Source organism: Bacillus rossius, chromosome 8, assembly GCF_032445375.1.
Source record: "Bacillus rossius redtenbacheri isolate Brsri chromosome 8, Brsri_v3, whole genome shotgun sequence".
NCBI lineage: Eukaryota > Metazoa > Arthropoda > Insecta > Phasmatodea > Bacillidae > Bacillus > Bacillus rossius.
The window spans coordinates 28,023,641-28,093,678 of record NC_086336.1 but is presented as its reverse complement, the minus strand read 5'-3'; the positions used below and the strand labels follow the sequence as shown (position 1 = coordinate 28,093,678).

Genomic DNA, 70,038 nt, shown 5'->3' with positions numbered 1-70,038 from the left:
GACTTTTAACAAAATCATTCTTCTCATGATGCCTAGCATTCTATCTTAAGTTAAACTGCTTGTGCAGTAAATAAATCTGTATACTTTTGATACTCCTGCAAGCATCGATCCAGAATCCGTATTAGCTTCGATGACTTTGGCAGGATGTGTAGTGAAATTTTGTAATAAAATCAAGTATTTAAGTAGGAATTTAAATAATCCATGAGTGCGAGCTAACTTTTTTATTTTCCATATTCATGATCAAGTAGTTCTGCTTATCACCAACATATATCATTTCAAGTAATGACTCATAGAGTTTTATGCCTAAAAACCAATATTTGAATCCACCAAGCACGTGTTTCCCTTTATAATAAAACATGTATCGGACATATGTAATTCGTTGAGTTGTAAAATCAGTTGCTGTTTTTATGGGATGCAGGATGTTTTTTTATGACAGCAAGTGAATGAGGCTTTGCTAGACCTCAGTGATAGGGGAATTTACTTGCATGATAGTGTTTCTCAGCTGTTACTTACCATAATATCGACTGAGTAATGTGTTAATTTGTGTGAGTTCAACCTGGTTAAAATATTAAAATTTCTGATTTCTCAGTTTATATCAGGTCCTATACCAAAATATCCATAGAGTTACTGATGATGATTTAAGAATAACTAAAAGCACATTGATAAATACCACAGAAGTCTTGCAAACTTTTACTATATAAATATACATTTTGAAAATTACATAAACTAAACTATATAAAAATTATAATTCATTTAAACCGATTTTAAATAGATCTTCAGAACTTGGAAAAATTATTAACACTTAGAAAGAATGCTTAAAGATAATGAAGAAGCTCTGACTTCAAAGATAACAAAATCTTACAAATATCTAGATGAATATGAGAATAGGTTTTTCGTCTATGATGTAACTATGGCGTTGCCTTTTAATGCCACAATCAAGTGCTTTGTATACATGCTCTGAGTCTGTTAGCCAGCGTGACACATCTAATTTTTTTTTTTTTTTGCCATCTGGAGGCAGCGCTTGCCAGTGGCAGGCAGACCTGTAGTGCTCGCATGCACCACGTGATTGTGCCAGTAGGTCGTGGGTGTGATTGGGAATTTTCGTTTTCGTGTCTGTTTTAATTGGTGTGCTTTTTGTGACGAGAAGTTGACTACATGTTTTGTCTTTAAAAAATTTAAACAAGTGAGAAGCGTCAGTGCCGATGGCAAATTTTTGTCTTCATTTTTATTTAGAAATAATAAGTTGAGTCGCTCATTTGTGTTGAGGAATGGGCTTTCTACTGGAGTTGGTGTCGTAGAAGAGTTATGAAACACAGCGACTTTATGAATGTCCTTAGCTTTCTAACGAGTGTCTACAATGAAGATTTACAATCAGACTTAATATTTGGGTGCTATCTGTGTGCTATGGGAAATCTGCTGTTCTTGTGATGTGACGAAGTTTTTTTAGCGGCAATTAAATTTGCTGTGGGAGTATTGTGGATATGGATTCAGTGTCATGATTGTCACTTCTAACTACGAGGCTTTGACAAAATTGCAATTAATTCTGCAGGCTTTTGCTGCATTACTAATCGACTGAAGGCAGTCGATGGCACAAACCTGTATCAACCACATCTGCAGCATTTATGTTTCTTGTTCTCTCTGTTCTTGATTAAATAAAATGTGTTGTTATTGCACCAAAGATTTTGTGTATTTCTTTCAATTGTGAAATAATTAACAGGTGCATTGTTGAGGACTTTTGACTAATATTCTGAAAGCTAAATTATTTACCGAGTCTTTCTTCTTTCACTTATTTCTATTGTCTCATTGCATTGGGCTGAAAGTTTTATAAGGAGATGGGTACAGTCTGTGCCATTTGCTGGCTAGGATGAGTGGTTGGTTAAGTTTCAATGATTTTTTTTGTTAGAGTGCTGTTGTCCATCAAGCTGATCATCATGCCTTCCGGTTGTAATTAGAAATTGTCTAAGCTGAGCTTAAATTTAACTTAATGGCTGCAGGTTTACCAGTAGAATAAACTGAGGACACATATGCTGAGGATCGTTTTGTTGCCTTTGTAAAAGGGAGTAAGCTGGGGAGGCTGATCAAAGAGAAACTGGGAATCGGAGTGTGGGTGGTGCTGACTTAAAGCTGCTGCTAGTCTTGTTAATGATGCATAAAATTCCTAGGCTAATATCTATGACCCCTTGTCTTCTGAAATTTAACATCTCAGTTTACAGTATTAAAAGGAGTCTACTGTTAACCTCTGATGTGGATTTAATTCAGGGTCTGTTATCTAGATGTTCTGGAGTAGCACAGGAGGTGTTTCTGGAGGGGCTAGGCTATAGTGAAAGCTGGGAAGCTATTAAGCAGCGATTATGTGTGGTGTTGTGTCCACTACAAGAGGAATATTTGCAAGCTAGGCATGTAAACCATTTCCATGGAGCTAGAGAATAGATGGTGCAATTCATTCAAGATATTGGGGAAGCAGTTTGTGCTCTGGAGGTAGGACTTTTGGATCAGCAGTTTGTCTCATTTATAATGTAGAATATGTCCCCCCCCCCCCAATATAAGACAACAATGTGCCTTTCTGGAAATACCTTAAAGCAGGGATTAATAAAGTGCCTGTTCCATTCAGGTAGATAACCTTTTTTACACATGTGAACAATATGCCAATCAATTGTTTGTGGAATTGTCTAGTAATGTTGTCGGGTTAAGTGAGAAAATTACTGAGGTAGCTAAACTTAAGTATGTTAAGAAATGAAATATAACCTGAAGCAAGTGTGGAATGGCTGGGCATCTTGTGCCTAAATGCAAGAGTCGAGTGGTAGACAACTGTAAATACTTTTACTGTGGGAAAATGGGACATTTAGCCAGAACTAGCAAATCATCAGTTAGAGTGGAGAAAGACCCTGTTGTCAGTAATGTGCAATGCAGTGGAGAGCCAATAACATTCATAAAGTATATGTGTAGGGGTAGGAAATCCTGGGTAGAAGTTGAGGTTGGAGAGTAAACAACCCAAGCCATGGTTGGTACTGGCACAAGTAACTGTTTTGTGAGACAGTTATTTGTAAGAAATTTAGTGAATTGGAGACCTGAGTTGAAGAAAAAACTTTAAGTTCAGGAGCGATTTCAGGTGCAAGGGGCTAATGGTAACAGCAGCGAGTTCGAAGTGTGTTCGTTAATGCATTTTAAGATAAAAAAAAATTTTTGGACTAAGAAATTTTGGTGTTATCTGAGCTGCTTTGCAACATGGATTTATGACTGAATTTCTTGAGGAAATGAGAGCACTTCTTGATTGTGCTAAGTAGTGATTGATATTTCAGTTCAACGAGAAGGTTGCCATTAATATTGTTAGATACAATTACAAAGATGCCAGGTTGTATTCCGAGATTTAAGCACATAGGAAATACCTTACTAAAGCATTGGGAAAAGTTATTGCAGAGTTTGGGGACATTATTACCAAATTGCTGGGTGGTATTATCTGCTCCCTTATAATATTTAAGTCTTATAAGTTCCTTATAAAATTCCCCTTCAAAATTACAAGCTTTAAGACAAATTAACAGGGATTTAGAGAAATAAGGCACTATAAAACATACTTTGTAACCAAATGCTTTCCCAGTTTTCCCGGTGGAAAAGATGGAGCCAGTCCAATTCAGGTTGGTCCTGGACTACCATTTAACGAACCAGAAGGTTAAAGTCGATCTCTTACCATACCAGACATTGATATCCTCTTCAAATATCTTAGCCAAGCCAAGTTCTTCATTGTGCTTGACCTCAACTCCCACCTTTCATCAATGTACTCTGGAAGAAAGTGTCAAAAGGGAAGCAGGTTTTGTTACACCATGGGGGCACTACCATTGGGAAAGGGTGCCGTTTTGTATAAATTTTTGTATTTAGTGCCTTTCCTGTATTCTGAACTCTTTTTGGAGAAACTCTAGTTTGAATTCGAGGTGTCCTTCGTGGACAATATCTTGAGTTTCTCAAATTCTTTCGAGAAACATCTGCAGCACATATGACAGGTCCTGGAGAAGTTCAGTGGGGCTGGACTCACAGTCAAACCAAAAATGCTTGTTTAGGCTCGTAATCAGATTAATTCCTTGGGATTCATATTGAGGAAGGGGAAGTTATTTATGTATCCTGATAAAATAACCCCAATTGTAAACTTCCTTAGCACAAAAACTTGAAGGGGCTAATGTGATTAAGGGCATGCCTGGTTACTTCTCTCAGTGCATCTCAAATAATGCAGAAAGTTATGCTCTGCTAAATCAACTGGAGAAAAATTGTTGTGTCTTTGTCTGGGGTGACGAACAACGTGAGGCTTTCCTAGACCTTATGCATGGGATTTACCATCCATCTGTGCTGATGCTTCCAAATTTTGAGGAGAGGTTCATCGTGCAGGATGACACAAGCAGTTTGGCAGTATGAACAGTGCTACTGCAAGGTAAATGAGCATTAGCAAGCATACAGGGCCTATGAATAGGAGGCTCTTGCATTCGTCTATGGTGTGGAGAGATTCGAAAGAAACTATGCAGCAATTTTGCTGCTTTGTGATGGGAATTTTCCTTCCGTTCTCCACATGGGCTTGAAGGTGTCAAGCTGAACAATTCTGGACCTTTTCCTGTTCGGCTGGAGGCAATCGAGACAGCTGATGGGCTAATTAGGCCTGGCATGAGAGGCCCATTTTCCTGCAAAGGTGACTCGTGTTCCTGTAAATTTTGAACTTGTATCATATACGTGCATGGCCTGTCGGGCATCGCTTTTCCCCCGAATTGGGACATCGACCATTTTAAGGCAATGTCCTCAAATAAATTGCGATTTATTTTAGAATGTGACGTTTTCCATTTTTGATCTCTGAATTTTTTGGTAGACTAGGTGTGGCTAATATCAGCGAGATGCAGCACAGTTACGACTGTCTTATGAGAAATAGCAACAATTATCTATGCTGATATTTTATATTCATAGTTATATTTCTGGTAATCAATTAAGGGAAAAAATATGTAACTGCCCTAAAATCTAGTTATAAGTTGTAATTGTCTGTTTGGCTATTCCTTCAAAATGAATTTAAGAAATGGTATGATATTATGATGGATGTTATAGTTAAATATTTATGATGTTTTATAGTGAGTCATTAATTTCTCAAACATTTAAATAAGAAAAATTTGACATACAATCACTAGGGCCATTAATAAAAATGTATATTACAGTTATTTAATAAATTTTTATTTTGTCTTATATTGTAGTGCATGTGGGCATTTGGGCGTGATTGGGCATAGTAGTTTTCTAACAAAGAGCAGTATCAAGACTTTAGGGATATAATTAATTAAATATGCTGTGTCATCAGCACAGCCCTCAGTTTAGTTTTATAATTGTTGCATGGCATTGTGAGAAGTATTAATGATAATTATTGTTGACCACTTTTACTGGCTCGTGCCTTGTTAATGCCGTGGCTCTTTGCAAATTTAAAGGCAGTATAGCTACCAACTCGTTAGTTTATAATTTGTGGACAGATTTAAAATGACAACAGTTGAGACATTTCGGGAACTGACATCTATTTCTGTCATCCGGCACAAACCGACTGCACAAACAGACAGTTTGTGCCTGATGACGAGAACAGATGTCAGTTCCCGAACAGTAGCAACTGTGGTCATTGGAAACCTGTGTTCGTGAGTGCTATCGTCGTTGTTTGTTCATCGTTGTGTTGATATGTTTGCTTGGTTGTCCTGGTTTGTAGTCTGCCTGCATTTAATCTGTCTCGTTGTTGTTAGCCCACTATGTTTGTCTGTAATTTTTTTTCATATTTAAGTTCCTCCAACGGAATTCTTGTGATGACTGATATTTAGAGGTTAAACCTTTTTTCGTCCATGCTGTGGTCTTTGTTTTGCCTATAATACTTATTTAGTTTCATCGTTGGTTCCGTTTGTCTGACATCAGCTGATTCAGTCTTGTTTTCTGTGTTATTTTTCTTAGTATTTTTTTTCCTTACCTCTTTAATGATAAACAGTGGAAAATTGCAATGTCATATATACAAAAAAATTTCATTTAATCAAAATTTCCGATTGCATGAATTATTTAAAGAACGAAAAATGTTTGCTGTTATTACTGAGGTAGGAATAAGGCACACAAACATCATCTCATGAGTGACTGGCATTTTGTGAGTGCATTCTCATTTCTCCTCGGTCTAGCTGTTTCATGGAAACTTATTTTTTTTGTACCTGGAATCTTTAATGTTTTATAATGAGTCTATTTAATTATCTCGGCAATAAATGCTTTCTGAAAATGTACGGGAATAGAAGAAGCCAATCAGTATATATTAGAATAAATTTTTAAATGAGATTTTGGAATTTTTTACGAAATTTTATGAGAATTGCGCATTTACTTTATGGCGGAAGCTTTGATAGTTTACTGTCTGGATATATATATAAGTGCACTATAGTTTCTAAAAAATAAACCATTATGACAGTATCACACTCAAGATGGCTGCCATGTTATAGTATGAAAACATTTGTTTTGTGTAAAGTGGTGCGGCTCAGTATTCTGCCTGTCTCCTTTGAGGAATCTTTATAAGAAAAAATATGTTACGGTTTTTAGTACGATCGATACTAGTTCTACAAAGTACATAATCTTAAATACATTATTTTAAAACAAATTTAAATTTATTTTTTTTATTATTTTTTTTGCCACATAGTAATATAATCTATATCTCTAATCAAACGTGGTAATTTAAGATGGCAGCTGTAATGTCATAATCTTAAATGGCAGTCGGTCTTTATGACCATACTGATTATTGTCACCGGTTTCCATCATATATACTTACTACTAGCTGCAGTACCCGGCTTTGCCCAGGCTGAACACCGGGTGATATATTGGCCGTGAGTTACAGCAAAATGGATAGCGATATGTCCAGTGTGGTGGACATTAAGAAATGACACCCAATTACTGTTTGTGTATCTGTGACCTTTGATATTATGTTTACCCATGGCGATCGGTTGAAAGGTTTAGAAGTTGATGCGCTGCAGCGCCATCTAGCGGCGAGTTACAAAAAAATGGATAGCATAAAAACCTTCTCCATGATATAATCACTTTGATGTGCCAACTTTCATGGCTATCGGTCAAACGGTGTTAGAGTTTATCGACGTCATACATACCAACATCCAATTAAATATGTTCTTATATTTCTAAATTGTATGGCATTCACTTTTGAGGAAGGGGGGGGGGGGGGGAGATTCAGGACCTCGAATGTTTCGGAACACTCCATCTCGAAATAAATGATATTTGTAATTCCTGAAATTTTTGAAATTTTGGGGGTTGTCCCCAGAGGGGGAGGGGTGATTTCGAGGACCCTGAATGGCTGGAAACAATTGAAAGAAAAAAAAAATTTGAAATTTTCTAACTTTTTGGGGCTTTGACCCTTATGGCGGGGGAGGGGTGATGTCGAGGACCCCGAATGGCTCGAAAACACTCCAAATCGAAAGAGAATTGATGTTCGAAATTTTGGGAAATATTTGAATTATTGGGTCTTTGACCCCTTGTGGGAGGAGGGTAGTTTGAGGACGCCGAATGGATCGGAAACATTCCAAATAGTAAAAAAGTATACTTAAATTTATATGAAATTTTTCGAAATTTTGGGGTTTTGCATTTCCCCCTTCCCCCCTCCCAAACATTTGATGGGGAAGTCTACTTTGGCTAAAAGTTCCACCATGCCCCGGACACTTTAGTTCGTAATGAATTAATTTTAATACAATTTACTCCAATTTTTCGAAATTTTGGGGCTTTCACTTTTGTTGAAGGGGGGGGGGGGGGGTGGAGTTTCAGGACCTCGAATGTTTCGGAACACTCCATCTCGAAAGAAATGATATTTTAAATTCCTGAAATTTTCGAAATTTTGGGGCTTTGACCCATGAGGCCGGGGGGGGGGGGGGGGGATTTGTTGAGGACCCCGAATGGCTCGAAAACACTGCAAATCGAAAGTGAATAGATTTTCAAAATTTTGGGAAATTTTTGAATTTTTGGGTCTTTGACCCCTTGTAGGGGGAGGGTAGTTTGAGGACCCCGAATGGATCGGAAACATTCCAAATAGTAAAAAAAGTATACTTAAATTTATATGTTTTTCGAAATTTTTGGGTTTTGCATTTCCCCCCCCCCCCCCCTCCCCTCTTCCACAAATTTGATGGGGAAGTCTACTTTGGGTGAAAGTTCCACCATGCCCCGGACACTTTAGTTCGTAATGACCTAATTTTAATACAATTTACTCCAATTTTTCGAAATTTTGGGGATTTCACTTTTATTGTAAGGGGGGGGGGGGGGGGGGAGGAATTTCAGAACTACGAATGTTTCGGAACACTCCATCACGAAATAAATTATTTATGAAATCCCTGAAATTTTCGAAATTTTGGGGCTCGAAAAGACTTAAAATCGAAAGAGATAGATTTGTAAAATATTTTAAACTTTCGATATTTTGGGGCTTTAAGTTCTGAGGGGTGGCGGGTGATGTTGAGGACCCCGAATGGCTCGGAAACACTCCAAATCGAAAGAGATTTAAAGGAATATAAGAATGTAGGCATTTATTGTACTATCTACCTTAATAACAATATTGACAAATAGAAAAACTTATTACCTACCTATGAATAATTTATTAAATAAAATAATAATAAAATCTATATTTAAGAATTTACATACATGCATAATATTAAACTTCAAACTATACACACACACAAAAAAGGATGTTTGTGAATTTATTTTTTATTTAAGTCATAATGATTAAATAATTTGTAGGATTTGCCCTAGGTAGGGAGAAATTAAAAAAAAAAAACATAAATAAACTTACCTTTCGATCAACCAAACAAAATGTAGCAATAGAAAAATACGTATTTTTAGAGGTATTTACAAAATTCCACTGGAGCCTATGTCACTCTCCAGCCCATAAATTATCTCTATGCAAAATTTAATGGCGTAGCATACAAACACTCGCTTTTATAATATTAGTTAGGATGTGCAAACTATAAAACAAACAGTGACATCTACTGGTGTATAGAGGTACTACGATGCAGAGCTATAATTTTTCTTACTATACTCAATTCCTTACAATAGCAAAACGTAACGTAATGGCTTGAAAGCTATTGCTCGGCAGACATAGAGGAATGACACAAAAAGTTTGTATATCTATGGCATACATTACATAAAATTAAGATAATTTTTTTTAACCCGTTAAAAGATTATTTTTTTAGACAAAAGATAGCGTATGTCCATCCCCAGGATATAATCTATTTCCTGGCCAAATTGCATTACGATCCGTTCAGCCGTTCAGCCGGGAAAAGGTAACAAACAAACAGACATACAGACAGACAGAGTTACTTTTGCATTTATAATATTAGTATTGACTTCGGTTATCATTTCAAAGCTCTCGTAAAAACTGAGGATAAAATTGGCACTTCCAACCAAATTACATGTGTACTTACAGTAAGCGCGAAGGATGATAAACAGAGCTCCAAGGGCGTCGTCAGCCGATGGCCAGCCGATGGCTTAGGGGGGGGGGGGGGGGCAATTGTGGGAAAAGTATGTATTTTTTTTTGCTTTTGGCTACATTTTTTTTAATCTCTTGGGCTCTAGGGGGGGGGGCGAACTGCCCCCCCCCCCCCCTCACTACCCTCCCTGGTGACACCCTTGCAGAGCTCCATATAAATGAAAATGTATAATTTATTCCTCGACGTAAGCAAAGATTCTCATATATCCTTAAAAAAAAATTCCTTTTCAAAGGAAAAAAAATGAAATTATTATTGCGACAATAATTTTATCTTATCAGCAAAAAATTATCAAGTTGTAACCAAAGGTGTAAATTTGAATTTTTGGATGCATAAAATTTCCCCTTTAATATATATATATATATATATATATATATATATATATATATTGGCTTTTTGTTTTTAAACATGGTATTGTTTTGGCTATTGCCTTACCAAGTTATCAAGTGCAAAATCACTTAAAATATCTTACATGTAATCTTGATTTTTTCCCCAAAGTTTAACTTTGTAGTTCATATTATATTTCCACGTTTAAAAGTGCTCCTAATATCAATAGAGATTTCATGGATTTTAGACAAGCAGGAAACATGTTGATTCCACATAGAATTTAATTTAACTGATTTTTCAAAATATGTTTGTCAAATATTATCAGTTGTTGGCATACAATATTTGTTTTCTTATTTTTTAAATAAGTAACTTGCAGTTTTAAATAAAAAAGCTAATATACTGTAAGGTGGTTTACCTAGAAATAGGAGTGCATACATTACTTTATTTCTCTTAGATACTACTTATATCACTTATCACAACTACAAATACTTAGTAATTCCAAAGTTCAAATATTTTTTTTTCCATTAATGAAGTATATATTATTGTTAAATCAGTAGTAAACCAATTAGAATCTTTACAAATGCAAGTAAGAAATTCATAAAATTCATAAAACCTACATATTAAATTTGTAACTTTTTAAAAATAATTTTAAATTTTGGTATTGTTTTAATGAATTCAGTTCATAAATGATAAAAATGTGTGTCTGGACGTTCTTTGAATAAAGGCTTTTACTACCCAAACGACTGTTCTGTTTATTTGACAAGCATTTGCGCTTGAAAAAAAATTGTACGATGTCTAGCAGAAATTAGCACGCAGACGTATAGAGTAGGTTACGAGAAGTACGTGTTAGTGAAAACCTGCCTCTTTCTAATGCGTGATTTTTTTTATTTTCCTTCTTCAAACAAAACTCAATGGAAGCAGGAAGACACGCTGCTTGGGCCCGCCTAAGAGAACTTTCATTTGTTCTGCTCGAGAGACAATGGAAGAAATTTCTCGCAGAGCCTGTTTTCTCTCTTTCCCAGTGTAAGTTCATCGTTTCCTCCTAATATACTGAAACCAATTTTCCAAACTAAATTTTCAAATTATTTACTTCTCAATAAAAGCTAGGTATACATTTTTGGAAAGTTAGCGTATTATTTTTAGATAAAAAAATTATTTCAACTTAATTATGTTTCCAATTCAATTTTTTTAATAGAGCCATGTTTAAACAGAACCTTGAACTACTTCATTTGAATATGTTTAACTGAGAACTCTGGGAACATATTGCATTCTGAATATGTTTCAATGGGTTTATTTCTCATTTAAACTAAACCAGTTTGGCAAATAAATTACAATTGCACATCTTAAATTTTTACTTTTGATTAACATTTTTAAAAGTAAAAAAAAAAGTGATTTAAAGATGGCTGAAATCAAGTTGTGCAGTTGCAGAAAAATATGATTGGTAAATCAATTATGTAAATTACTTTTTTTTAACATGAATGACAATACAGTATATTTGTGTAGTATGTAATTTTTAACCAATCAAATTAATACCTCACTTATAACAACTGTGATATAACAACATATTTATCGATTCAAGTTGTAAACAAGGCCTTCTCAATCTAGTAAACGTTTTCAAGTAGGCTACCTAAAGTTATTCACTTAAACTCGTACAGCTGTGCAATGTAACCATACAATATTGTGTAAGCGATTCGGAACAGATAAATGTTAAAGGAGCAGAACATTATTGTAGAAAAATAGTTTATTTTAGATACAAAAAGCTGTACAAAGTATGACAAACACTAGTCTACTTAGTGGAAAAATTGAATGAAATATGAATGGAATGAATGACCGTAGAACAAATCAAAATAAAAAGGAAAAATTACATACAAAGTGATACAATTATAAATGATAAAGGATGACATGGTGAGAGAAGTTAAATAGAACTATCAGCAACATCCCTTGGAGGAACCACGAGTTTACCAGTCGCGAAAACTCCCGCCTCTTGGAACTATCCGTTCCTGACGAGAGCAGGAAATCTAGGCCCATATTATTCCCTGGGCCTTGGAAACTTTCCGGCGGGCTATTCGCTTCGAGCTGGTTTCGTCGTCCCCTCGGACGGTGATGCCGCACCCAGGAACGCGCGCTTCTTGCTACCTCCCTTGTTCCCTCCGGAGGAGAAGGCGATCGAGATGACGTTGAGAAGTGGAGTAGTTGAGCAAAATTCCGTCGGTGCTGGGCGAGTTGTAGGATCTAGTGGTGGCCGCCGAAGCTCAGAGAGCTGAAGCTGCCGCCCCCGTGGCCCAAGCCGCCGCCGAAGCTGCTCCCGTGGCCGAGACCGCCGTCGTAGCCGCCTCCCAGGCCGTAGCCGCCTCCAAGGCCGTAGCCGCCGCCCAGGCCGCCGCCCAGGCCGCCGCCTAGACCGTATCCGCCGCCGAAGCCTTCATGACCCTTCACGATGACGGGCACGCTCTTCTCCACCACGTAGGGCTGCGGCACGGGCACTGCGACCGGCTTGGCCACGGGCACGGCGTAGGGCTTGGGGATGTGCACGGGGTACGGCTGCGGCACGTGGACCTTGACGGGCACCTTGACGGGATAGGGCACGGGCTTCTCCACCGGGTAGGGGACTGGCTTCTCCACCGGCACGGGGTATGGCTTGGGCACGTGGACGGGGTAGGGCCTGTCTACAGGCACGTGCACGGGCACCTTGACGGGGTACGGCACGGGCTTCTCGACGGGGTAGGGCACCGGATGGGGCACTCCGACTGGCACCTCCTTGTGGATCGTCACGGACTTGACGTGGCCCGGCCCCAGCGCGTAGCCGCCTCCGTAGCCGCCTCCGTAGCCGCCGCTTAGGCCGTAGCCGCCGCCGTAGCCGCCGCCCAGGCCGTAGCCGCCGCCCAGGCCGCCGCCCAGGCCGCTGCCCAAGGAAAGGCCATGGCCGCCGCCGAGGAGCTCCAGGCCGCCGCCGTGGCCGCCCAAGCCGCCGCCGTAGCCACCTCCAAAGCCGCCGCCGTAGCCGCCTCCAAGACCGCCGCCGTAGCCCAGGCCGAACAGGCCCCTCTTCTCCGTCTTCTTGTCGTCTTTCTTCGTCGTCTTCTCCGCCCAGGCGGCGGACAGCGCCACAAGGAGTACGAGGGCCTGGACAAAACACCCAACCTCATTCTTACTCCCCATACAACTTATTGTTATGTTGATTTCTGTATCATTTAACTTTGGTCTCAAAAATGAACAGTTCTCAAAATTATAGTACAAGGTGTACCCGGTTTCTAGATGCCACTAAAAAAGCATCGCATGATGTTTGTTTGCTAACACTGACAACTAGAAGAGGTTGTTCACGAACACCCCTGACAGAAACACACTGGCAGAACGATACTACTGTTGATAACTGCTATAGTCTAGTCAAGTTACATTCAACAAACATCAATCAGCCTAAACGTTTTTGGGTAGATTTTAAGCTATCCCCGTGGATGGATGACTTACAGGTGACTGTTGAAGATCGTACAGAATTGTATTCTGAAGGCTGTTTCTGCACATGTAACTTTCGATCACTTTTTTTTAGATTATCTGATTAATTACACATCCCAGAATTTGTTTTTACATTATGCTTAATAATATCTATTATTAATTCAGGCTCTACTTCTGATGGGTTCAGGAAGGAATACCCTATTATTATCTTCCGAATAAAACACTTTATTTTGATAAGGAAATTACAAATGAAATAAAATTAATAAAGGTGCCTTGTTATTCACGTAACATGTGCATTTCTGTCAATACTGCTAAATTTATATTGCTGACGTATCTCCTGTGAACCGTACTAGTATCAGCTAAGAATGGATTTGAGAATATGAAACACAACTCATCAAACAAATATAAGTTTGAAAAAAATTAATATATTAATTTATTTTTATGATATTTTGAATTTGCAAGGATATTTAAATTTAATGTATTTTATTTCAAAGTGTTTTACTAGTTTTCCGTCTGTTACGCGTAAAAAGGTTTTGAAACGATTTTAATACTCACAAACTATGTATTCTTTTGTTATGATTATCATTTTCACAAGATTCATTTTACCAGGACTAAATTCAATTTGGTGTTTAAAAATAAACATTTTTTTTTACCTAGGCATACAATGTGATTGCTTAAAGCTAATATAAATATAACTCTTAATGAAATATATAAGAAAATTAAACTCCGAGCTTACAAACGATTAAAATATTTTTTATATAATAAAAAACGTATTAATTAATTGCATCCAACCAAAATAATTTAACAACTAAGGGTAAGAGTACGTACCGTTTATAATTATCGGTGCTGAAATCCGACTCTCATTTGCCGGTTGATTTTAATTTTATTTTTTTGTTACCAAACATTTTAAACATATATACAACGTCAAAAGTTTTGAAAAAAAATAAAAAAATAAAAAATTTTCATGAACACCGATTCAAAATAAGGATTTTAAAAAATATTCTAAAAAATTAAAGCAACTTTAGATAAAATTATTGGGATAAAGTTTAATAAAAAAATTTTATTAATTTTTGAAATTCTCATAATATTTATGCGTTTTATATTTCTCATGTTTTTTTTATTTATATAATATAAAGAACTGAAGGTAGTGTGTGTGTGTGTGTGTGTACTCACGGCGAACTTCATGCTGCTTGTTCTTGGCACGCCTTTTGGGTGCACCGGACCGAACCTGGGTGACGAACAAGACGGGACGCTCTCCTTATATACGCCTAACTAGCAACCACACGAGGGCACTTTCGCCCTCCCTCCACGGGCGCCGGCGGCCACCTCCCCTCCCCGCTTCCCCCACACAAGAGGGTTCCCACTCGGCCGGAGCCTCGGGGCAGCCACACGGCGGCTTCCTTCCTGGCCCGCACGCACACACGCGCGCCACACTCCCACAGTTGCCCAACTCCGCCGGCGCGCGGGAGTGCCGGCGTCGCACGTGAGCATTTCGGCCCGCGCCGGCGCCTCAGATATACCGTTTTGGTGTGTTGAATGTGCTACACATGTACCCTAACCGTGTTCCTAGTGAATTATAGGACAAGGCTAGACCCTTAGTTTTTGGGGGAACGGATTTTGGTGTCCTATCCGTTGCCGATCTGTTGCCCAAATTCCGCGCACGCGCAGAGCCTACTCTTTCATTGATTTTTCGTCCAGATGGCTGACCCGCGTCCGGCGCCATTAACTCGCTTGTAATCATTTCTGTGATCATCGAGAACTACCAAGCGTTATTGTGTGCCAAGTGAAACTTCATGATAGCGGAGCGATCCTGAAATACATATATTTTGTGCACTTTAGTGGTAATAACAATAAATAATGGCAACTTTAAAACTATTCGAGAATATTAGAAAGGCAGTTCTATTTTGTGTGAGATCGTGCTGCTGTTTTAAGTGCTTTTTCCGTAAAAAATTTATCGATGATTGCCAAACGTCCGCTAGAATGCGTTGAAACCAGTTTCTAGTCACGCCCATGGCATCTTTTGTTAAAACGGTTTCCGATTAGTTTCCTTACTGGGATTCGGTTTGGACACGTTCTGGAATACGAATCGCGAGATGCATTACGGTTGTATCCGCACGTTCACTACCTTACCCGAACGTCTTGGAACACCGCCCTAAGGGATACATTTGTGTTAGTAAGGCGAGATAAGTGCTACACACGCTGGTATCTCCTCTCAACTGGCGCTAAGTCTTACCGTCGTGTTTAAGATAACTATGAGAGGTAACCATAACATGATATGCCGGAGACATGAAGATAAAGGTGTTATGCAAAACCCTTGGGTGGTTTGAAAAAATAATTCTGAAATACGCGTTTTGGCCGTTTTCATTTTTATAAAAATACAGTTGAAAATCGAAATGAGGAAACAGAGCTACTCATTGGTGATGGGCAAAACGATTGAATTGACCGGATCGATTCATTAATATCAGTTACATGTTATGATTCGTTTAAAAGATTCGTTCATTTCGTTCTGATCACCGGCAACAGGATCCGGCACATATCTATAACTCGTTAACTCGTTCGAGTATCCGTTAAGTCTAGGTGGCCGGCGTTGTCGCCTGGCTGGTTATCGTAATCTGTCGGCACGGATAGCTGAAATTACAGACGCCTAGCTGTAAACTTACTGATACAAAACATGGGTGTGAACACATTTTAAAGCCCTCGCCGATAAATTTAGTAAACAAAACCTAAACGATGCTCGAATAATAATCGCAACGTGATACTTATTGAGTCGCTAACCCCCACTCGAACACTTTTTGTCGCCTTTTTTTCTTCATTAGTTATTGTTTGCTCTTGTGCACACGCGCACGATGTGATTAATGTGTGCTATTAGTCCTGACGCCATGAGTCATTTTATGAATTAATCAGACTGCCAGTTCAGATTCCTCGTTCTATCTGCGTATTATATTCTCCATATCGTGTTCATCTTTAGAGTTATCGACTCTTAAATAACAGATTATTTACGTACCGTACGAATCATATGTCTTTGATTTGTTCGATCAAAAGTTTCGTACATTTTAAACGAATCGTTCACGAATCACACATTACCACTACTCTTACGCTCTCAGTGTATTCTTAAATTCTTTTGGTAAACATACCCCGCTCTAATATCTTGAGCAGTTTTGAAATCGTATGTTTATTTTTTTCCGAAGCTCTGCACACCGTATGTGTGCCCAAATATAACGGGCCTTAATATGCATTCCATGGTTCGGCACATTTTGTAATTCGCCACAGATCGAGCCTCTTGCGTTCAGATTATTTTTCGGGTGTATTCCGTCTGTTGACTTGGCCGCCAGTCCGCATTACTGCGCTACCTGGGTTTTTAGTTCGCTCATAGTGTATCGTTACTATCGGATTTCTTTTCAGTACAGTCATTCCTGTTTCCTAGCGGGTTAAATTTAGCATTTGAACATGTTCGTGCCTAACGACGGGTGCAGACACCAGTTCCCGAAACGTTGCAACTAATTTGCCATGGACACCCTACTGTTTTCGTCCGTGCTGTTCATATTATGTATGTATCTCTTTAGTTCATTTCTCTTTTTTTCTTTAGTTATATTTTTCTTCTTCTGTATTTAACTGTTCTGCTTGCAAGAGTCTCGCACCGTTCGTATGTAGCTTTCGTCTTTAAATACTATCAAACACCATTTTCCCAAAATCATGAATAACTTTGGTTTCTATGGTTTTGAGATAACTTAATCGGTATATATAAATTTAATGAATAATATGATTAAAATAATGATTATTAATCCAAGTTAATCCGTAAATGTATAACACTAGATGATAAATTAGATCCGACATAAAAATCAGCACTTAATTATAAAAAAATCCAATTATTAGGAAACGCATTAAAAAAAATTAATGAGGTTATATTATGAACTCATTTACAATCTTGTGAGAGAAAAAAAACTAAATATTATGAGCTGAAACACTCGACGCCCTACAATCACGCTGGTTCGTGGATAGACGGTGAAAGTGCGCGCGCGGTCTCCGAGAACTGGTCAGTTCGTTACGACGGAGCGGCGGACATGACGGCTTCCGGACGCAAATCGACTCCCGCGGTAGCAATATACTTCCTTTCTTTTCCCTGAGGTGCGGCGCAGACCTGAACAGACATCGCCGCGGTGGCAGGCGACTTCCTTCCCTGTCCCCGCGCGCGGCGCAGACCTGAATAGACATACCCCTGTGCTCCGCGCGCGAGCTCGACGGTCAGGATTCACTGTTATAGTTACAGTAGATTTACGGACTTTGCAACGAAGAATTAACCTCAAATAAACGAATACTTCTTCGTAATTATAAAGAACTGAATCTTCTTAGAAACTACGCCATATTTTGATTTCTGATTTATCTTGTTCGTTCCAACCAATGATAACCTAGCACGTGGACAAAAAATAGTGTCCACAACAGGTTCTTAAAAGGTTTGTTAATTTAAAAAGAATTTTTTTTTTTTAGATTCATATTCAAAGAAAGTGATCTCCATATCCGTAAATATAGGAAGATAACCGTAAATTTTTGAGTATTTCTGGATAATTTGTAAACAGCGTTCTTCGTAAATTGAAGCTCAAAATTTTCAACAGCGTACTGTGGGAGGGGCTTCTTTACATACGGGCTGCCCCATAACTCAACGTTCAGTCCAGAACAGTTGGCAGGCCAGTACATTACGGTTCCGAATAAAAATAACCGAAATTCATAAAATGCAGTTTTATAGTTCTAGGTTTTTTACAATAGCTTTTTTAATTTCCTACCCTGCACCAAATTATTAGAAACTTAATCTAATAATTTGCCATACCGTAACATAATTTGTACGTAACAAAGCTGAAACATGTGGCTTACACAAAGCTTAAAATATTTTTTACTTACATCACTACATACTGGATGTCTCATATCTCAAAGCCAAGCCGAGAAAAGCTATCACGATAATTAATCCCTGTTATGATTAAAAAAATATATCTTTACAGTCTAAAAATTGTCGTAGTTTTCGCGTTTATACACTTTTTTTTAAGTTGTTAATCTCAACCCTGCATTACATTATTTGATAGTGTGACTGAAACTTTTTCCCACTCAATCATAAATAACCCTAATTTTGATAACAATTCAAAATAAAATCAAATATCCTATATTTTAGGGGGGAAATTATTTGGAAGAATTATGTCACAAAAGTTTTAATCTGATAAAATTGACAAGTCATAGATATTCTGAAAAAATACTTTGCGACTTTAGAAAGTAATTTTAAAAGAGGCCTATAAATGAAAAAATGTGTTTAGTTAGGAAAGTTTTTTCAGCATGTGATTTGAAAAGACAGCTATTTAAAGCAAAACACTTGTTTAGTTAAAAATAATAATTTTCAGTGTAGATAGCCAGTTACCCTATTAAAAATATTGCTACATTTGTCGTTCAAATTTTTTTTCCCTTAAAAGTATAGCAATTTTTATTTTATTTTGAATTGTTATCATGAGGAGGGTATTTATGATTGAGTAGCAAAAATTTTTTGCCCCACTCTCTAATAATTAGATGCAGGGTTGGGATTAAAAATCCTTTGAAAAAAGTCTTAAAACTATGACACTTTTTGAACTTTTATAAATTTCGAACCTGTATTAATTAGCCTTTTAGCTGTTCTCGGTTTGGCTTTGAGCTTTAGAACATCCAGTGTGTAGAAGTGTACGGAAAAAAGTGATGCTTTGAGAAAACCTTATATTTCAGCTTTGCCATGTCTTAATTAATCTACGGTACCTATGGCAAACTCAAATTTTAATAATTCTCAACCTCTACGTTCCGGAACACATAAAATATTTTCAGCATTTCGTGACTTATAGTGTTAGTTCAGTATCCGTAAACTAACTGGCTGCCGCCCTGTAGAATTTCCGTTGGTAAGGGAAGATATATAGGAAGTGAAAGACGGCATTTTGGTTTAAACATGATTTTATGCCACAGCAATGTTTCAAAGTTCAATGTTGAAAATTTTCCATCGTTAAGGAAGAAAGATTACACATTATGAATTTTTCAAAGATCATTACATAGTTATTACTGATAGTCATTATCCAGTCATAGACATTCTGAAATATTAATTCAATATCTAAAGTCAATCATTAGCTATATGTATCAGCCAGCCACTAATATGTTCAGTGATTCCACAAAGTTGTTTACTATGTTTGAACGGAGCCAAGTTATGATAATTGTTACTGTCTAAAATCTATTGAACGACTTTTATTTAATTATTTTTTGTTCCAAAGCGTTGTGTAAGCAATGAAAAGCATTATCAAACTGGAATTTGATTTCAAAACTCTTCCTTAATCTGTGGTAGTGACCATATGTGCATAAAACTTCATTATCAGAGAAAGATTGCAAAAGTTAAAAGGCGAGAGCGAAAAGTCTGCGCTCGTCAGGAAACAAATTCAGGCATGCACCTTGTGAAGACGTGAAGGTTGACCTTATAGCTATCCTTGCAGATACACGACTAAGATTGAATACAGTAAATCCTTAATAACACGTCTGCTTCCCAAATTTCTACTTAAAGTAATCTATTTTTCAAACAAACTCTATTAGCTTAAAAATTATAGACTTGTGTATGTTCAATTTACAGGGTAAATGAATCGAAAATAAATATAACGTGATAATGTTTGAACTGCGGGAGCACATGTTTTAATTTAATTCTTTGTCTAATGGTATTCACAGTGGCTTGAGGTTATTGTATTTTGAGTGGCTCGCGTGAATTTTCATGTTAATTCCTCGCGTCACTTACAGACTGCCTATTGGTAATCACGTTTTTGCAAAAAGTTACAGAAAGCGTGGGAAATATTATTAATATATTGACATTCCAAAATTTGGGTTACAAAGTTCAGAATTAGAATTAAAGCAAAAAGATAGAATAATACAAGATGGCGGTGCCTCATCCCCACTAATATCTATCTTTGTCATTGAATTAGCTATGAAGAAACACGCCAAATAGCGATTCTAAATAGTTGACCAATTTATTGTGTTTATGAAAATATTTTATGTATATAACCAGCATATAACATAGAATGAAATGCAGTATAGCTACAGCAAAGCGATGCTCAGTTGCTCTTCAAGGCTACAAGGGTCTAGAGAGCACCATCCAGGAGCTAATAAAGTGGCTTCTTGTAAAGCTGAGAGTCTAATTAGAGGCGGGCACGTGTTTGGAAACACTGGTGGGTTGATAAATTCGCGCTGTTAGTATGGCACGAGCACCACACACAACTACGTACTAGTGTTTTATTTCGCTTCAGATTATTACTATCCCTGTAGAGTATTGGATAGTTGCTGTGAAATAATTTTTCGAATATTTGCTTGGTTTTTTTGAATGAAAGTACTAATTAGAATAATTTTCCGTGAGTAAATTTGTTTGTATTAGAAGATAGAAACAAATATTTATTTGAAACTATTTCCAGTACATAAGTACTTCAGCTACAGGGTAATTTATGTTTCTAATATTACCAAATAAACTTATTATAAATAATCATTTTTATTAGTGTTTTGGAACTGAACAATAATAGTTAAAATTATTTTTGATCTTGGTCTGCAATTAATAAAACAGGTTTTTGCTGTTGATCAAACAATGAGGTATTTATCCTTACGATAGTGACACTATTGCGCATCGAGTTGATTTTTAATTTTTTGAGAGACATTAAAACTAGGCATCTGCAATTTTTTTGGTAGATTTCGAAGAGAGACTGACTACCTATTGTAGCGAAATATTTATATGGTTTTTCGTTTCATAGACCCCAAAACCAACCTCAACTCATAAGTGTGTATATATATATATATATATATATATATATATATATATATATATATATATATATATAACTTATTATGAACACGATAACTGCCGTAATTTTGCAAAAATCTCTTCAAATTTAGACATAAAATCTAGAAAAGTAAAATATCGATCGAGTACGTTAATGGTCAAAATCCGACCAAAGAGGTAAAAAGGGGAAGGTTTTTTGGAAAACAGAAAAATCGCTATAACTCCTATGATATATAGAATATCACATCTGTTAGAACGTATTATAACTTGTGGGAGTAATACACAAAAAATTAGTCTAAATATATTTTTTATTTGATAAACCATAAATGGAAAGGGTGGAAAATAAGGGTTGAAAAAAACAAAAAAAAAATATAACTTCCTTAGTGGGCAAAAAAAAAAGTTTATTCAAACTGCTTGTAAATCCTATAATTTTTATCTACAATTTTTGTCTGAAACATTTTTTAATAAGACGAACCATTGTTGCTAGGGTTTAAATAAACAGGAGCAGAATTTAAAAATTATATTCGTACTATGTACACTATTAAGTTCGTTCTTATTTATTATTAAACATAAAATCATTATTTACAAATTCGTCTGAAAAAAAATTGTACGACCAACCATTACTGCAGGGGAGTAGAAAAAAGAAGGTCCGAATGACAAAAAAATTCATAACTCCCTGACTAGGTACACTATTAAACCCATTCAAAAAAATTTTAAATGTTTTAAATAATATCGAAAACTTAAGTCTGAATAATTTTTTGATATATCCAACCATTCCAGTAAAGGGTGGAATAAACAGGGGTTAAAGGACAAAATATTCATAGCTCCCTGAGTGTACATTCAATGAAATCAGTTCTAATGAATTGTAAATAGTATAATTTTTATCTAAAACTTTTGCCTGAAACATTTTTGATAAGACAAATCATTCGCGCAAGGGGTTGAAAAATAAATGGATATAAATATAAATTTTTTAAATTCATTATTTCTGTGCTATGTGAAATTATTAAATCCGGTCTGGTTTATTAAGAATCATTAATATATTATCTCATCTACAAAGTTTCGTCATAAATAATTTTCCATGCTACCAAACAATACTGTAAGGGGTGGAAAATACCAGGGACTGATGGATGAAAAAATCAATAACTCCCTTGGTAAGTAGGCCTACACTATCAAATACTCTCAAATTGTTTGTAAACCATAAATATTATCTAGAACATTTAGCACGAACAATTTTGATTGGACCAACTATTACTGCTAACGGTGAATTATACAGAGGTTAAAATTTTAAAAGAATATACTACTTCCAAGTTAGATAAAATATGAAATATATATGAATAACTTGTAAATCTTCTAAAAATTATCTAAAACTTTGGTCTGAAACAATTTTGATAAGACAACCCATTATTGCAAGGGGTTGAATGAACCAGAGGTTGGAATAAGAAGAATAAATATATATATTTTCCGTTACATGTATAGGAAGACCAAATAATCATAACTTTTTTGTAGTTATAATATCAAATCAGTTATAATTTTTGCAAAAATTCTTGACATTAGTAAACCCTTTGGCCTAAACAGTTTATAATGGTTTAAACTATGACTGTAAAATCAGGTGTTAAAATAAAAAATAATCATAACTTATTTACTATCAAATTCTTTACATTGCTTTCAAACCATCTTAATAGTATCTCTACCCTTAGTCTAATGCAAATTTTTATACAACCATGTATTAGTGCAACGGATAAAATATAGCGCTTGAAGATCAAAAAATACATAACTTATTTAGTAGGAATGATATGAAAGTCGTTTTAAGCTATTCAATGCAGCATGCATTGAGTTACTAACATTCGAAACATTTTCGACAAATGGAATATGAGAAAATGTTTTTTAAATAATTATGCATATATGGCACCTTAATTTAGAGTGTAAAATGCAAGAAAAACTGCCAATGCATTTTCTTAAACAGAGAAAATTTTAAATCGTTTAAAAATATTTGGCGATGAACTTATTATAAACATGAAAATAGTGTGTTTTAATTATTTTAATAATATTAACTCATTATTTGTAACATATGTATAATTTTGCAGAAAACCAATTCAATTATCTCAGTAAATTTCCTTAACTTAAGATGTTACAGTTTTCATTTAAATTCATTGTGAATTGTATATTGATGACCAGATCATATGGAATATTTTTCAAATAAAATTTTGAGCATATAAAGGAGAAATAATCTCAAGTAAAGAAATATTGATTTGACATAAAAACTAACTTAACTACTTTATCAACTACCAACCAAATTGTGTATATACGTACTAGCTCTCGGTATATCAATCAGTGTACATATATATTTGTTTATACCTAACCATTTACTTTTCTTCTAAGACCTATCAAAATCGTTTACGGTGAAGTAGGTTCTCTCTTAGGATGATTGCAAGGAAAATCTCCGTTGACATTTCACCTCTTCAATATCTGCTAGCGTATTGTTAGGCTGATATGTCAATTAAAAAGTAAGATGTCAGCTTTTGGACATTTGTAGGCATAAATATTTTTACAGGAAAATGTGCAGTCATTCCTTTTGTAGCCACCATAGTCAAGTACACCGAAGTCGACATATTAATATAATTTTTTTTTTGAGTCAACCTTTCCAATGTGGTCTAGCTATCGGCAGGAAATGTCCACTTACTCATTACATTCTAAGGCTCTGAACACCGTTCAACCGGTATTTCAAGTCAGAAGGCAGTAGTGAAAGGCCTTTGCGCTAAATACAGGGTTTCTAACATTCTACTTGGTTCACTCCCAGAGATGGCAGTCTTAGAAGTATCAGCACGTCTTGGAAGATTTGCTTGCGGATCAAGAGACATGCGAATTATTTTCAACTTCCCCAATCAATAATATTCCTCCGGAGCTTGATAATTACTTAAAATTGTTTCATGTAAGCTTTCAACTATTGTGAACCCAATGGAACTAAAATGTGTAAATAGTTTTAAGAATATCTATAAATAATTGCAAGCATTATAGCTCTACGTCACCCCGATCGCAAACAATTTTTTTGCATTGGTACGTGGGCTAAGTTAAAGTATAATTAATACTTTATATCACCAATCTATTTCTTGATATATCTTCAAGTAGGTAACTCGGGACAAAAAAATTAAAGTTAATATTTGCAACAATTTGTCGTTATTTCTCTTATTACAGTTACACTGAAGATAAAAGTTCACTTACAGCACATGATAAAACTATTCATCTGTTACTTGTCTGTTACTGGTTTCAGGGCATGTTAGGGTCTATTTAATTTTAAAAGCGTTGCCTGAGTGTCAGGATTATTTAATTGGTTCTGGACCATAAGAGTATTAAAGCACTGTTATTCAAAGACAGGTCCTACTTGGGAAGGACTTTATGGCGCGTTGTTCAAAGATACGTATAAAATAAACCAAACTGTTTCAGTAAACCTTGTAGCATGTTCTCATCCTCTAATTCTCCGCCTCCTCGTCTTCGTGCTATTCTCGTCTCGACTATGACGCGGCCGCCTCATCAGAGACTCTTGTCGGCACGGCGGAGTTCAGAGATCGAGCTCTTGAGTAAATGACTCATTATGATAGCTTACGAGATCTCGCGAGCTTCGTCCTGCTGACGCGAAACGGAAGGACCGAAAACGAAAGACTTATAAGTCAATAAACTTTTCTAAATGATATCCGCATAATAAAATGTTTGTTATGTTCACTCGAGATACCAAAAGAGTTGAATTTTCACTACGAATACGATAAACCAAACGAAAACTTTACTTGACTTGCAATCTCTTCTTTCTCAAAAAAAAAAATTAAAGAAAATCTCATGCATAGTTACATTGGGTCCTTGTTTAGTGACTCTAACTGCAAAATAATTTTTTTTCGTTATAAATAGACTTTCAAATTATGTATAGAAAATGAATTAGTTTTCTTATATTTATGGTTTATTTTATGAATTTTTATCAAACGTTAATAATATAAATACAATAATACTTTCAAACAGGAAAAAAGTATAAACCTGCAAAGCTCGGAAGTATTTGCTTTAACAACATAACAGCATTTCGATTTTTAATAATTACGACTACCTACCGAACTTAAAACTATAATAGCTATAATTAATTGTAAGAATTACGATACAAAGTGATTACGTTTGTTGTTATTCATAACTCACTGAAAAATGCCAATGAAATTTAAATCGAAACAACTGAAGTTTGAAAAATTATTTCCATTTAAATAAAGAAAAAATAAGAAAATTGTTACTAGGAACGTGGCAACTATCAATTTGTCAAGCTTTTTTATGCTCGTAGTGTTGTTAGTGATGCGATTTAACTAAAACTTTTAAGTGTTTCTCAGATTAAAAACTTGTTTAATAGAACTACCTTAAATACTTTGTTATAATTAGAGCACGGACCAAGATGACTCCTAACCTAAGTGACCAAATGTTATTCTGTTTAATAGGTAGCTGTAAGATTTTACTCTCTGTATTTTAAATATTTATATAAATATAGCTTTTGTAGTAATTGTATTTAGTTTTAAAAGTAAGGCCACTAATTTACAACTTAAATAATATACCATACACACGTACTCCATACGTACAACTGTCATTCATAATAATATGGTCCCATTGGTTATAAAGGATGACTGTAATTATAACATCCTTAATAAATTAAAAAAAATAATTAAAACCAACTCTTATATATACAACACTTGTTTGTCTCTTAGTAACACCTAAACATTGTAGAAGCTATATCTGAGTGAAAAAAATAATAAAGCTTTTAAAGAGGAGAAATAAAGATTTTTTATAATATAATTCGATTTTTAAAATAAAATAGATTATATTGAAGACGATATATTTAAGATTTACTTATATTTGCTTAATGCATAACTTTACTAAAACATTATTTAGACTTCTTGATTTTTTTCATGTTTACTTTGAACTGGTTTCTAATATTTATTTTCATGGGTACTCAATGTCGTAAAGTATATAAATAGAGTCTGGTAAAATAATATTACTAACTTTTTAATCAAAAACAGATGTAAAACTGCGCACCATAGTCTGAAATTTTAAGTCATTACTTGAATAATGCTTGACTTATTTTCACATATTAAGTGATTCGATTATTACTGCGGAAGGAATCTTGATATGTTTATGACAATGTAAAGCAATAATCTTTTGTGCGTTGTTTTATTGGACTGAAATCGTGTTGAAGTATAATTATAATTTAAATTTTTTTAAAACTAAAAGTGGATTAAAACGATTTACCTTGTTACTTACTAAAATATCTGATAGCATTGGATTGAGACACTTATAATCTCATATATATATATTTATATATATAAGATAATGACGAAAATATAACTAGAACGTTTATAATAACGCTTATAGATGAATTCGCATGAAAAATACAAGTGCCATAAAATGCCACACAGTTCTTGCTCATATTCATAAGTTTTATTAGATCTTGACATTCCGTTGGGTTTGAAGACCCAGTATTGTCAAAAAAACACATAATAAATATGCATGCAAAAGGCACCATAAAAAGAAACAATCTCTGCCACTTTCCTTTTATACGCTTTGTATGAATGACAATACGTGACGATGAGGGATTAAGTGATGAGAATGGAGAGTTGGGTGAGGGAAACTGTAGCTCCCGGAGAAAATACTTTAGCTCACGGTAACGTCCACCACGTTTTCCATTTACGAAAATTTCGGGTTAGATGCTACCATTAATCGTAACTAGATGGCCTTTTTGGAGGTGAGTTATCTGATTACTGAACCATTGTTGTGCCAATTGCATGTTGTGTATGGTATAACAAACACAAGTAGCTAATAATAAGTATTGTTGAATTTGTACTCAAAATCAAGTAAGCTGTATAATAGTCACTATTTGTCAACGCCAAAAAATCTTGAATGCTGGATCGTTAAGAATAATTTTATGAAGTTGTAGCCGTTATCATTTGTAATAATGTTGAACATGGATACACTCTTAATAGCGTTCATCACACATTGTTCAACTTTGTGATGCAGTCATACAGGACTCGAAAAATCACGTTTACGCATTTGGACTTTCATTGAGTACTTCTGATTAAGCATGGAAGGAGTCAAATAGTTACTGAAGTTTTTAACAGAAATTTAAAAAAAAAATTTTTTTATTTTTTTTCACTGTGCTTTGCTGATGATTTCTGTACCCAAGCCTTCAGTATTTTTTAATAGAAGAATATTGTAGTTATTTGGCTACAAGAAACACTCCAGCCTTGTCCCCTAATGCAAAAAATGTTGACCTATCTTCCGATTGCTAATGGTGTTACTCTTAGTTAATGAATTAATGATAGAAAATTAGTAAGCTTGCTTATCGGCCATCTAGAAATAATTAGCTTTTTCCTCACGCGGACCAGATCCCCCAGAATGGGTGAGTTAGATCAAAGCACGCAGAGGGGTAATTGTTATTGTATAATCAGTGAATGCAAGTGTGCGGTTCCCAATTGTTTTTTTCGGCCAGGGAACCCTAAAATCGACTTATCATTCGGCGGAACCCCAACTCCATCAAAGGAAGATATTTGACAATAATTGTGCCTGCTTTATATAACACTAGCCACCCTTATATCGCTTTAAATTCTGAATGTTCAGTTATCTAAAAAAAATAGATAAAATTAAATTTTGTATTAATTTGTGTTTAAAATATGACACAAAATTGCACAAAATATCTGTTAATCCGATCGCTACCAAACCTAACAGGATCGCCCACTGGACTTATATGAAGAGCAAATTTCAACAAAATCTGTCCAGCTGTTTTGGATTCCATAGTTAACATGCATACACACATCGATTTATAGATGTATTTATATATATATATATTCGTCCTGACTCACGGAACCCCTGTGACTCTGCCACGGAACCCCAGGGTTCTACGGAACACCTTTTGAGAACCACTGCGTTAGGATATACAAAAAATAATAGAACTAAAAATTTTTTAATCTTTTGCTTAGAAAAATGCATAAAACTTTGTAATAATTACTATCTCATATTTAATAAGAACATAATCTAACATTCAATCAAATATAAGTTTATAACCAAAAAATTTCAGCAATACTTTTAGTACTCACCAGAGATTTGTAAAATCTAACCTCGGTTACGAGCAAAAACGTGTTATCATGTTGCAAATACTACTAATGTTATAAATGTGAAAACGCAAAAACGGCTGAACGTATTTGAATGAAATTCGGCATATAGAAAGTTTATAAACTGGATTAACACATAGGCCAACTATTAATATGAAATTCTATCCATAATTAAGTAAAAATTTATATATAAATTTTTATAACAGAAAAATAATATGTCATAGACATACAAATAGTGAATGTGTGTCATTTCTCTATGTCTGTCACACGATCATATAGTAAGGTCTGCCAACTTCATATTCTTCTCCTCGGTGCGAACTGGTCCACTTAAGTGGAGCTCACGGCGGCTAGCATAATAAAGGCACTTATAACAATTCCCATAAACTGGAGCTACAGGTAGACTTCCCAGCTCTGTTGATGCGCAATATTGATGCACCGATACTGTGCAATGGCACCTGGCTACGTGTCACAGAGCTGGAAAGGAATATCATAAAGGCCACTATTCTTACCGGAGCAGCTAAAGGAGAGAGCGTGTCGATACCCCGAATCCCTACTATCCCAAGTAATTTTAGGCTACAATTTCCCCTAAAGACGAAATTTACAATGACCATTAATAAGCCCCAGTGCCAAACGCCGAAAGTGGCAGGAATTCATTTGGGCAACCCTTGCTTCTCACATGGTCAGCTTTATGTGCCCAAAACTTACACGTACTGGTAGAAAAATTATAAATCATGATGTCTTCTACAAAAGTATATTAACTTAAAATGTGTTCGTCAAATTAAAAGCAATATAACAACGATATGTTTTATACAGTTATATTATTATTCTCATATTTTTAACTTTTCTCTGGATCCAATTCTGAAGTCAACGTAGACGAAGTCACGGGCAGATGCTAGTACATTTCTAATACGAAACTCGGACCTGAAATTGATAGTTAATTTTTTTTTAAATATTACAGCGCATGATAAATATATACGCAAATTGTATTTTCAGCTACATTTATGGACGCGAATCACACGCATGTTACGAACCCGCCACTAGAATTCATTGCCGGAGCAGCTACATTGAATATTTAATAATTTAATAAGCAGAGTGAATTTTTAAACTGTATAATGAAACGGCTCCCATAAAAACGTAAAAGACTGGAAAAAAAAACTCCGGCTTTGTACCTGATTTTCGACAAGTAATTGTATTAAAATATTACACATCTTGTTAAAAATTATTAAAAAGTTAATTCTATAAAGTTTAATTTGGCTTTGTAAACTTTGGTTCACACCATCATTTACAGATGGCAGCAACCATAGTTACACATTTCCTTTCCGTGCAACTTCCGTTCCATTCACGAAATAACTCTTACCAAATTCTACTGAGAGTTGAGATGTTGCACATTAATAACAATTTAAATGTTAACGATCTGGATAGTACCAGTTTGACAAAAGTGGGTGCCATCTTACTGCAGTTTAAAGCTGGGTGCATAATTGCAAAAAATAACAGTAACAGTAGATCGTGTGCACAAGATTTCACCTCCATGTTTTCAAACCTACTGATTTGCCTAGGAAGGAAATTAATATATATATTTACTTTATGGACCCATTGCGCAACAGCCCATGAGAGTAGAGCAGTATGCAATTTTGGCGGGACTAAGAGAAATCTATAGCTATCAAAAACACTGTGGTATGAATTTGTCCAGATAAAACAATGATCAGATAAATGTTATTCCGGCTTTAAAAATTAATATTTGCTATTACTTACATAAAGTAACTATTAATTAATGTAAGTAATTTACAACATTGTTTCGCGGGTATAATGGTAAACTAAAAAAACTAAATAACCCAAATAAATTTATGACTTGAACAACTGTGTTCACAGACTTCTGGTCATATGTCGTGGGATAATCATCTGTTAGTTAGTATAGTTATTTACTGACACAACCAACAGAAATTTCATTGGCTGAAATTAAAATAAAGATTTAAATTGTGAGATTTCGCATAGGTCTATGCTTCTGTTTTTTTTTTAACTGTGAACCCAGCTTAAGCGCGAGACAGACTACGGAAACGTAGTTACTTGCGGGGCCGCGCGGCTGTGGCGGTGGACAGCGCCCGCCGACTCGCTACAGATCGCCACTCGTTACGCAACACGCACAGCGACTCTCCGCAGGTGAAAGGCGCGTCGGAACAAAGAACCTCCTCTATGTATCTCCTCGCTAACTTTCGGCGAGGCCGGGCCAGTCCAGGCCCATGCAGGCCAGTGGGACAGTCGAATACAAGACGAACCTGTAACCTTCTTGCCGAAGATGTGTTACGCCTTTGAGACAAAGACGCATAAAAAAATTGTTTTTTTTTTTAAGTCGGTTTACGGACGATAGTTTAACGTGACAACGTCATAACAAAACATTGATGAAATGATTGCATACTTTTATGAATAAAATTGAATAATTTTTATTGAATTATCACTATTTTGTATGTATACAAAGAAGGACTGAAATGAAATCTACAATTTAATTGATAAATTTACTTGTATTTGCACTCATTAATTCAAATATGTTTATTACTTTAACGAAGAGATTATTTTAACTATAACTTTTATACATGTTTGCTATTTAACTTCTTCCAATCTGTGTTTTTCTGTTAAGGATAGGACGATGATAAGAAAAGTAGGAAACGAATGGGAGTGTTTCAAGTTTAATGTGCCTCGAGAAAGTCAAATCGAGTGGAAGAGAGATAGATGCGGCGCAAGCGTACAATGAGCGTAACGGGACAAAGCGTAACGGGACAACGTGCATAACGGGACAATGAGTCCTCCTTTTTCGTGCGTGCAGCCGGCGTTCATCGATTTATTAGACGTTGTCACGTCAAAAGCATCGTCTCTTACCTTGCGTCAAGCAATCGACTCGTACTTTTATTTTTATGTGTAACGACTTAGTTATAGGTATACGGCTCTAGGTGGAAGTAATTTCGTGAATGCAACGGAATTCAAGGAACGGAAAAGTGTAACCACCACAGTGCTGCCATCTGTACCGGATATCGAACACTAAAGTTCGCAAAGACAAAGAGAGACTTTATAGTTTTGAGTTATAGTATTCAGTTAATTTTAGCAACATGGTTAGAATTTAAAAAAAAAAATGCTTGTCGAAAATCAGGTCCAAAGCCGGAGTTTAGAATTTTTTCAAGACTTTTTACTGTAGCCGTTTCATTACATAGTTTAAAATTCCGCATTATATAGTTTAAAATCGACATACATATTTGCTTCCGCAAAGATTTCTAGCGGCGGGTGCGGAAATAACTGTGATTCGCGTCCAGAAAGGTGGTTGAAAATACAATTTACGTTTATATTTATCACGCTCACCATTATTTCAATGAATTCTACCTTAATTTTCGTGTCCGAGTTTCGTATTATAAGTGTATTTGCATCACGAGCCACGTGAATTTGTTCGTTACCGAGGTTATATATTACTTGTTACTCTCTCTCGTGTATTTTTTTAGTATAACTATTTTTTTAATTTTCTCAATACCATAAAAATCTATAATATGAAAATAGCGTTATAGTTTGTTTTTTTTTACTCTCTGAAAGAAAGAATAAAATAACTTGTAACAGCCAACATCAGCGGTTACTACGGACTAGTTTATGGTAATGTGCAGTGCAAAGAATTTAGAAACTTGCTTTGAGCTTCTGTGAAACTTGAGTGAAAATTTACGATCCCGGCACCTTAGAAAACAAGAAGTGACTCTGGTAGCAACAGGAGGCTAAGAACGTGACCCGTTTTAAGACGCGGAAAGCAATCGTTACTGGCCAAATTAGAGGTTAGCTCTGCGTGTTTGCTGAGAAAACCAGACTGTAAAATATATAAAAAAACCGTGTTAACTATATTTTTAATTCGTAACTTGGAAGTTCACAATTATAAAATATTTAGATAAACCCTTACACTGAAAACTATAATTAATGAACCGTTCTAATTTATTGTTTACGTTATGTTGCTTTATAATAATCAGGAATTGTATTCTTGTATTTTATTTTTGGTCCATCTAAAAAAATAATTGACTATAGTTGTCAACATACGATATATGTTTATTCGTACGGTAATAATTCATGTAATATTATTTTTCTAAATTGTAAACCATGAAAATTATTCAATAAAAATCATATTTGCCATTGTAAAATAACAGAAACTTTTCAAACAAATGTAGTCACAATAAAAAAAATCGCTTATGTTAATGCTCTAAACATTTAAAGAAAAATTTAAATATATCAAGGCAAACTATAGCAAGAAAAATTTCCAACTACTTTCAACTATTGTCATCAAAATAAAATCGCTCTGTCCAGTAAATTTGCAAATGTCTTTAATTTTATACAATATCGTTTTACAAATTCTCTACTAACTGGCACTCCAAAACAAAATAAATTAAAAAATTATATTTCTTTAATATCATTTAATTCTTTACGTTAAAAAGTGCGCTAACAATTTATATCCATAACTCAAAAAAAATTATTTATTCAACGAAGTATAATTCCTTTGCTCTCAGAGAAATTCTAACCAGCAAGCCTAAACGAATAAGGTTCGCTGGCTTTCGCGATCACTGATCAAATTTGCGAGGGTTGTGCAATGTCGACAAGAAACATGATTGGTCTTCTGGTTGGGTACATAGCAAATGCTACCGCTGAACACCCACCTATTGATATATACTGAAAACTGGCCAATTATATATATAAACTAGCTGTGGTACTCGTCGTTGACGGGTTAGAATAACCGTTTCTTTGCATAGCGTTCTGGTGCACTGAGCTCTGTATATGCAAACCTTTGTAAAATTTAATTATATTTGCAAGCCAAAGTACGAAGTTTGGAAAGTTTTTTGAGTTATATCAATTAGTATTATTAAGTAATGCGTTATAGTAATGTGTAAGTATATAGGTGAAGCTACATATATAAATACATTTATTATTTATTAATAATTACCTACTTAAAACTTCCTTGTAAACAACGTTCTTTGTTTTCATTTCTGGCTGAAGAATAACCATGTTGTCCGGTGAACAGACTCTTGAGCATGCCACGTAAAACTGACCATGAGAATAACAACCCTTTCTCAGATCCACACCAGCCATTCTGAAACTTTGCCCCTGTGCTTTATTAATAGTCTTGGCATAGCAAACTGTAACAGGATGATGAAAACATTTGAATTAAAAATGATAATCTGATATCATCAGAGGAATTCTTGGGATGGTTACGACTTCTTCTTCGTATTTTCCCGTTGAAATTAAAGATTCGATAAAATTTTTATATATACTTTTAACTTAAAGTCTGTAAACGCACAATTTTGAAATATTTAAATTTCGCAATAACAATATTGGTGCCCCAATTGTAAGGTTAAGAATATGAGGTGGTATTCCGGGAGTATGCAAAAATTCTATTGAATAATGTACAACATCGTCTACTTCTATTACTGTATCAACGGATTCATACTTCACATTGCTAGTTGGCAGTTTGTTTAAAATATTTTTTTATTAATTTTGGCTGATTATTTTTTTAGAATGAGAATATCTCTTTCCATCAACCACGAAGCGCTATCTACTCCATTCTGATAGGTATCTGGATATATATTTTATCAGTCAAGGTTATCAAATCTTCAACAATATCACCAAGGATATTCAGAATATTTGTTCCTCCTTCTTCTTCCAAAATTTTGTCGTCACCTATATCAATGAGCAGTTTTGAAAATATCTTCTGCTCTCAAGTCATGTTTCAGATGAACGTGCGTATTAATGCTCAAATATAGCATTTTGGAATGAGGCCATAAAATTTATGATTTATACAGGCTTTTAGTTCACCGGCACTTGTTCCTCGTGGTACAACAGACAAAGTCTTTCTAAATTTACTGGACAAAGAACGGTTTATCCACCCATAATTCGGTTGCAACTTCTCCTATCCTTAATAATTCTGTTGAGATCCTCTATACCATCCTTATGAGCAATTGTATATTCATCCCATACGACCAGTTTAGTTTCTCATGAGCCACATAACTCAGTTTAGTGATGTTACAAAGAGTATTATCAGAATGATTCATGTTTAGAGGTAATTTAAAAGCAGAGTGAGCCATTTTGCCTCTGTCAACTAATATAGATGCAATTCCGCAGTAAGGAGTGTGCAGGATCACACTGTTGTTGTCCCTTGCAGGTAGTCCTTGCTGCAAACAGCCCGCAGTAAGGACTGTGTAGGCCCTACACTATTGTTGTCCCTGGCAAGTAGTGCTTGCTGCCCGCCTGCCAACAGCAACAGGAATAGCGATATATTTTCCGCTGCTAATTTTCGAAAGCAATATATTTATTAAGAATGATTTTGCTGTCCCACCAGAAACATCAAGAAAGAACGATTGGCCACAGTCAGACGCGGCACTATTCAATATTTCTTTATAGGCTTCTTTCTGTTCTTGATTTAATTTTTAAATATTTTCTGCTACTTCTTCGGCAAACCAATTCACTTAGATACTGACGATTAATAATAATAGTCCCTTGTTCTCGTGAAGGTGAAATGAGTCCAATATGCCAGTGTTGTACCTGATGTAGAAATGACCATACTTCAAGAAGAATTAGGCATTTGTTATAAACAATGTCAAGATATATTTAAGTATTTTCCTTGTTCTTTGTCAATTTGTCTTCTAATGTCTTCCGCATAAATTGTCTTGGTATTTCTCCCACAATTTCATAGAGCTCGAACTTGCCAGAGAACCAACATTATACTAAACAATTCACGAATTTTATTAGGAGAATCAGAAATTGAGGCTACTTCTAAAGTTCGATCCCAGTGAACATCATGTTCCAGCAATCCAGTTTCTCTGCAGGCCTCTTGAAACGTTGAATGGACCACATCTTTTACGGTTTTTAGAGCCGTAAATGACTTTGGACCACGGATCTCATGCAAGAGAAGACGTAGGGAATAACACTCAGTATTGCAGGGATAAACAGTATGCAATCGACCTAAAACTTTTTTATATCCCTAGAAAACCTTACATGTAATGGGCAGAGTTCAAGAAAGCCATGTGCTGTTTTCCAAATGTTATTGATCGTATTAATGATATTGTCCTTAGTAAAATAAATTCTTTAGCCATTTTATATATTCACAGCAAAATGCATAACAGGAAGAAACCTCTCGTAAATAGGAAAACAAAGAATGCGCCAAACTGTTTCAGTAGTGCTAATATATGGTCTTGCGTCGTATTTAGTCAATTCGTAAATATCTTCAACAGGAAACACTGCTTGATTAGATCCCGTATTAACATACTGACAAATATATTTTATTGATTTTACTGAATTACAAAATTCAACATTTATATAGGCTTTGAAAGTACGTGACACAATGACATTTTATGACACCATCCACCCATTGTTGACAACAACTCCATTTGTATTTGCTGTTACCCCACCATATTCGGAAGATCTTCCACGAAACTTAGGGTAACTATCTGTTCCTGATTGAGTTTCCTTCAAAAATGCCTTGGAAATGTTTTCGTGCAGGCACCATCCAGCGTTCAGGAAGAACAATTATTTAGAGATCTACATGGTCCATGTATTATAATTGTTTTTATAATTTCAGAAAGGGCAGGATCAAGATCAGGGTTGGGTAATTCAGCGAAAAAAAAAACCTTTTCAATATAATATGTTTTTATCTTCTCTACTAGCTCTAAAATAATATGAATGTAAGGAAGTCTAAATTTGTGTCATTCTATAGTGTACGTGTGATATTTTGTTTTGTCAAAGATGCAACCTTTTGTAAGAAGATTCATCATTTGTTTACTTTCAAATGGAACACACTCGGTATAATGTCATTTCTACCATGTTATTTCTGACCAGGGGCTAAAATATTTGCTATTTATGGCCATTTTTAATTGCAAGTAAATGCAGTAAATAAATCTGGTATATGTAATGACGTACACATGCCATAGCATCTTGAGTTTGCTCATGCATGTAACAGGACCCCATCAGTGAAGGAAGATGGAAACAAAACCATTTTACCTATCTCTGATAACTGTAAATTATTTCTCATAATGGCGTCTTTAAAGTAAATATATTCCTCACTTCTCAATTTTTTCCCGTTGTAACGAATACAATTAAATCTTTCAGTTTCAATTTTCCCATACATAACTACCAAAATTGATTTAATATATTGCGAAATAACAATCAATACAAATCTTCACCATCACAATCCCTTATCCTATAGCTGTAAAAATCTGAAGAGAAAAAGTCTTATTGTAGCCTCAGTATATCATCAGATTTGGTATATTAATAAGACAACCATTTTCTCCACTACAGAACATTTGAGGATATTGCAGCGCGTCATAGGCACGGTGCGTCTCATTGATTCGAATCAATTTGGTGTCTCTGCTATTGACAACGGTATCCGTTTTTATAAAATTCTGTCCAATGATAAGAACTGCTACTTCTTTAGTCATCTGAGCATTAAACCGATCTCTATGTTCTCCAAAAGACTTTTAATCAACGTTGATCACTATGGAACGCTTTCTGCTCCTTAGGAACTCAATCAACGGAAGCCTTAAAGTCTGAAATATAATTTATTGTTGAGTTCATGAAGCAAATTCTAAATTTGATGAATCAACTCTGCATTAATACCTTGATAAATTCCGCTATAAAATTCGTTTTCAGGGTTATCTTCACCTACAAAGTATATCTGAATATATGAAGGTTGCTGATTAAGTGCAGCTATAAAGCTTCCTATTCTATGGTAGACTTGCCTCTGCACTTTGAAAGTTGGCATAAAATTACCCTCTTTCACCTCTCTGGATCCAAAAGATTACATTTGGAATCATCCATTGTACTTACGGACAGCAGAAAGAAAATGATCTGCCGTTGAATGCTGATGGGTAAGGAGACTGTGTAGAGGCTCAGGTAGGAAGCTGGATTTACAACTACAGAACATTCCTTTAGCCTCATCTCTCCATTTCAGAGCGCGGCATTAAGTGCGTGGGAACCGAGGTCCTAAATCTATAGTTTTATCCTTTGAATAGTTTATATTTGGTCCATATTTAAAACTAGATAAAGTCTTTATAGTCTAAGGTAATAATATAACTTGTGTTCCTATTTAATTCTATTTAATTACAGCTACTTGATTAACACATAGGTTTTTATTACTAGTTACTTCAGGCTGACTTTGAGTTTATTTTCTAACAGCCTCTATATTCACTTCAGGATGACATTCAGTATATTTTGAACTAGGTTGTCTCGCTTGTTTATTCCTAATAGAACACGAAAACATTTTCCTTCTTTTTTTCCACTTTTAGATTAAATGGTTGTTACAGTGGTAGGAATAGATTGATTTGAACTAAATAAATAATTATTAGAAATTGATTCAGACTGAGCCACTAATAATGACACATTTTCTTGAGAATGAGACACACACAATGACCCATTTTCTTCATAATGTTGTTCATTTATTTCATTCTTTGGATTTACATCTAAATCACCACTATTAAAATTCCCTGTAAACTATAGTATTTTTACTTCATTTCTTGCTTCGCAAACGGAAGCTATGAGGGAGCCACCTTGGTACACGTGGAACTGAGAAGGGAATATCTCTCCAGCCCCCATAATTTCGCAAATAAATCCATACCTGTAAGGCTTGGACAGTTCAATACAATACAAAAGTTTAGTATCATGAGGAGCCAGAGATAGTTTTAAATAAAGTATTTGAACCAATTCCCGTTCTTGAACACGTTATAAACAAGATTTTTTTTTATAATTTGGACAGTCATTGATACGTTACCGTAAACTAAAAAAGAAAGTGCTGAAAATTAACACCTTCCGTAACCAAGAATCTTAATAATTTTAAAAGGAACATATATTTAATTGAATAAAATATTTTATAAATCTAAACTAATTTTTTTTACAAATGATGGATTGAATTTAAAATAAAATCTAACCAACAAACATAAACATCTATTGGTTTTTTTTTTTTTTCACATTTACAAATTTGTTGTTGTATGAACCTCTTTTATTTTCTTATTTGCCAGTCATAGACATACAAACTATTATTGTCATTTCCCTATGTTAACCAAGCAATAAATGTGAGATCATAACGTTTTGCTATTGTATCGAATAAAGAAAAAAAGTAAGACAAATGCATATGTATATCACATATTTTTTCATAGTTCATACACCTATTTTCTGTTTTGTATATTTTTCTCACTTTCGTGCAATTGTTATACTTTTACACACTAATGTTTTAAATTTAACTTTCGTGATTAGACAGTCAACGGTAAATCGTTTACCTCATCCTAATTCTAATCCTTATCGTAAAATCATTTCTTAGTGAGTGTCAACGTTGTGAAAGGATTAGGCATGCCAAATTTCAAGTCAATAGTTCAGGAAGTTCAGGTAGCTTTGGAGATACAATGATGAGTCAGTCAGTAGTAAATCGGTTACCTAATCGAAATCCTAACCTGATCGCAAAATTCTATCTTTGTGAGTGCCCATGTTGTGAAAGGGATATGGATGAAAATTTTTAAAGTCGATTGGTCAGGTTGTTTTGGAGATACCGTGATAGGTGAGTGGTATTTCGCTTGTATATATATTGTTACGAACGTGAGAAAGGCCGCGACACGTGCAGTTGCAGAGCTGGCTGGCAGCCCCACACGGCCACTGACGTCGCGTGGCCGCCGCAACATGAGATGCGCTGCGCGCGCCTGGAAGATTACAAGGATTGTCGCTTTCCCCCCTACTTCCATCCGCTCCCCGCGCGGCGCTGATAGCTAGACACCTGACACCTCGCAGCTGGGGAGTCCCGCGTGCCACTTGGCAACTGCCTACGGTGTCTAGAGATTTCTAGCGTCGGGTCGGCACGGAATGACGCGACTGAACCCAGCAGCGCTTGTGAATTCTAGAAGTAGCGCCTGGGCCGATATATAAGCCGAGGACGCTGGCCTCACAGTTCAGTTGAGTTAAGCTGGGAGCTGGGAGTTTTCCCGCGGCGGAGTTTCCGGGTGATAGAGCTGCGAAGTCCCTGGACGAAGCCACGAAGGTTCCAGGGCGAAGAGTTAAGTTCCGGGCGATAGTGTCGCAGGCGCGGCGTATTTCCGAGCGAAGTTTCGAGCGAGGCGTCGAGTGGGATCTCGGCGAAGGGAAGTGCGATGGCGGCGGCGGATTTTGGTGACGGAGTCCTGCGACGGTGGTCCACGAGGGGTGCTGCGGCGAGTGTTGCATCAGAGGTGCGGCCCAGCGAGGTTTGCGGTGTGTAAAAACGAGTGACTGAGGAAGCTACATTTTTAAGTGTAATTGATTATTTGCCATTTTTAGATTATTTGTTAGTGATGTAAATAGTGGCGATAAATAAAACTGTGTGGTAGTAAAATTTTTAATTGGGCTATTCTTTACGAACCCGATCACCACAATATATATATATATATATATATATGTGTGTGTGTGTGTATGTATATATATATGTGTATATATATTCATTTTTAGTTAAAATTAAATATCGAAAATGCCCTATAGTTGCTTGTCCATAATTAAGAATGATTTTGTTCAATAATTAGCTAATTAAAAGTTATTTATCCGTGTGTTTGCTCACGAGACGTTTCGTGTTTAAATTACACGTTGGAAAACATTAAGGAATGAGAGAAAACACTTGACTTTACCTGTTGTTACCACTTGAACATAACATCTTCTGACATCACAAATCATAGACAGGCTACAGCTGGGTGCAGGCAAACTCTAACCAAATTTTAGAGAATTCCTTCCAAAGTAGCTTCAAACTCAGGAGTACTAGGTATATGAGATTTTAGTAAAAAGAATACCACCGGAAGACTCGCCTGTGTATCGATTGTTGCGACTACAAAGTAGATCCTTTTAGAACATACTATTATAGTCTCCGATTTTCTGTTTCTTCCCAGACAAGTGGGAAAGAGGGGGAGAAATTTAGGGTTTATAAGCTGGGGATTTAGACAGTTAGTTATGGAGCTGCAGGACCATCACTAGATCGGCCACTGATCGTTGACATCGCATATACGCACACACAGAGAGAGAGAGAGAGAGAGAGAGAGAATAGCCCGAGACGATGCAGGTTATTGGAGAGCTATGTATTGATTTGGTATATACCGTAATAGCCAGTAGAATATTTTCTAAGTGTAGTTTGTAATGTTAGTTGTTTTCTTGCAGGATTATGTGGCATATTTTTTGAAGTATTTTGTACGAAGCACCTTGTTGAGTTAGTGTTTGGATCAGGGCGCTCGTGATGCCAGAATCAGTGCCATAGACTGTTGGCGGCCATATTTCTTTCAGATATTTTTCCATAGCTCTCCAAGACCTGAAATTACCATAATTTTCCAAGTACAAAATGTTTGTTTTGGGGTTATGTGTTTCGAATAATCGCATATCCTCAAAAAGGTTATGTAATAAAGTAAATATTCTGGTATTATAATATGAGATAAAGTAATTTTTGGGACATCTTTTTTTGTACCTGAATCAAGGAGATATATATCTATTTTTTGTTATTTATTTATATTAAGAGAATCATTTGACTGTGGTTATGGAGTACATTTTTCTGTCTGAGAATTTTTTCCAGAGATCAGAATAAAATTATCACTGAATTTATTTACTTGTCCTGTGAATGTTCTGCCACCTTCAATGTGTTCAACATTTAGGTTATCTTTCCTTTTTGATTTTCTAATATGCAGGTTAGGCCCCATCTGGGCAAGCAAGTTTACCTTGTGTATCTAAACCTTGGTAAATAGAGTGGTGCTTGGAGTGGGGATTTGGGACCAGATGGGACCAGACTCAAATGGTTTTGACAATTTAAAACTTGTGTACCCAGATTAAAGTTTATTCTGCCAGAGGAGCTTTCCTTAAACTAATCTTGTACATTTACCGCGAAGAAACAGGTTTGAATACTCAGGGACGGAGAGAAAGAGGAGTCTCTGCAGTGTGACTTTCTTTCAGCATATGTGAACTCGTTTGTACAGTCCAAGTGTCCTGAACAGGAGGCCATTAGCAGTAAGAGCGAAGACCACTTCTCTCTCAACCAGAAGAAAAAAAATGGAAGTGGAAACATGAATGTTTGTCATTTACAGTTTCAATATCTCATTCTTTGCTCTCCCATCCAACTTCCCAAGACAGCAATGGAAGATAAGTAATTATATTTAATCAACGCAAATATTTCTTGGGAAAATAATAATTTTTTTTACTAAAACTTGAGTCAGTTTTTATAGAAACCTGCAATTACATTTCCCAATGGTAATGTAAATACGTAAAATAAACAATTACTATTTTTGAAATGTCAGTAATATAAGCAATGTTATTGCTGGAAAGCAAGGGCGAAAATATGTAGGATTCTAAAGGGGTGCCCGCGGAAATTCATATATATATTGGGGGGAGGGGTGGCATAATTTCACTGGAGAGGATAAGGCGTGGGACTAGTCGACATGAATCATCCCTAGATAGTAAGCTTGTATGTTGTATAATTCCTATATTTTGGCAGAAAGAAAGTTTTCCATTAAACATTGATTTTATGTTTATGTATTTCAATCCCTTTTCACAGTCACAGTATTGTAAGCGCAAGAGGGCCCCACAGTGAGTGGCTGATTATTTGGGGGGGGGGGGGGATCTATCTATGTCCATGCTAGGAGTTTGCTTACTTCGTTATATGGCTACTTTTCTTAAGTTTCGGCATTTAGCTGACTTTGTGGCTCACATATGACTTTTTTGTGTAGATTTCGAAGGAAGACTTCATTGTAGCCGTTACCATGGTGCGACTCCCGGAAAATTTTTATTTACTTCTTCGTTTCATCGTCACATTTTTATGGACACTATGACTGCCGTGATTTTGAACAAATCACTTACAATCTGATTCAAAATGGAAAATCTTGATTGAGTTCGTTAATGAGCAAAATCCGACCAAAGAGGTAAAAATGGGGAATATTGGAAAAAGGATATATTGATATAACTCCCATAATTTGAAAAAATATCGCATCCGTTTAAACTTATTATATATAACTCGTAGGAGTAGTACTAAAATATATGTCTAAATAAATTTTTATATGAGTAATCATAGGGGTGGAGAAAACAAGGGTTAGAGGACAAAAAATTCATTAACTCCCTTCGTAGGCACACCATCAAATCCGTTCAAATTGTTTCAAACCTTATAAATATTTTCTAAACCATTTGTCGACATTTTTAAAAATACAAGCCATTTTTACCATGCAGTTGAAAACAACAGTGGTATAAATAAAAAAAAAACAATTTATTTACCATCTGCGCTATTAAATCCGTTCTTAATCTTCTTAATATATATAAATCTCGTGTCACAATGTTTGTCCTCAATGGACTCCTAAACCACTTAACCGATTATAATAAAATTCGCACACCATGTGCAGTTCGATCCAACTTGAGAGATAGGATAGTTCAAATCTCAAATTATAGTCGCAATTTTAATTTATTGCGATTTATAAAAGCGAAATACCACACACTGACTCACTCATCACGAGATCTCTAAAACTATAAACCCAATTGACTTGAAATTTAGCACAATTATTCATTTTGTGATGTAGACGCTCACTAAGAACGGATTCTGTGGAAATCCGATCCCAAGGGGAGTTTAGGAGGGGTGAGGGGGGGGGGGGGGGGTAATATATCAAAATTTCCATTTTTTGGTAGGAAATCACCATGGCAACGGCTGTTGCTTTGTTGATGCTTCATTCGTCTCTATGACAACGACTATTTCATTGTTAGTGCAGCAGTCCTCATCACCGTTGAAATTTAGCTGGTATCTAAATATCAAAAATTACCCTTTTTTTCAAGTATTTATATTTTACAGACTTGAAACTTCACAGTAATGTTCCTTATGTTACGCAGTATGACATTTTCCGAAAATTAGATCCCATGGGTGGTTAAAACAAGGCAACAGGAATTTGCATTGTTCATGCCTTCTGCGTCTCCATGGCAACGGGCATCGCGCGGCAGTGGCGTACCCACAAGGAGGGGCAAGTATAATGAGCGGCGCAAGCGTGATCTGCCTGTAGACTGCCGTAGCGAAGTACGGGTACATCAGTTGTACGTTGCGTGCACGAGTCGGGAAACCATCGGTGCTATTCATTTTCTCTCCGGTACATTATACAGCATTGTAATAAATTTTCACTGATTTTTTTATTATTTACCATTACTGTAAATGGGTGATGTGGCTTAATTTTTTTCCATTTGTATAGCCGTGCGAAGCCGGGTCGGGCAGCTAGTCTAAATATATATAACTCAAAGGTGACTGACTGACTGACATAGTGATCTATCAACGCACAGCCCAAACCACTGGACGGATCGGGCTGAAATTTGGCATGCAGGTAGATGTTATGACGTAGGCATCCGCTAAGAAAGGATTTTAATTAATTCTACCCCCAAGGGGATATATATATATATATATTATATGCGAAATACCACTCACTGACTCACTCATCACGAGATCTCTAAAACTATACACCCGATTGACTTGAAATTTAGCACAGTTACTCATTTTGTGATGTAGACGCTCACTAAGAACGGTTTCTGCGGAAATTCGATCATAAGGGGAGTTTCTGGGGCGTAATATATCAAAATTTCCATTTTTTGGTAGGAAATCACCATGGCAACGGCTGTTGCTTTGTTGATGCTTCATTCGTCTCTATGGCAACGGCTATTTCATTGTTATAGCAGTCCTCATCACCGTTTAAATTTTGCGGGTACTTTAAATATCAAAAATAGCCATTTTTTTCAAGTATTTATATATATATATATATATTACAGACTTGAAACTTCACAGTAATGTTCCTTATGTTACGCAGGATGACATTTTCCGAAAATTAGATCCAATGGGTGGTTAAAACCAGGCAACAGTGGGTACTTTGTCTGCATGAGAACAGGATTTTGCATTGTTCATGCCTTCTGCGTCTCCATGGCAACGGGCATCGCGCGGCAGTGGCGTACCCACAAGGAGGGGCATGTATAATGAGCGGCGCAAGAGTGATCTGCCTGTAGACTGCCGTAGCGAAGTACGGGTACATCAGTTGCACGTTGCGTGTGCGAGTCGGGAAACAATCAGTGCTATTCATTTTCTCTCCGGTACATTATACAGCATTGTTATAAATTTTCACTGAATTTTTTTTAATTTACCATTACTGTAAATGGGAGATGTGGCTTAATTTTTTCCCATTAGTATAGCCGTGCGAAGCCGGGTCGGGCAGCTAGTTATTAATAAACCTTAAAATATTATCTACAACTTTCGTTCTTAAAATTGTTTCATACAACCAACCATTATTGCAAGGGGTGGAAAATAACAGAGGTTTAAGGTCGAAAAAATTAAAAATCCCTTAATAAGTACGCTATCAAAACCTTTCAAATTGATTTTCAACCTTATAAATATATGATTTAATTATTTGTCCGTAACAATTTTTGATATAATAAACCATTACTGCTAAAAGTTAAAGAAACAGAGGTTAAAGGAACAAATTTTTAACTCCCTTACAAGTTAAACAATAAATCTATAACAATAAAACGTAAATATTCATAAAAGTACCCAAAACATTGGTCTGAAAATATTTTTGTCAAGACGAACCATTATTCCTGCAGGGGGTTGAAAATCCAGCGATTGGAATTAACCGAATAAATAAAAATTCGGTACCACGTACAGAAAGACAAAATAAAATCGTTATTTTTTCACTTATTTTAATATCAAATACGTTATAATATATTTCTAAAAGTCTAAACATTGGGTGATATATTATTTAAAAATTTAGTCTAAAACCAATTTTGACGAAAATAACAATTACCGTATAAACAGGGTTGTAAAAATTTTTTAACTTTCTTAAATTCGTTTGAATTTATTTTAAATATTCTTGATTTTAACTTAATCCATTGTCCAAAGCAAATTTTTATACAACCTCATATTAGATTATTGGATGAATAATAGTTTTTGAAAGACAAAAAATGTATAACTACTTTAGTAGACTTAAAATGAAATTCGTTGGAAACTATCCAATGCTGGATGCATTGAAATAGAAACATTCGAAATATTTTTGCTGCATGGAATATGAGAAAATGTTTTATTGATCGTTTTGTTCTATTGGAGAACATATAGGTTGTCAAGTACATTAAGATTTTTAAATGGTCAAGAATTTTTTAGAAGTTTCCAATACCTATTCTAGAAAAAAAATTGTAGCCTACTTCAAAATCTACCTACGCATTTATTCTGTGCCCAAAGGGATTTTTTTAACGTGCAAACATAATTCGTAAACAGTTTTATAAGCAAGTCACGGTATGACAGTACTTTACTAATGCGAAAAATACCCACGATTTAACTGTTGTCTTAACGCAGAGTATGTGTTAAATATTTGCTTTTTAAAATTGGATACTTTATGACAAAAAATTAATAAAAATTAGTATTGTTTATTAGTATATTTATATATTAAATATATTATAATTTTTGTTAAACATAAAGGCATTCACTCTACGTTCAAAACAAATGCTTCTATGCAGAAACGATGAGTACGGACGAAATTTAATTTTATCCATTTACAAATGAATATTTTAACTGTCCAAATATATCTAGCAACATGTCAATAGTTTTTTATTTGGAAGTGCAATGATAAATTATATACACACCATACCAAAAACAAAATATGTTTTTGAAATATTGAGTGAAATTAAATTTTTGGAAGTCATAGTTTTCGTGTTGAAATCGTGTCATGATGTTTAAGTTAAGTGAAGATTCACTGCATTTTGCAAACAGCATTTTCATGATAACATCTAAACTCTCTTTCTATCTTCCGACAGTTTACGTCATTTATATAACTTTCATAAATTAAACGTTTACTTCAAATTTTTAAAATGTTTTTAATGTCCTCTGAAATTTTTTTGTTCAAACCAATAGCAAATTCAGCTTATAGCAATCATCTTTCTAGGCCAGTAAAGAATATAAAACTGTTTTAAAGCAAACAAAGCTTAAGTTAATAACCGTAATAGGTTGTCTAAACACTGAAAATAATTTAAGTGCCAATAGCTGAGAGAAATCACCTTTGTACGTCAGTTAAGCACAGAAAATACTACTTGAGCAAACATGGCTTAACGAATTCACTATTATAGGTGCATAAATAATACGCTGTTAGAAGTTACATTACGTTTATGCACTTTTTAACGAAAAATTTAACTGAAAGCAACGAAGAGTTCTCAGTATTTCAAATAATTGAATCTTCATAGAGACTCGTCTTATTTCAACTTCCCCGTTACATTTTTCGTTCTTAACAAAGGTCAACACATAATTGAATAAAAGAAGAGTGCTAATGCAGTAGATTTATTCATTTAGTGAATGTTTTGCTCATATACCGAGAATATTCATTTGGGTTCAAATTTTAAAGTGTCCGTACATTTACAGAGATGCCTGGATAATGTGATCTTCGCAAATTGAAGGTAAACATTTTTAACAGTGTACTTTAGAGCAAACATAACTTGAATAAATCACCTTGTTTGTTCTCTAAAGCATTGAAAAATATTTTTATAGCAAACATTCCTTAAAAATATCTGTTCTGTACGTCAGTTAAACACATTAAATTCTTTCAAGGCATGGCGTAGAAAAAAACAACTTTGTTGCTCAGTCTATCACAAAAAAGAATACTTTCAGGAATCATACCATGGAGAAATCACCTTAAAAGTTCAGTTCAACAAATGAAATATGCAAACAAACTTAGATAAATCATCTTTATAGGTCAGTTTAGCACAGATAATATTTTCAAGGCAAACATAGCTTAGGGCAATCACAATTGTGGGGCACATTTAGACACAGAACAAACGGAGTTTGGGGCAAACGCAGCGCAACCACATGCGGCGAGCAGCAGCGTATCTCGCGGCGGGCCGTGGGTCGAGCGCAGCTGCTTGCGGACCGGGAGACGAGCCAGTGCAAAAAAACTTGAAAAAAAAATTGGTTTTCTGTAAAGTCTGTTTACGGACGATAGTTTAACGTGACAAAATCATAACAAAACATTGATGAAATGATTGCATACTTTTATGAATAAACTTGAATCATTTTCATTTTAATAATAAAAGAATTAAAACTTTAAATTATTCTAGTAATCAGATTTTTAAAATGCAAGTATAATTAACCTTTATTTCCAAAATTGTTGATGATATAAGCAATGAAAACCACATTAACTTTTCACTTCACTTTATAAACAGTCGACGAAACAGTTCACGTGTAGATGACTTGTAATTAATTTTAAAAACTGGCCTTTAGCTATAAAGTTTAAATATAATTATGAACAAGTTTTTATATAAATAAACTGTAATCAAATATCTATCATCAATTATATGAATCACCATAATTTTTTAGTCAATTGTAACATAACCTATTATTACTGCACTCGCCGACAGATTCTAGTTTTTTTTAATAATAAAAGAATAAATACTTTAAATTATAATAGTAATCAGATTTTTAAAATTCAAGAATAATTAACCTTTATTGCCAAAATTGTTGTTGTGATAAGCAATAAAAATCACATTAAATTTCGTTTAAATATAATTATGAGCAAGTTTTCATATAAATAAACTGTGATCAAATATCTAACATAACCTATTACTACTGCACTCGCCGACAGATGCTAGTTTTTAAAATAATAAAAGAATAAATACTTGAAATTATACTAGTAATCAAATTTTTTAATTGCAAGAATAATTTGCCGAAATTGTTGTTGTAATAAGCAATCAAAACCACAGATTAAAATTCGTCGAGAATATTTTACGTTTTTATGTCTTCCAGTGCTCAAAATGATATGCAATTGTGGCCCCGGGCACGAAATTTTATTTATAATTCATTAATAATAACGCCCCTCACGATAAACAAAGGAAAATATGTATTAACGAGTGCCTGGTTGCCGCGGCAGCTAATAGATAGCGCGATTCGTTCGTTTCGCATCTGTCACCGTAGATGACAGCACCGTAGGGGAAAAATATTATTTCGTTTTTATAATATGGTTTTATAACAAATACGCATCCCAAATACATCAAACTTATTTATAATGTGTTGCAATATTTTTTAAAACATTGTGCAAGAGATCCCGGGTGTAATTTGAATTATTATGTGTAACTGTAAAACAACATTGTTCGTACAAACACGTATTTGAAAATTCAACATTACTTTTAAATAACCGTACAGATTGTGCTGAAAATCTGTGGACGATCGTTACATTACATAATATTAATAATTCAAACGACGAAAACATGATTGAAAAGTCAAATCGATGGTTGTTCCAATCGAGTGGAAGAGAGATGCGGCGCAAGTGTACAATGAGCGTAATGGGACACATCGTAGTGGGACAATGTGCGTTACGGGACACTTTTTCGTGCGTGCAGCCGGCGTTCATCGACTCATTAGACGTCACGAAAAAAAAATTTGCAACTCGGACAGTGGGGCCAAACCGCAAAATGCTGGCCAAAACCTCAGATTAACTTTTATTCAAACATATATTGGTATACAATGGTTTTCAAGACCTCTGGTTACAAATAACAAAAAAAAAAAAATACTGTACAGAAAATAGCGGGTCCAATATGGCGGATAAAAGTGGAAAAATATAGAAATTAGATAACAAAATGTAGGGGGGGGGGGGGAGAGATTTTAGATGTGGTTGGAAAATTCGAAGGGCTTATGATTAGTACGAAACTAAAATTTTCAAATACTAAAAAAAATATATATATTATTAAAAAACTATAAAAAATAATTATCATAAAAAACATTTGTTTTTTAAATCTTTGGTTTAGTTTGTCACTTCAATTGTTGATTGAATTTCTGAGAAACTGTATTTTTTGTTGCAGTAATGCTCACTCGATACATTTTCCACGATGACTGACTTTGAACTAAAAAATAAAAAATAGATGCAAAGCCAAGAACTTCCACTTTCGCAGATAGACACACAAGATATTCCACTACCAACTCCACCAGTCAAAATTACTCTAGCGTATATTTCTAATTTTGAGGTTTTGGCCACCTTTTCAGGGTTTGGCCCCACTGTGCGGTACGCCGTTGCGTTGCGGAACTCAAGGACGCTCCGCCAAGGGGAGGAGGTGGAAGCGAGACTTCCGCAACAAGGTGGCGGGTGCGTTTCGCAACGATGCTCTCCCTCCCCTCAACACTCGCGGGCATACCGTCTGTCTGGCGGACCGCTACGCGTGGTAGACTCTCTGTGGACAGCGCGGCTTTCCCCCGTGGCCTTCCCGTCTCGGCAGGCTTTCCGCGGGGAAGACGCGGTGGAAACCCCTACCATCCCGCCCCTTATCCGAATCTTCACTCGTCAGTTAGATGTCAGAACTTCGTCAGAGGTTCTGAAGAGTTCGTCAGAGTGACCAAACAATGCGAGTGAAATGGAAGCGTTTAAAATTCCTGCAACTGCCTCTGCAGATTATCCACGAACACGTCAAAACGAGTTGGTCGTTCAAACCAGTTTGATTTTTGCATTTAGTTCTGATGTCCAAGTGTTTGTTGTAGGTTATTAATCAATAGGTCATTACAATTTACGAAGAACAAATAATAATAAAAAATATAAATATAAAAATTAATAACAGTAAAATAAGAAAAATAAAACAATAAATAAAACGCTGTGTCTTTCTGAAATACTCATATAATTTAATTGGTTGTCATAAAAGATCTTGAAAAAGCCTTTGATTCGTATATCATCTCTTGCAACAAACAACCCGTTAACAAATTCTGTTTTTCACGACTCATTATAAATATTGTAAGATCGGACTTTCAAGGAAATACGCATCGTCTATGGGTTCCACTTCGCTGGTGGTTAGAAGAAAATTGATATCCGAACACGCCTTCACAGATACCACTATGTCTGACGAACAAATCTGAGCTAATCTGACGAATATATTTTCGTCGGAACACACATTCGATGTAACTGAAGCCTCAATTCGCTTGAAGCACGAGCTCTCAAAGCGCGAGGGCGCTAAGGGCGACAATGGCTCGCGCATCACAAGCCTCTTCACCACTAAGCGCCAGGCACCGAACTGGTGTGCAGACTTCGTTTCAGTAACGATCCTCTATGGAACTTAAAGTGGTGATCCCGTAACATTTTACAAAACTGTGTAGAATTTTTCATAGCTTTGAATTTATTTGAAAACACAGGTTTTAGCGTAGTTGCTTGTCCTAAAAGTACACGTTATAGAGGAAACCATGGAACGAAACTTGTATAGTCACGTATATCGCTTTTAAATGCTTTTCGTAATTAGATACGTTTAATCAATGTGGAGCGTTTTGTAAATGGTGCCTGGAGCTGTGCCCGCCGTCCGGCGAATAATACAGGCAGCCGCCTGCCGCCTGGGCACACATTCGGAGTGCAGAGCTTCGTATAGAACCATGCGATTGTATAACTTCTCAAGACCCCTGTCTCTTTAAGAGTAGCTTTTAAGAATACTCTGTTTCCGTATTTAGTTTTTTAAGTTTTTTAAGTGAAAACTTCTTTAGCAGCGTTGAGCGATTTTTTGTAGGGGCAAAACTTATGGGTTCGCGTCACCGACATGCTAGTGACATGTTGCGCCAGACTGGCGAATCGCAGCGGCCTGTGTACATGTATACGCATATATACACTAATACATTGTATATACTCGACTGAATCATGTGCGTGTTGGACTCTTTTTCGGATGGGTAAAATCTTGTGAGTTCGCATCACCGACTTGCTGTAGCAGCAGAAAGTAAAGTTAATTTGACCACGTGAATATGTGACATAGGTCTGACATCACTGGTAAGTCATAGCTAGGTAATGAATTTTTACGTAATTTTTACATACCACTGACATCTGTTGTGACTATGTGAGGATAAATGATATCATGCTGACATCGTACTGATATAATACCAAAATCATTTTCTTACGTACATTTGACGTAGAAATAATGTCATATTACACATTTTAAAAAAACGTTTTAAGTTTTCACTTCTGTTGACAGTCCCAATGGCTGGCTATTTTTTTTATAATAGTATAAATGGCTAAAACGTGTGTTTTCAAGGTAATTTTTAGTCGTGAAACACCCGGTACAGATTCTTTAAAGCACTCAAAGAGATTTTTATTACCCCCTTTGTCTTCATTAGTCCATCATATGATTTTATGATCACCACTGTTCGCAACAAAAAAAACTGCGCATTAGTTCAAAGCCTTGCACTTAGAGGCGATACCGCGCTAGCAGCATCAGCAAGAGTCGCACTTATCATCCCGCCTCATTAACACAAACACACCCCTGACCAGGCAGGCTAGCATGTCAATATATTTTCACGTTGTCAATTTATGTTACATTGCAATTTCTATTGATGTTTTACTAAATATAAAAATTGCATATTGCCATTTATTATTAAATTTGTGCCTTATATCTGCTATTGAAAACAACTTTTAACGAGCAATTATACACCGAACCAGATAAAGTTTTACCTTTAAAAACAGATAAATTAAGAAATTGGAAAACATTGAAATGTAATGAATTTACTGTAAATTATTAAGAAAAATATTGTGATTTTAATTAAACAACTTTGCTTGTGTTGTGATTATATATTTTTAAAATTGATATGGAATCTTTTTCAGTTTCTATTAACTTTGCAAATGCGTTTTCAGTTGTAAAATACTTGTTTGAAAACTTAAAAAATATAACACCATTTTTTTCCCTATTTTTTATAAGTTTTAATATATTCATTAAAATCGCTCAGTACGTTAAGGTAAAAATGATCGATACAAAAATTTATTTTAAGGGGTGTATGATTGGAAGTTCCTGTTAATTTAAGGAAGCGTGTTATTTTAAGTTTCCATTTGATAAGTCCCCGCGTGCTGTGACTAATGGTGCACTCTCCCAGCACAATGCCGACATAGTTCTCCAGAGCCCCAACCTTTGGGCACCGGGGCTGGTGGTAATTGGTGGGAAGTCTTACAGTGTTTCGTTGGAAAGCGTGGGACTCGAGCTCTCCGAGTGGCTGGACTGAACACGCGCTCAGGGACAGCACATGTTCCCGTTCCTCGATAGCTTAACGCTTGGCGCTGCGCCAAGCACTTGGCCAGCCGTTCACCTTGGCAGCGCTCTCTTTGCCGTTGTCGTTGAACTCCTGTGTTATCTCCGGCAGGTTCGCAGTGCATCGAGGAATGCGCTGGTCTTCCTTCTGTACCTCAGAGCCACTTTGAGGTCCTCCAGCGCGCGTATGGCAACGGCACTTAAGGTTAGCCTAGACAACACCTAAGTTGGTAGTATTGAGGGATGATCCTTCTTGTGCGTGAATCCCCGCTGAGGTTCCCACTGTTGGCCCAGGATTACAATTGGTAGGTCTAGCACTTGTTGGTGGTGCTCCGATCGCTTGGAGCAGACTCTAAGGATTCCCTTGCCCGACGATGAGTCGACGCAGTGAGCGGCGATACAGCTCTGGTTACTAGCCTGGAAGATAGGAGAGGTTGGGTAGGCCTTCACCAGGCCACGGTTTTCTGGGTGACTAAGGGGTCCCAAAGATGTGATTGTCTTGGTTAAGCGCCTTGTGGGGCCTCCTTTGAGTCATCCACAGGTTAGCTAAATGGTTAAGGAGGGAGGGGCAGGCAGTGATTCTAGGATGGATTGCCCTAACCACTCTTTGTAGCTCCTCCTCAAACACCTCCAAATTGCGATGAAATGGTGTATCCATTTCCCTACGGCTAGTGATCCCGTATTGGTAGGATCCAGCCCTCACCAAGGAGTAGTCGTCATCAAATCCCGCACGTTAAATACAATATGCAGTTGCTTTAAACTATCTGTACCTCAGAGCTGACGGCCACAACTGATAATTTCGGTTTTATTGCAGATTATGTTTTAAAAGTTCTTTTTCTATCCAACCACAACATTGATTTTAAAATCTTTCTGGGAACACACGCCTTTGCTAGTCTACACTGTATGTAATAGAAAATCTTTAAGAACGGACAAAGTTATAAGTAGAAAAAAAACAGAGGTAGGAATTGTCAGGAGAAGGCATGCTGTGACGAAGTTAAAGTTACATTTTTACCACGCCATCACCACATTTTTCCGCACAAAAATTTGCGGAAATACTACTTGACCACGTGTGATGATTGTTAGTAAGTATAAATAAGAATCTTCTTCGCTAAATACAGTAACTTCAATAAAACCAATAATTTAAATCTCTTTCCACAATGCAAACACTACACTTCAGTCAATGTTTTCTAGACGTCCTACCTGTAAGGTGCATAGCATTAGCTGAAAAAAAGTGGCTTCACCGAATTACCATGTAATCAAGTTGATGTGGCCACCCCTGACACAAACACACATAAAACAAGCCAAAATAAACTAGAGTTCAAAGTTAAACGCAAAAAAAAAAGCATAGGTAAATCCGTGGAAGAAATTAGTTAGGAAAAGAACAAAAATAGTAGGCACTGACAAAAAACAGACCCAGTACAACACTAAGGCAAACAGACGAACCCAACGATGATTCTAAATAGATAATAATCTGAAAAACACAATGAAAATACAGTGACTCAATGCGAACCGAGCGGTGTAACTTAACCGATGTTTTGGCAACATAACGAAGGCGTTTTGGGGACTGAAATCTACTTTCCCTTTGCAAGCGCCACCACCAGATAGTTCGCAGTAGTATATAAAAGTATGTTCGGGTGAAAGGTATTACTTAAGGGACTACAATTTTGGTGATAGTGGTTTGCCAATCGTAAGGATTCGGCCGTTGTGGACTCACAATTCCTTAAAATGCCTAGAAAATGACTCAAAATGCAAACAATTCCTAGAAAATTTTCCTACTTCAAGGGGAAAAATTCCCATTGTAAGGGAAAATTTCCCGTTTTATTCCTCAAAAATTCAAAAATTCAAAATTCGTATTGCCTCAAGAATGCCTTTGAAAGAACCCAAATACCTAAAAGCGGCTTAAGAGTCATAAAAAGCAAGTAGCCCTATGTCACCGAGGCCATGACGACCTTGAGAGTAAACTTGAAATTCTTTTATTTTTACCAAAAATTCAGAAAAAAATTTTAATTCATCAAAATATTTTCTTATTAAATTAATAATTGATTCGGTCGATTTATGACCTTGGTTCGATCCTTTTTCAATGTAAAAACCGTAATTTCTTTAAAAACATTATTCAATAAAATAGGTAAAAAAATACCTGAAATAGGTATAAATTACTCAACTACCAGTCTCCAATGGATTCGATCGATTCTTGCTCTTGTTTCGATCTTTTGTGGATCCGAAAACAGTTTTTTAACTTAAACTTATCTATTTTATTTAATATCATCTAAATCATATCAAATTAATTTAGATACGACGAAGGGTAATGAGATGGTTATGGAGCATTGACTGAATGAATGGGTGGGTAAAACGGTAGTATTGCGAGAAATCTCACAAACCATGGCAACTTCCATTATGTTTCTCACTTTCCAAACGATTCTAGTTAAAATAAGGTGGAAATGTAACTCGTATCACCGTCGTAGAATGCAAGTAATCTAAACAATTAATCACCACAACCTCTTAGTTTATGGTGTTCTCTCTTAAACTGACTGCAAGTTTCGTTACGAAAAAAAAATTGCTGTAGCAAATGTGATTTCGGGAACAATACTTCATTCGGGTAAAGTTTCTAAATATATCGAGACGAGTGAGAAGTAAAGCGTAGTAAAGCATGTTACTAAAATACAGAGAAAAAAAAGATTTGTTGGTAAAGTGTTTGCAAAGGCTAGTACTAATAATTAATGGTAAGATATAAGTGAATCTTAGAAAATTGTCTGAGTTAAAATTTTTTTGGAAATTAAAACTAGAAACATTAGAATTTTCAATTATACATAACATAAAAACTTTTTTTTGCTGTTTCTTAAAATATAGGTAGCAAATAAAAATATGTATTTTTCAACTGTTTAAATTAGGCCATTTACCAGTATACCACCGAGACCGAAATAAAAATAATACATATTTTTTATTAAAGGTGCTAAATACACATTCATTAAAAAATCACACAAAAAAAAAAAATATATATATTAAACAATTTAATCGCTTTGAATGAAAGTGAGAATTATGTTCAGTTAAATGTATAGTGTGGTAATTAGCATGAATTATCGCTGATATTGTCCTGTAACTAAGAATACTTAGCGAAATAGGGCCTCATAATTTCGTTAAACATATGCTTAGCAGTTTTAAAAACCTAAATGATTACTGTAGGATAACTTAAATTAATAATGCCAGCACAGTCGAAAACCGAAGTAGATGTACCTTTCAAGTATTATTCACTTACACAAGCAGCGTTTAGATTTGGTCCACCAGTCCACATAAAATATTTATAATGCATCAAAGCTAACACCAGCATCCATTAGCTGATCAGTTTTTACATCAGCAAGTCGTGAGTACCCTGTTATACAATTTTTTGCGTGTGGCAAGTGGTAAACCATTTCGTACAAAACAGGTTTCCTATCTGCTGTGGACACTATAAAAGATGTGAAATTTTTTTCTGGCACAAGAAGTAACTATTTCAAAATTCAACCTACAAAAGGAAAAAATAATATATTGGTTTATTCAATTGATTCCTGTCCTCGGTTCGACACTTTTTCGATGCAAAAACCGATACTTTTTTAAAATATTTCTTTAGTTGAATATCACCTAAATTAAACATTTAATCATGTAAGTCAAGGATAGGTTATGTGATAAAAAAAATACAAATATTATTTGTAACATAAATTCTACACTACTAAAAGTAGAAAAAAGCAAATAATTAAAGTCTTTCGCATTTCTTGATTTCCGCATCTGCCACCTACGAATTAAAGCGAGGTGAAAAGACTCGCCACTTGATGTAGGATAATCCGTTTCTCCTTTTGAGATGATATCCACTAAATACATGTCGGGATACATCGTAGGCTATATCTCTTCGGTGTAGAAGTCACTGCGAATAGACATGTGATCACGATTTAGGCTCAGATTCACGGACTATGGTCACACGGACAAGTTCGACACTACAATTCGCAGTGAAATCTTTCTCCAGGACACCTTTCTGCTGGGAGATGCGTAGAATGTCACCGATGTTACCTTTTCACTTTCGTGGATCTTTCTTCTTCGTTTTGGGAAACATTTTTTGAAGCAGGTGATCGTTCTTTATTCTTTGGGCTTCATTTTGGTGAAAAATGCACAAGTTTCAGCATTATTTCGGCAAGATATCCAGACACTTGTAAGTTCCGTTTGTTGCGAACTGATGCCAAATCTTGGCGCGAAAAGTTCTGTTAAACCTCTCAACAATTGAATGTAGAGTAGTGTTTGATGCCATAATTCTTCATCGAAACCACGAAGGTTGCATTGTAGAATTCTTTGCCGGGATCCGTTTGCAGGTGCGATAGTAAACGTAAATTGAGCAAAATGTCTGCCATGGCCTTGTTGCATTAGTAGAAGTCTTCAATTTCACAGGTCTGGCCCAAGCGAACTTTCTATACACTTGGATGCCAATCAAAATGTTCTTGAAGCCCTTATAATCGGGAATATGGTATAATCATCAACAAGTTCTGCCTGGAATAAATCATTAAGTCCACACACTGCAACTTTGCGTCGAAGATAATTTCCATCTTGCAGGAGCGTGAAGTTGTCATGCGATTCCGGTTCGACTCATTGTATGTAGCCAACCTCCATCAGTTATTAGAGTATGGAGTATTGGCGAATAAATATTCAGTATCAGATGATCGATCAAATTTTTGCCCCCTGCAAAGGGGATAACAAGAGGAAGGGTTGATTAGAGCGATGCATGGACACAGTGTTGTGAGAAACACATGAAAAGTTTATTGAATTTTTTACAAAGTCAAATAAACGACGACTCATGTGTTAGTGAAGACAATTACAGCAGCGCGCGGTTGCTGGGAGTACTCCACAACCAAACCAGGCCTGTATATATACTTCTTGGGCTGATATCGTCATCGTTGCTGAACCATCCAGAAGCATGGAATTACTTCCCCGCCTCGTAGAAGGGGTAGTGATGTCACGCGTGACAAATTACGTGGTTCCCCCTCCATCCAACTTGCCTCAGGCGAGCCTGGTTGTAGCTGAGGACAAAGTATGCCGGAGTGGTAGGCCACTAGAGATGCCTCGCTGTTCTGCCGGTAGTGCACGTTCAGGGACTAACTTCCACAACATCTTCACAATCTGGAAGGGCAGTGAAAACCAACCGCAACAAATACCCAAAGTAAAAATTCTGACCATTTTCTAGCTTTTTTAAACCTTCACAGTGTACTGCTAGTTCAATGAAGAGATAATAAGCATAAATGTCGATTTTTTCGACAATTCATAAAGACCTGGAGTTACATTTTCTTTGATCGACGATTTGTTATTTTAATTATCTGTTTATGAACCAACTCCTGAGACTCCTGGTTGGGGACATCTCGCCACACGCTGCCTTTATAAAGGTAGCCGCACTTGCTGGCCAGTGACCTGTGTTTGCTTCATGGACTTGCTGAGTCTTCGTCTGAAGTTGAGTGTTCCTGTTACAAAAACTGCTTTTAACATTTATAAAACACTAGCTGTACCCTGCCACGTTTCGCTGTGGCACATTGTGATTGAATATTTTTTTTGTTTTTCCACTGTATGCGTAGATATAAAGACTATCTGGTTTTCCGACTTGGGAACACGCAACATACAGTTGTCCATGTAAAAAGCAATCCGCATCTAAATCTAAACCACACAATTCTAAAGATTGACCTTGAGCTTCATTGATTGTGATTGCAAATGCCAATCGAATTGGGAATTGCAATCTTTTAAATTGAAATGGTGTATCGGTCGGGATCATGGGTATTCGAGGAATGAGGACATATTCACCTTTGAAAGGCCCCGTTAAAATCGTTGCTTCCACTACGTTATTAATTAATCTCTTAACTGAAAGTCGCGTGCCGTTGCAGAGTTTTGGCTGATTAATATTCCGCAAGAGGGTAATTGGCACACATATTTTCAATTTAAGTATGTGTGGTGGTATCCCTGGCTGATCAAGTGATTTTAAAAATTCCGTAGAACATATTAATTAAATTTAAAATTTAAATAAAAGGTATAGGGTCTAAGGAGTTCAAAAAATGAATAGCCTAGAACCATCTACATGCAATCCCACATCAAGTGGTGATAGACCCATACAAAACATAACCTCTACTTACGATTTGGATAACGGCGCAGCTCAATCGAGACACGATCACACTAAAGTACCTCATTCATTTTGTATATATACCGGTAAGCTTAGTCATTTTTTAATTATTGCACCTCACAATAAAATCATTCTCATTGTATATTGCCATTTCCCGCTCGCTTCACTTGACATAGTTTTTTCCATTGCTAAGAGAAATCCTTTGGCATGGAGAAACGTTTCCATAACAGAAAATTTGTGTTTTTTGTTTTTATTGGTGAGAAAACACATTAATAAAATGGCGCAGTTACTTTTTCGCGGTTGCGGGTATGTTGCTGACGTGAAAAGTAGATAAAAACAATCCTTGATGCGGGTTGTATATAATGGTAAAATTTCAGCTCGATCGGTGCAGAACTTTTTGAGTTTTTGAAGCGTACACAAACCAACATAACATTTTTATAGATATAGATTATAATAGCTATATATAAGATATAAGCTATAAGATAAGAATTATTTAATTTTCAAATGTATTGTACGAAATGTATTTTTTAATTTAAACGTATTTTTATCAATAGAGTCGAAAGAATATACTTTCAAATTAAATAAAGTTTTTTATTCTTTCTTGAAATATATATATATATTTGTGTAAATTATAGTCGTCAAGGCACAATGGTCGAGTAGCCTGATGTGCTTGAACTTCGACAATATGGTACAGCATCGTCGAGCGTGGTCACAACTAAGTTGGTTGACCATGATATTAAGTTATAGAAACTTTTTTTCCGACTTTTCCGGTGGATTTTCCCAAACTTTTATTTCATATAAACACTCTTCTGTTAAGATGCAATGTTCTGTAAAAATTTCAATCCAAACCATCGTATACTTTCCGAGTTTTGCGGCCAAATACATACGGAAGCTAAATTTTTATATATATAGATTTACTCCATTCTTATAACAAAACTTATTGCAAATTCTCTTAAAATATTCTCTGATATATTAACCTAAAAAAATAAATAAAGTATGAGAGTATGCCTTTGTAACTGTCAGTATTTTTAGTGTAATTATTTGTAAACAGCTGCTTTGTTTAGTTTTACAAGTACTTCCCCTGGGAATCTAACTGAGGACTGAATTTGTTAAAAAATTAAGTATTGGAAATAAAAATACATTTATGTATTTTTTTTTTTTGAATTTTTTAAAATGTTTTGGATTAAAATTACGATATTTCAAGATAGCGGCCATGGTCGAGAAGATGTCATGGTACCAAAACACGTTTTACCTTTTTGCCAGCTGACTAACAATGTACAGATACGTTCAGACATTTTTACGTACTCAACAATGAAAAAATTGCGTGAATAAGACTAATAATACCGGCGAGTAGTATACAAATGGGCGTCCGGAAACAGGGTCCAGGATGAGGAGCGAGGAGCTGACCGAGCTCTGAGGTCACGTCAATCTCTGACGTCACGGCAGCCATCTTGGACGAGCGTAACGGGACACAGCGTAACGGGAAATAACGTAACGGGACAAGTAGAACACGGCGGCCATTTTGGATCCGCCATTTTGGATGATGTCATTGTGTTCTCGAACATTCCGGCGTTATGTTATTCACCATATTGGATGATGACGTCACCTTTGCAGTTTCCGTTACGGCCGCCATCTTTAAAATCTTTATTTATCATCCGATTTTAATAAAAAAAATTTAAAATTTATAAAAAATTCAAATAATAAAATTTTAATAAAAAAAATTTAAAAATTGTACTTTTACGACACGGAGCTCTGAGTCCTCGGTTCGAACCAGGTAAGGACAAAAAAAATGCCGACCGATCCTTCCCCCGTGGTGGGTGCTGGCAGACTGACTCCCACCACTTTTTTTCAAAGCATATATAACAATATCTAGTATGATGTCATGACCGCCATCTTGTCTTCAATGCTGGAAGCCATCATCATCATCATTGTATCGTCGGCTAGAGTGCGCCGACGCCATGTTAGTTTAATTCGTATCCGCTAGAGTGCAGTAATCATTTATTATTGCTGTGACAGCCGCCATCTTGTCATTTGGCCGCCATCTTGGAAATCCGTAATTTTAAAGCTAGATATTCGGGAAAAGTTCCAAAATTCATTAAATAAATCACTCATTAATTTACATATTGATTCGATCCGCTCCTGTCCTCGGTTCGTTCCCCAGACGATGCAAAACATATTAATTTTAAGTAAACTATAATAATTTTTATAAATAATCATCAAAGTCCTAAATGAAGCATAGTTTCCAAATCAACCATCATCCCATAAGTCATTATGGTCACCATCTTGGAATCGTGTAATTATTTAGCTAGAGATGCGGGAAAAAGTTCAAAATTCATTAACTTAATGTGTAATCTATATACTGATTGATTAGATCGAGTTAGGTCCTTGGTTCGACGCCTGGTCGATACAAATCAACTTTAAATTTAAAAAATTCCACAAAAGCGACAGGTTTGAGAAATAAAAAAACCGCAAGTTCTTTTAAAAAATTTTATTACATAAATTCAATACACTACTACAAGTAGAAAAAAAACACTGACAAATTACTAAAGCCTTTTTGGATTCCTCGATTCAAACAGTCTTCTTATTGTACGGACTAAGCCTTTTACAGGACTTTAAATGTCTATCCGATCCGTTCATCACCACAGCCAGAGACGGACTGAAGTTCATATCACTAATATAGTCTCATAGCCGGTACAACAACACATGAGTCAAATTAATAACCATGTTCATTATACGTCTCGGAGCATTTTTTATAATGACGATGTAAGCTATCGAGACGTGAAATTAGTTTATTGCACTTATTGCACTGAAATTGTATTCTTTGAACATTATTAGAACAACCACTTCTTTCATGTTTGCGAGCATTTGAGGTGATAGTAAATGATGCACCACAGTATTTGCACTGATGCGAAGTACGCTCTTCATTAATTGAAGTATTCAATGCTGATGAAACTTCAGCTGATGGTGGAACAGCACATATCGAAGTCTCCTCCAGGGTTGTCAGAGGCGTTGCCAACGGGATCTGCTCCAACATCGTCGGTGCCGACGTCATGGTTCCCGTAGTCGAGGGTACATCCTCCATCGAGTTCGACGTTAAAGTCGGTAAAGATGCCATCGAGGTCTCAAGAACAGCTAATTGACACGACTCATGCACCAGAAGAAACAAACTAGGTGATCCTTACACCGTCGACGGCAGTAACAAACTGAGCGTCCTGCTGTCTAGGACTCGCTTATATACATTAACTGGTTTGAATAATATGCTAGTCAAATCAAGAACAATTTACAAAAATACTAGAGTCAAAACAACATTTAAAAAATAGAAGCGCTATCAACAAAAAAAGGAAGCACATTTGGAAGCACCTTCAAAAAAGGAAAAGAAATAGGAAGCACCGACTACGAAAAGGCAGCACATTTGGAAGCACCGACTACGAAAAGGCAGCACATTTGGCAGCACCGACAACGAAAAGGCAGCACATTTGGAAGCACCGACTACGAAAAGGCAGCACATTTGACAGCACCGACAACGAAAAGGCAGCACATTTGGAAGCACCGACTACGAAAAGGAAGCACATTTGGAAGCACCGACAACGAAAAGGCAGCACATTTGGAAGCACCGACAACGAAATGGCAGCACATTTGGAAGCACCGACTACGAAAAGGCGCACATTTGGAAGCACCGTCATCGAAAAGGCACCACATTTGGAAGCACCGACTACGAAAAGGCAGCACATTTGGAAGCACTGACAACGAAAAGACAGCACATTTGGCAGCACCGACAACGAAAAGGCAGCACATTTGGCAGCACCGACAACGAAAAGGCAGCACATTTGGAAGAACCGACAACGAAAAGGCAGCACATTTGGAAGCACCGACTACTAAAAGGCAGCACATTTGGAAGCACCGACAACGAAAAGGCAGCACATTTGGAAGCTCCATTAACAAAAAAAAAGGCAAAAGGAAGCACAATTTACGAGATCTAAGTCTTAGTTAGAAATCAGAATACAAGAATTAAAAACATTAAATTCTTATAATTTAAATTATTTATTTTATTGCTTTACATTATACAAATGCAAGTAAAACTAACCATTATTGTATGTAGCCAGCATACCTCAGTTCCTTGAGTATGAAGGATATTTTTTTGATACACGAATAGTTTCCTGCACAAAGGGAACCATGTAGAAGTCTTAGCCGGTCAACCAATATGTTTGGATCTTTCCATGATGTGTAATCATTCTCTTCTACCACCATCTTCCTTGCACCTTTATAATAAATATTATGATCTCTGGTGTCTTCCGTTTTACCACCAACCTCAGGGTGACTTTCATGTTTGAGACGGTGATCATCACAAGCTTGATCAGATTTATTTAATATATCACGTCGTTTCCACCGTTTCGGTCTCAGGACACCACCACATTCTTCGATCTTGGCAGCTTTAGGGGCTTTATCATAGTCTATGTCTTTGTCAACTGCCTCAGAGTCACTGTAACAATCACCGTAGAAGGAATCGTCTTCACCCAATTTACCGTAATAATTCGATGTTGATGATGTTGAAGTGTCTTCATCGTCTTCATGCTTCCTTTTTAAGAGTCCATCATTTCTACAAAGTAGGAAAGATCTACTTGAATTCGGCTGGAATATATTCTCACTTTTCACGTTAAGGATTCTTCCATTGTCTTCCTTCTTCCGTAAATCATCAACCTCCTTCAATTTAAGTTCTTTGTCGAGATCGGAAGAGCCAGGAAAATTATTGTCGTAATGTAAATCACTCTTCCTTAGTCTAGTAGATTCATCGTTGTCCTCTAGCTTGTACGCAGGCTTGGCGTTACAAGTTAAGCCATGTCTTTTTAAGCTCTCTCTCCGCGTAAACGACTTGCTACATCGAACACATCTTATCATATTGCGTAGTGGATTTTTAACACAGTCATTCTTCTCGTGTTGTCTTTTATTCTTTCTCAAGATAATATCTTTGCTGCAAAACTCACACCTATGTTCTTTCGATACAGCGTCAGATCCTAAATCGGAATTTATATTTGTTACCGAAACTAATGCCAGATGCAAAATAAGAGTTTTAAAATAATAACCATTACTTAAATACAATTTTTTAAATATTTCGTCAGCGAGAGTTAATTTATCTTATGCAAAGGTACTTGCTGCAACTAGTTCCGCTTTTCAACATCAGATGGCGTCACGTATTGCTTGCAGGTAAATAATATTTTTTTTTTTTATGCAGGATGCGGGATGCTCACTATCGATCGCATAAGAAGGATAGCTACGATAGTCTCTAAGGAGAAGGAAGTTCGTCCTTCCTGTTAGTGCTTCTCAGATTTCTCAGGGTCCGCTATCCTGGATTGTGACGTCACGGTGGCCATAATGGATGAGTGTGACCTTGAACTTTGACCGAAACCGCAGGAATGATCGCAGCACATGGATTAACCATCATAATATTAACAAGAATAATCGGGAGCAAGTAGTATAGGATAGCCGGTCCGAGGACTGGGTTCTGGGTGTGGAGCCGAGAGCCGGTCCGCCATATTGGATTGTGACGTCACGGCGGCCATCTTGGTGGAGTGTAACGGGACATAGCGTAACGGGACAAGTTTGACCTTGACCTTTGACCCTCAAAATTCGCCAAAATTGGGCAAAATTTGCCCAAAATTCCTCAAAATTCGCCAAAATTTCCATTTCTGTGAAAAAAATTCCGCCAAAAATTTTTAAAAAATTCCACAAATTAAAAATTTCTCTTTTCGAGGGAAAAATTTCCCGTTTCGAGGGAAAAATTCATGTTTTTAGTCCTTAAAAATCCCAGCGGCTGAAAATTCCTAAAACTGGCTTAAGCATCCTTAACTCAAGCCTCAGTTAAGCCATTTCTAGGAATAAGGATACCATGACCGCCATCTTGGATTATGTCGCCACCGTTGCAATTTCCGTTACGCCCGCCATCTTTAAAATCTTCATTTACTATCCGATTTTAATGAATTTTTTAAAATTTATAAAAAAATTCAATTAATAAAATTTTAATAAAAAATATTTAAAAAACATACGTTAACGACACGGAGCTCGGAGTCCTCGGTTCGAACCCGGTGAGGGCGAAAAAAAAATAAATATGACGACAGATCCTTCCACCACGGAAGTCACCTACAGACTAACCTACCACCACCAATAACAAGGTCAACTAGTATGATGTCATGTCCGCCATCTTGTCTTCGTCTGCTGGTAGCCATCATCATCTTGTTATCGTCGGCGAGAGTGCGCTGACGCCATGTTAGTTTAATTCTTATCCGCTAGAGTGCAGTAATCATTTATTATTGCTGTGTCACCCGCCATCTTGTCATTTGGCCGCCATCTTGAATATCCACAATTATTTAGCTAGAAATTCAGGAAAAATTCCAAAATTCATTAAATAAATCACTCATTAATTTACAGATTGATTCGATCAGTTTCAGTCCTTGGTTCGATACCCGATCGATGCAATAATGTTTAATTTGATGTAAAAAAATAATAATTTCATTATTCCATGTTCAACATTCTTAAAGAGACATTAAAACCTTTACTGTCATCATCATCCTATAAGCCACCAACACCAACATATTGGTAATTCATAATTTTAATGCTAGAGATTCGGGAAAAAGTTCAGATATCATTAAATAAATTTCCAATCAATGTACCGATTAATTAGATCAACTTAGGTCCTTGGTACGATTCTGGACGATGAAAAAAAAATATCAATTTAACATAATAGTAACAGGTTCAAAGAATTAAACACAACAAGTTCTTTCACAAACATAATATTTATTACATAATTTCTATTCTACTACAGGATCACTTACGAAAGCCAGCAAATTTACAATCATTTAGTTCCGCAGCGGTGTGAAATGACTAATTCTTAGCTCCAATCGGTTTATACTAGACAGAGTCCAGCCAGAACCTTTACAGACATAGTCCACCTCTTCTTGACAGAGTTTCTGGATACCGTTTTTAACAGTTTGCTTCACATCGTTAGAACTGTAAATTACTGCAGCCGATGTCTTGAATGCACACTTCTTCACTTTGTCATCGAACGGATATGGCTTTTCATATATACAGTCCAACCACAAGTTATATTTCAAAGGTCCGTTTGTTGCTACATCATCAGTAAGCTGATTGATTATCTTCTGTCTGATATCGTCAAGAAAATTACAAATGTCCTTCGACTCACCGAACGTATTTAGATAATAGTAGTCTTTCAACGTTCCACGAAATGCAGACTGCGCCAAGTAGAAGCCATTATCGTTCACTTGTAATGCTCCGAACACAGTCTTAGGTTTAGTTCCATGTTCAGACGTCATAACAATCGGTTGCTGGGCATCTGTTCTTTTGGTTGTACGCTTTCGTGTCTCCAATCTAAAGCGAGGAGTCGAAATGTCGGCAGGTAGTTCAACAGTAGGAGCACAGACTCCACCTTTACATTTTTTCGCATGATGTCGCAAACTGTCAATTCGAGTAAACCATTTAAGGCACTCATCACATCGAAACTTCATGCGAGAAGGATTCTTCGTGCATTTGCTCCGCTCATGTCTTCGTGCATCATGGGAAAATGCGAACGACGTATCACAGTAGCTGCAAGGATACCGTGGTGATGAAGACGATCCTTTCAGACCCGATCCAGATACAGACGTTGCAACAGTAGTACCATTTCCAGGCATTCTCTTATGCACATCGATGCATCGTTGTTGCGACGAAACCTTTACTTTCTGCCGCACAGCAGGACCTTCGCATGCCTTCATGTGCGTTTTCATATTATCTTTTCTGGCAAACTGCTTATGACATTTCTCACAAACAAACATTTTACGATATAGGTTCTTGGCACATTCGCTCCTCTCGTGTCGTCGAGCATTGCTGCTGTTTGAGAAAATCTTGTCACAGTAACAACACCGATGTTCGTTAGTTGTTGTCGATTCAGCATCCATTGAAGCCTCCATCGAGGGCGAAACGAAGTTCGTCGAGTTTTCCTGCACAGCCAGCACTACCGGCATTAAAGTCTCTTCTGCTGGTGGTATCGCGTCTGATGAAGTCTCCTCCAGTGTTGTCGCCGTGGTTGTCAACGGAATCTGCTCCTTCTCCGTCGTAGCTGTCGTCAAGGTTCCCGTAGTCGACGGTACAACCTCCATCGAGTTCGACGTTAAAGACGGTAAAGATGCCATCGAGGTCTCAAGAACAGATAATTGACACGACTTATGCACCAGAAGAAACAAACTAGACGATCCTTACACCGCCGACGTCAGTAACAAACTGAGCGATCTACTGTCTAGGACTCGCTTATATACATGCACCGTATGGAATAATACGCTAGTCAAATCAAGAACAATTTATTATAATACTAGAGTCAAAACAACATTAAAAAAAATAGAAGCACCATCAAAAAAAAGGAAGCACACTTGGAAGCACCGACAACGAAAAGGCAGCACATTTGGAAGCACCGACAACGAAAAAGGCAGCACCATCATCGAAAAGACCGCACATTTGTCATTGGCTCCAATATTCATTGGCTCCAATATTCATTGGTTCCATCAGTCTATTGATTATATCAGTCTAGTGACTCCAACAGTCATTGACACCAACGGCCTTTTTCTTCATCAGCTCCAATGATATTTGGCTAGAATGCTACGAGTCTAAGAGACCATGAGGCTACAATTCTACGAGTGTACAAGACTCCTCCAACTACCTTCAAGTGTATAAAGCTCCAAATGCTCCAACAGCTCCAACACGCAATGTACGCGCAATACATGTAATTTAAACACAATAAATGTAATGATTACACAGATTACACACACAGGAAACGGAACGTACACACAGTACACACAGGAAACGGAACGTACACACAGTACACACAGGAAACGAACATACACACAGTACACACAGGAAACGGAACGTACACACAGTACACACAGGAAACGGAACGTACACACAGTACACACAGGAAACGGAACGTACACACAGTACACACAGGAAACGGAACGTACACACAGTACACACAGGAAACGGAACGTACACACAGTACACACACAGGGAACGGAACGTACACACAGTACACACAGGGAACGGAACGTACACACAGTACACACAGGAAACGGAACGTACACACAGTACACACAGGAAACGGAACGTACACACAGTACACACAGGAAAAGGAACGAACACGTAATATTCACGCAATTGACACACAGTACACGCAGAGTACACACAATTTACGCAAAGTACACCCAATGTACGCAATGTACGCAATATATATGTAATGTACACACAATGACTACGCTTCGTTCGCGCAGGACAAGCATTTAATGAAAACGAAGCACGTTTGGACGGAAATTCTATAAAACGAAAGCTCATTTAACGAAAAGGAGGCGCATTCTCTCGTTCATTCAACTTGGTAGGATACGATCTTCAATGATAAGTTAGGATATAATCTCTCCATCAGTCTATGAATCCAACAGTTTATATTTCCATTAGCCATCGACTCCATCAGTCATTGACTCCAACAGTCATTGGCTCCAACAGTCATTGCCTCCAACAGTCATTGTCTCCAACGTCCTTTTGGTTCATCAGCTCCAATGATATTTGGTTAGAATGCTACGACTCTAAGAGACTATGAGACTACAATTCTACGAGTGTACAAGACTCCTCCAACTACCTTCAAGCGTACAAAGCTCCAACTACTTCAGCAGCATTATGTTATAATAGTACAAGGCTACTTGACTACGAAGCTACAAGTCTACATGGCTCCAATTGCGGCATCTGTCTTCGTCTGAATTTTCTCTTTGACTCCAACTCCGCCCGCCAGCATCTCTTCGATCTGCACCTCGATTATGTTATAATAGTACAAGGCTACTTGACTACGAAGCTACAAGTCTACATGGCTCCAATTACGGCATCTGTCTTCGGCTGAATTTTCTCTTTGGCTCCAACTGCTACAGCAGCATTATGTTATAATAGTACAAGGCTACTTGACTACGAAGCTACACATCTACAAGGCTCCAATTATCACATCTATCTTCGTCAGCATTTTCTCTTTTGCTCCCACTGCTCCAACAGCATTATGTTATATGATTCCATGGATACTTTGTTACGTAGCTACAGGTCTACGAGGTTCCAATGCATCATGTTTACGAAGCTTCCAGAACACAGGGTTACGAGACTGCGAGGCTACAGGACTACGAAGCTTCCAGGACACGAGGCTACATGGCTACGAGACTACATGACTCTAACTGATTACAATAGCACCACTCAGTGGCGAGAGTTAGGTTATCTCATGCAAAAGTACTTTATGCATGTAGTTCTGCTTTTCAACAACAGATGTCGCCACATGTTGCTTGCAGGTAAATAATATTTAGTTCTTTTATGCGGGATGCGGGATGCTCACTAACGATCGCAAAAGAAGGATGGCTTCGCTAGACTCCAAGGAAAAGGAAGTTCGTCTTGCATGTTGGTGCTCCACAGATGTCTCATGGCGTAATATTAATTTGACTGAGTAATGATATTTGTCAATTCCACCTGATAAAAATATTGCAAGTTTTGATTTAGTAGAAGAAATTATCGAAGTAAATGTAACTCCAATTAAAATGTCATGTCTCAATAGACAAAAAAAAAATCCATGCAGAAAGTGGTTCCTCAGAATAGTCAGAAACACTTGAAGAAACCACAGGAATGATTGCAAGAACACGGGAAAAACCATCAAATTATTGACAATAATCAGGAGCACACGGAGAAAACCATCATAATATTGGCAAGAATAATCAGGAGCACACGGAGAAAACCATCATAATATTGACCAGATTAATCAGAAGTACTCGGAGAAAACCACCACATGTTTTCCTTGATATCATAAAATTACAGGAAAAAAATATTTAAAAACAAAAATAAATTAATAAAAAAATAAAAAAATAAAAAAATTGCATAAATTTCTGGCTTGTACAAGAACTCTATCTTTGCTCAACAATGATAAGTTTACAAGCTAGCAGAAACTGTTTATGCAATTTTTTTATTTTTTTATTTTTTTATTAATTAATTTTTGTTTTTAAATATTTTTTTCCTGTAATTTTATGATATCAAGGAAAACATGTGGTGGTTTTCTCCGAGTACTTCTGATTAATCTGGTCAATATTATGATGGTTTTCTCCGTGTGCTCCTGATTATTCTTGCCAATATTTTGATGGTTTTCTCCGTGTGCTCCTGATTATTGTCAATAATTTGATGGTTTTTCCCGTGTTCTTGCAATCATTCCTGTGGTTTCTTCAAGTGTTTCTGACTATTCTGAGGAACCACTTTCTGCATGGATTTTTTTTTTGTCTATTGAGACATGACATTTTAATTGGAGTTACATTTACTTCGATAATTTCTTCTACTAAATCAAAACTTGCAATATTTTTATCAGGTGGAATTGACAAATATCATTACTCAGTCAAATTAATATTACGCCATGAGACATCTGTGGAGCACCAACATGCAAGACGAACTTCCTTTTCCTTGGAGTCTAGCGAAGCCATCCTTCTTTTGCGATCGTTAGTGAGCATCCCGCATCCCGCATAAAAGAACTAAATATTATTTACCTGCAAGCAACATGTGGCGACATCTGTTGTTGAAAAGCAGAACTACATGCATAAAGTACTTTTGCATGAGATAACCTAACTCTCACCACTGAGTGGTGCTATTGTAATCAGTTAGAGTCATGTAGTCTCGTAGCCATGTAGCCTCGTGTCCTGGAAG

General features: G+C 36.3%; 1 protein-coding gene across 1 annotated transcript; it reads right to left on the bottom strand.

Moving 5' to 3' along the window:
• Positions 1-11,098: 11,098 nt before the first annotated feature.
• LOC134535348 (uncharacterized) lies at positions 11,099-37,127 on the bottom strand. The gene is made up of 3 exons (XM_063374418.1): positions 37,017-37,127; positions 14,565-14,675; positions 11,099-12,944 (listed from the first exon to the last, which is right to left on the bottom strand). Exons 1-3 carry the CDS (start codon positions 37,125-37,127, stop codon positions 12,054-12,056), a joined length of 1,113 nt encoding a protein of 370 aa, XP_063230488.1. The 3' UTR covers positions 11,099-12,053.
• Between the last annotated feature and the right edge of the window lie 32,911 nt (positions 37,128-70,038).

Coding starts and splice junctions, on each gene's coding strand:
- LOC134535348 (XM_063374418.1), bottom strand. CDS start 37,127: ATGAGGCTAAAGGAATGTTCTGTAGTTGTAAATCCAGCTTCCTACCTG. Junction 14,676..37,016: donor TCATTTTCTTTCTGCTGTCC/GTAAGTACAATG, acceptor CGTGCGGGCCAG/GAAGGAAGCCGCCGTGTGGC. Junction 12,945..14,564: donor CCCGTGGAGGGAGGGCGAAA/GTGCCCTCGTGT, acceptor TGTTTTGTCCAG/GCCCTCGTACTCCTTGTGGC.